Genomic DNA, 63,347 nt, shown 5'->3' with positions numbered 1-63,347 from the left:
TAGGAACGACATTTTATATCGTAACCAGATGTCTACTAAAATTGTGTTTTTATCATAAACCTCTATTAAATGGCTTTGGACCTTTGTTTCCATTAAACCAATAAAAGGGTCTCGGTAGAGACTTTAAATAAAATAAAATAGCATGCTCTGTTAAAGGTTCTATAATCAACGTAACTCATAGTTCCATAAATTAATATTATGTAAATTACATAATAATCTGCAGATTTTTAACTCATGAACACAAAGCGTCTTATAAGTCTTATAAATCTATAGATTTTATATTTCTATTCACCGCGTTACTGGTATGTGCATAGATTATATAGGTACCGAGGTAGCATATTATGATCTTAGAGTTATATGAATAAAACTAACCTAACGCATGTTAGAAACACGATTTAACTGTATAGAGTTGTATATTTGAATACTCATATTGGTTGGTTAAACATTACGTCTGGTGAGTTGTAGGTACCTAACGGGTTTTTAGGGTAGGTACACTGTATTTAAGGATTGGATATAATATTTACTCATATAAAATAATTTATGGAAATACTCATAATTATATTATAATTGGAATTTCGAATTGTTTAATATGCATATTTTAATATTGGTACCTACTCTTAATGTCATTCATAATAAATTAATTTACTTTCAATATTCATTGCATAATTCAAAATTTGATAATTTAAAATAGAAATAAGTTGGACGAAACAAAAAAAACATTTTGTTTTAGAGGCGAAAAGTTTGTTTTCTGCTCACAAAGTTTCTTTGAACTGTTATTTTTACTACCTTTAGGAATCGAAAAAGCGATTGCCTAATTTCAATGACTCAAAACTTTATTACCCCAGACCACAAATTGTGGTAACATGGATAATTCTATACAATAATCAATGAGGAGTAACAAACCCGCTAAGAACGCGTAGTGATTAGTATTTTCCAAAAACTAAGATACATTTACGTCGTGATACATTATACGTGATTGCCATGAAATACAAAATATGTGGTAATGGCCAGACAATATTTTGGATAAAATTAAAACAACTACAAAACTGTAGATTATGAGCGAACATTCAGTGTTATTTTTTAAGACATTTTTCTAATGAAAATAATATCATCTTGTAAACATTTTGTGTTATTTTTAAAATACAAACAAGAAAACAAAATATGAATTAGATATTATGTATAATATTGTTTACACAACGATACCCCGTTATATTTTTAATAACTTTTCAAGTCAATTAATAATTATTTGAAGGCAATTCATTTTTGATTGTATCAAGCAATCGTAATGGCATTTTGGATCCTAAAATTCATAGTAAGTTAATAAGAGCTAGTACTAAAATATGAAATATTATAATAGTGCTATAATACTGCCATATGAGATTAGTCCATAGCAAAATGTTATCAACTCATGGTAATACTAATTGAAAAATAAATTACTAATATATTATATAAGCAATATAATAAAACATCCTTAGAAATATAAACTGACAGACAGTCTCAGATCAAAATCGTTTTTTCGTATTCGAACACGACTTAAACCTATTAATTTTACGGAGGCCAATTAAATTATGAGGTATACTCGGAACTTACTTTACAGCATAGCGACTTCCCGGTATTTTAGGAACGCAATTTCCTCAATTGAATATTATTTCCTGGTATCAAATATGTGAAAATGTATTAATTTCGTTAAGGATCGATACGTAGTGTGTATTATACAAATACACTATCTATGTACAATAAATAATATTATTAAAAAACATTCAACCTGAAATAAAAATAATAATTTACAGTTTTTAAAATGTTCCATTCAATCGATATTGGTAGGCATATTTTAATTAATATATTTAGAATAGGTACATCAGTGCATATTTAGGTAACATTTAATATATAAACTGTGCTCTAGAATGACCACAGTAATAAGTAAAAATAGGCATGTGATAATCGCGAAATAATTTAACAGCGTATCCTTTTTTAAAAATGATATTTTTTTTTCCTCAAGAGATTTAACTTCAGAACTGTGGACTAATATTAAGGACAATAATAATAGTAAAAAAAATAATGATGGGTGGGGACGTATACAATAAATTATAGACAAATAACCCTTATTTTTTCTAGTTCGTCTTTATTTTCGCAGTGCCCAATAATAAAAATAATATTTGAAAAAAAATGACCACAATATTCAAATTTAAATTGTTGTTCTTTTGACTTTGAATGAATTCAATAACGAATACGAAAGTTTAACACACGACGTAATTGAACAGTTCAACAGTTACTACTTATGGATAATACAGGTACAACACTGATCATGGACGACTCAAACCATGGACGAGACTACATTATTAGGTAATGGCTCAACCGCTCGTCTAATTATTACGCGATACCACGGTCCATGACTACCGACCCATAAGTGAAAAATGTACATGAAATTGTGATTTTTTTTGAAGTGTCGTTTACAGTGCACACTTAATTTTCATACAATAACTATTTGATATTATTATTCATTGGCGAGAAGATATTTCCACTTTTCGCTATTATTGTTTACGCCGTTGAAACTTTTTGCCATTTTTATTTTCACGATTTATTTTTTCGAGATTGTAACTGACACCCGAGAGAAGAAACCTCCCAGTTACGGTGCTACCGTTTTGTTTTGTGTTTTCCTATCTTTAATTAGAAAACATACAATATATTTTATTAATTTAGGGGAAAATGTTGTACTCCTCAAATAAAATAACACGCATTTACAAATACACATTAGCAATACACAAGCGGTTTAAAAATAAAACGCATTAAATGTGTAAACATTAGTGTTATTTAATGTACACCGCGGAGTTAAAAGTCATATATAGATAGGTTATGTTTATAAAATATTTAATTTTTCAAAATAAAATTCCCTGCAGTTTTTAATTAAAACAAATGAATATAATACCTATTATGTTTTGTTCCCAATTATTTAAGTTAAGCCTATTTTATGAATCCTTTCAACAGAATGATACACAAAATACCAACAACCCATATACCTACTATTGACACTATATAATTATGAGAAGTACAATGTTATCCTATTTATAATAGGTATACCAATATTACTTTATTTTTATTACGTCTCGTAGTTATTGGATAAAAATAAAGACAAGCTATAATATTGTTATTTATTAAGGGTGTATACCTGTGACGTTTATTGTATCTAAATATTGTTTTTTTTTCTTTTAAACGACAATAATTTTTGGTCTGATCGTATATTTTTAAAGTAAAAAATTAATTTTATGACATTACCTATCATGTGGTCGTTATAAAAAAAAACGTATTACAGCTGTTTATGGCCGTGCTGCAGTAATGATAACGGAGAAAAGGGCAAAACGTTCCTCGCAAGTGCTGTAAGCATTGTAACTTCCACTGCACGGCGAGTCGACCGGCATGATTCTACGTATAGAGGAGCCCGCAAAGTTGTTTCATTGATGGAAAAGAGCAGCTAAGGAGAAAGTCTCCGAATCAAAAATACATCGGGCCACCGCCGTCGGGGGTGTATAAAGTTTCGGAGCTACACCGTAAAACGTTTTGAATAATTTAAGTTTTACGACCGCGGGATTTTGCGCCCATACTTTATAATATACCGCGTCGAATCGTGCGTGAGTGACGACGCGCCATGGGTCGAGGAGAGATCAAGTCGGGCGTCATCCCACGGAGACATTTTTTTTCCTGAAGGCACCTGAAGTAGAGACCCGGGCTTACACTTATCGCATGAAGTAACCGAAGTAAGAAAACACGTTTTGCTCCATTTCGGGGTGTGTGCATTGCGTGGCTGATGACATGCAACTTTTAATAAAAATGTGTGCATGACACTGTCGTTGAACATTTACTAACGCTAGTGTGTGGCATTGATTTGAAAGCTATTATAATACGCCTTGTTTGTATTTTTGTTTTACGATATACTTATCACTATAGGGCCCCAGATCACGTAGGGTGTCATCCAACTGACAATTTTTTTTATGAAGGCATCCAAATAGACCAGGAGCCCGGATTTATACACGTCGTAACAAAGCGATGAAGTAACCGAAGCAAGAAAACGTGTTTAGCTTCTTTCGGAGTGCATTGTGCGGTTGGTTGACTTCTAAAAATGTGCTTAACACTCATTGAACTTTTATTAACTAGTGTATGCCATTGATTTGATTGACATACGTCTTGTTCGTATCTTATCTTCGAAGTATCTGTTACACGAAACGAACTATATTATGTACTTGGTATGCAAGACACCCATAAAATAATGCACTTTGCATTGAAATCCGAACCATACTTATTAAGTCACATCACTATTAGGCTGTTATCGATCGTCTGCTCGCGACGGATGAATTGTAGAACGACGCAGTATACCTGCTGAACAATTACAGTACATACCAGTGTTTGAATTGTGGGGAGGGGGGAGCCCGTCTTGTTTTTAAAAAATATTTATACAGTCCATTTCTAATCACCAATACGCCGTTTAAAATATTGTATTGAGGAACGCGCGATTTTTTTTTTTCAACGCATCCCCTTTCTTATTTTTGCCCAATTTAAGCGTTGCATTGTTCCAAGATCGTACAGTCTTTTATTTGCCGATACGAGCGCGTATACTGCAACCGTTACGAAAACAATAAATTAATTACCTATACACGCGTACATCGGATCGTTCGCCGCTCTATAATAGCGCGGCAACAAATCACAACGACGGCGGTCGCGAATATTATTCGAGAATGTTTTTTTCTGCGAAGAGCGCTCTGGTGGCCAGGCCGAGTTATAGCATAATATATATTTTACTACCCCATCGCGTACGTCCTAACACGCTCACGAAGCCGGACAAGTGTGTATTTACGCGTAAAACGGCTCGCAGTGGCACCGCGTGTCCTAAAGGGTTAAAGTCCACTGCAGCGAACCCGTCCGCGGTATACCAAACAATCGCCGGCGACTATAATCACTACTACAACTGTCGGGTACGTACACGATAAAACTTCGCGTATTATTATTATTATTGATATTTTTATCATTATTATTATTATTATTATTATTATTGTTATTGTTATTGTAATCATCGTCATCATTATTGTTATGACTATCAGGCGGATAGCCTCCTGCAATGTGACGTGATAAAAATCTGTCGGATAGGTTTTTCGAACGACATTAATAACATTATTGTACAGCCGATTAAGAGCGTGATATTCTGCGGCGGCTGTAAACTGCAGTATTGTATGCTGCGTTAGTTTTCGACGAAATCCATCATTCCGATATTATGATAATACGCCACACTCAAACGGATATTGTAGCAGTCGGTGTTCAATGTTTTATTCTGCTGTTCCGCAGTCGTCGTCAATAATAATAATAATAATAATAATAATAATGATATATTATATAATATTAACATATCGATGTGTATTGTTCAGCAGAACGCTGTGGTCGGCCGATCGAGCATTATAATTTAAAATATTATACTATCGCCACCGTATTACAGCGAAACAAGATAATTGCGATCACCGCACCGTAAACCTGTGCGAATCATCCCATATAAACGTCGTCCAATATATTTTATATATATATATATGGTATGTGCTGTATAGTGTAGTTACGTAACATATGTTTACAATAGTAATAACCTTTGTTACAGTCGCGACTCTAGATCGTTAAAAATAATGAAGATACGACATCCGAGCTCTTTAATTTTGGAAGTTTTAATATGCTGGTCGTTAGTTCGAACACTGCAATCGAACAAAATAAAAATAGGTGAGGCATTTTAAAAGCATTTTTTTTTTCGTGTTATTAAAGTTCAATTATCAATATAGTGTATACACTGCAGCTATACAATACTTATATATCATACTTGTACGTTCAATTCATAATTGAAACCATATTTAAATTGAGTAGATGGAACGTTTTATTATAATATTGTTATGATTTTATTACCTCCAGCTATATTATAAGTCCGTTATTATTTCGACATAAGGTACCTACATTTTATTTTATTTTTTTATTATTTCTTCGAGTGTTGAAATAATGCATATTTATATTTTAATTTTATGATAAATCGGAAAACATTTATAGTTTCAATCGAATTCTAAAGAAATTTAAAATTTGATGAAATAAAATAAATTTGTTTCAAAACAAGATTGAATAGATATCAGCTAGAAAACTTTCACCGTAAGTGAGATTCGGCATGATACTACTGAACAAGCTCCAAATATAGGCCATCAGTGTATCAGAAAGCCGTCATTAAATATTATATTATGATCAATACTGTAAAATCTGGCTTTTTAATTGTACATTTTTAGTGTTACAATTTAAAAACGTTTTTATCCTGAACAAACGAAATATATTTTTACTATCAAAACTAAAGCAATATTTCCGATTGGTCCTAGACGGTTTTAACAATCAAACTGGGATTGAAATACATTTTCCAATACTCTTATTTTTATGGCACAAAAAAAAAATAAAAAATATAACACAATAAAACCAACTGTCACGACATTTGAAAGCCCATTTTGGTATAAAATAAAAAAAAACATTTTACTGTTGACTTAGTTTTTAACTTTTACCGTAATAATATGATTATAAATGAAACAAATTAGATCTAATCTGCTGATTTAGCTGTGATATACGTAGGTATCAGTATATCACAAAAAATATTATTGATTCGATATTATTGAGTGTCCCAAGAAGTCAAATGTTAAAATTCAATATGTATGATTAAAATATATATTTTAGTAGGTATTGATTTAAAGTGTTACAAATAAACCAAAAATTAATACAATTTTTATTGATAAAAACGGTTTATATTTTAATGGTCTCACTACTTGTGTTTAATATCACATATTTATATATTATTTCTCTTTTTTATCTCGTATCTACCTACAACAGTTTGAAAAAAATTTTAAAATTTTAAAATGTTTTATGCTGATCATAACTCAAATTACATAATATTGATTAATTTACATTTTAAACACCTACTAAAGTATAACTGGAAAAAAATAATTAAATACCGTAACCACACATTAGCGTAATAATATAATTTTAAAAAAGTTCCTTGCATAAAATATTTTTAACTTCATTCCAGATGTATATAGGTACTTAAAATAAACAAAATTACTTTTTTGGTACATGCACCTAATCAATTTAACGATTTTGAACCATCTTCTTTATATTCCGAAACGCGTAATAGTCGAATCATAAATGCAATTTAATATGATACTCAAACGAACATCAGTTTTCAATGAACATTGTATTTATTATTTTGTAAGGGTTAAACACAATATTTCTGGTTTCAAATGTTCACAAACCAATAGGGTTTAACAACATTTATGATCGTTTACTGACTATATACCACCATATCGGCTGCCTATTCATAAAAAAAGGTTCAGACACCGGTAATGGACATTTCAATTTACAACAGGAACTCGACCAATACCCAGTCAGAGAGTTGGAAAATCGTCCGGAAAATTACGCTCTTAATGCTTCATATCCGATTTCTCATCGCACTACAAAATGGCAAATTCACACCATTTTTCTTTTATTCTATATACAACACTTTAAGTCGGCCCTTAAAGACTCTATATAAAGCTTTATTCAAACTTATAATATAACGTAAGTGTGGTTATGGTTATTATTTTTTTCTTTTCGAACGGTTGAGCGAGTTAAGTGGTCTCAGACTTGTTAGATGCTAAAAAATAATTTTACAAATGATTTTGAATTTTTCCATAAAAAAAATAGATAATAAAAACGAAAAATATATAAATTAACAAATACGGAAATGTGAAAAAATATTATATTTATATTGTGACTTACAAGCATAATATATCACTAGAGAATACATTTATATATTTTACTAAAATAATAACAAACAATCATTTGCACAGCAGCATTGGTTAAAGTTAATTATTTAAACTATGAACTTGCCGCATTTATTTCCATCTCTTTGTGGAGTGAAATATTGAATAATAGTTCTCCTGAATGCCTGTACAAGTTATTATTTTTATTCTAAATAAATATTTTTTTTTAAAATACGATTGGGTGTAACTTGATATTTAAAAAAACATTTTTAATGATTATTTTTCATTTTATAAGTTTTATTTTTTTTTATTAATTAACCCGTGGCAACTTAGGCCATTGGGTGGTAATTAACTGTGGGGGAGGGTACTGTAGGTTTTTCAGTTTTTGTAAACATGTGTGTTTTGGTTTGGCAGAATTTCAAATTGGACACCCGTAGGTTTTTGTCATGCCCAATCGGGGGATGGCGGACTCTCTCTCCAGACAGATATCTGCCCGGAGAGAAGTGCCGCCCGTGAAAGAGATTCGAACCGGCGACGGTGCGTGTCGCAACCAACGCCTTAGTCCACTTGGCCACTCCGTCCCCCTTATAAGTTTTAATTGTATAATATTATGTACCTACCTAATTATCTATGAAAAGAAACAATTCAATAACTATATATTTTGATTTTATATGATATGTTCATACATTTTAATTTTCTTACGCAGTAGGTACAATTATTTATATTAAACAAAGCCATATATAGGTATGGTAATAGGTATATACAATTATTAATATTGTATAGCATTAAATTTCACAACCAATAAATAATATGCGGTTAAAGCATTATCTACAATATTAAACTATGTCGTGTTCTTACTAGGTACCTAGATATCTTACGGCTTATTTTAATATAATTTTATGTTTTATTATAATTTTCTTCTTGATACTAGTAGGTGCATACAACCATTAATTTATATAAACTATTTTAAGGAGCATTGTTTACACACGACCAAATCAATAGCAGCCTCGAAATAGCATTCAAATTTGCAGTCGATCAAATAAACCGTGATGCACATCTCTTACCATACACCCAAGTATCTTATGATATCCAGTACGTACCACATGACGACAGTTTTTACACCATTAAAACGGGTATGGTAACTTATAATATTGAGACAATAATGTTATTATCGCTTACTTATAATAATATCTATTGAATTCATGTAAATATAAATAGCATGTAGCCAACTCGACCTCGGCATTGCGGCTCTGTTCGGCCCGAGTAACAGTTACTTGGCATCTCATCTACAGTCAATGTGTGATACTCTGGATTTACCTCACATAGAAGCTAGACTAGATTTGGAAATGGACCCCAAAAGGTTTTCGATCAATTTGTATCCAAAACAAAGTCTCCTGAACAAAGCTTACAGTGACGTTATATCATTTTTAAACTGGACGAAAATGGCCATTATATATGAACATGATTACGGTAAAATTGTGTTATAATATTTTTAATTATTATTAATCTTAACAATATGCTTTATAATACGTATTATCGGTATGAAATTGAAACCCCGTCACTGAACCCTTTGGAATAAACCCAACAATTACCCATCAATTTGTATACAAAACAGATAGTCTCTTTAACCACGCTTATAGTGACATGATGTAATTTTTAAATTGGACGCAAGCGGCTGTTACATATAATGATCATGATTACGACAAAATTATGTTAGTTATAATATTTTTTATTATTCATCTAGGTCCTGTATAATACGTATTATGATCATTGATGTAAAATTGAAACCATATATAAAATTTGAAACACTCTCCCTGAACCCCTTAGAATAAGCCCAACAATTACGTTGGTTTACTATGTATTTTAAACTTTGAAATGTCTTGTTTTAAACAAGTGTTTTGCACTATAGTAAAGTTTCATCATTAAAATATGTATAACTTACTCTATTTGTAATAGCGAGTTGTTGTTCATTATTAAGTTCTCTATTAGGATAAACTGCCGAATATAACAATTACTATATAGGTACGACTGCCGCCAGATTTTATTTCATATGATACCACTAGAATTAATTATTTATGTATGAGGGTAGTATATTGTATCGATCAGGTAATCAGTATATTATTTTGTAATATCATTGGTGTTTGCCGGTCCGTGTACATTTTATTCTTCTTGTATGTATCGTGATTTTCAATAAATATGGTTTTCAATAATTTAATATTACGATTATTTTTGGTTTTTGTCAACTCCATTTCTTAATTGTTTCCCTTAAGTTAATAATTGTTAATTAATTGAACTACATTAAAACACAAACTCCGTCACCAATTGTTCAATCAATATTAACACTACGCAATCATATTACCACAATATCTAAATTCAAAACTACACGCCCATAACATAGGTAACTCTTAAAAAATTTCATGCACAACGTTTATGTCTATTACTTTGCATATCATAGTCGGTGCAGTCTATCATATTATTAGCAGACATTAATTTATTGGGAGCCTAGGGGGGTTTAGTCCCCCAAAAACTCCTTAAGCTCCAAGTATTTCCTAACTTAACCTTGTAAATATAATAAATTATGCCAATACGTGTTATTTTATATTTGTAACAAGGATGTTTAACCAAATGTATGCCCATGATTATTGTTTATTAGCTAGTACCTAGGCATACATTGCATTTGTATAATACCATTTATACAATCACGCACAATAATTGTATTATAACCTAGCAGCATAATTAAAATATTAATAGTCACTCTAAAATACATGTAGTAAACGACAAAACTCTTCAAACCGATTTTCTCTTTGCTGAACAATTAATTAGAAGGAATGACGTCATATATAGGTACAGAAATAAATGCGCGTCCGTGCGATTGATGTTTGCTATTTCAGATTTATTTAGAATGAAAGATTTCATGAAAACCGTGCCCGACAGAAAAACAGTTGAAGTTTACTTGCGACATGCCACTCCAAAGACATACAGATCAGTACTGAACGAGATCAAAAACATGGAGATTTATAACATGCTGGTCGATACAAAATCGGAGCATGTAGATCATTTTCTTAGAGGCGTAAGTCAAACTATTGCATTCCATTATTTTACATTGTTGATGATTTTTTATTATTGTTTTTTTGTTTACATACGGCGTGTTTTATTCTAATATAGATACTACAACTTCAAATGAATGATTACAAGTTTCATTATCTTTTTACATCATTTGTAAGTACGAGTGATTGAATAATTTGTTTCCATTTAGTTATTAATAATCGGTTTTGATGTACCTATGCGCTGTAATTTTTAATTTTCCATATCATATTATGCGAAAGTTAAAAATCAATATTTTATATATTAATTTTATTTCGAAAAAATTATGATAATAACACGTAAATTCTAAAAATATTTAATTTTAATCGTAAATCATAGTTCATAGTTGTACACAATTGCCACCGCAAACTTATATAATATCAACATTTTACCATTTAACCAATCAAAAAAAAAAAGCGGGTAAGTGGATGTTGCTCTGCTGTACAGTAGGTTACAAGTGGGTCATTGTATAATGGATTGTATTAAACTTGAACTCAATGATATAATATCATTGTATAAGAAAAACGATTCTGAGCGGAGACGGTTTGTCAGTCTGGATATTTTATATTGTTATTATTTATTATAACATGTAAGTTGAATTAATATTATAATATTATTATTTTTTGTTCGTTTCTATAGTGATAAACAAAGCGTTAGAAATTAAAAATCCCATTTTTAGGGGTTATTCGTAATTTTTTGGTGGTTTTTCCCGTAGCATTAAATAAATATTAATAAAATCGAAAAATGACCTCGCTAAACCATCTTGATCCAATTTGCTAAAAGATAAGGTACTATATGTTGAAATCGAAGCCCTCCTTCTGGTAAAAATTTTGTATACGGGATATAAAAATAAATAAATAAACACCATTGTAAAACCACTAGCTTCCTCGCTCCGCTCAAAATCTAAAATTGGGTAAATAAGTACCCAGGTACTATTTGAATGGCTGGTACCTACTTTAGTTTAATATTATTGTCATACTTAGGACATGGAAATGTTCGATCTAGAAGATTTCAAATACAATTTCGTGAACTTAACTACGTTCAGAATGGTGGACATCGAAGATGTCGGTGTTCGAGAAGTACTCAAACACATGGAGCAATATTCCACTGAAAAGAATCAGTCAATCAACAAATTTATGTTGACACAGGTTTGTCGAGATAATTGGAAATTCAATAAATATAATAGTAATATTACAGAACGAAGTTAAAATAGTTACTATGTCAGGTGCGTACTTTAAGATAACAATTTTACTTTATTAGTGCGAACCGGCTCTCATGTATGATTCAGTGCAAGTATTAGCAGTCGGCTTGGGCGCTCTTCAACAAAACCATACACTCGTCAACCCAAACATTTCGTGTAAAGATGAAGTTCCATGGAGTAACGGCTCCAGTTTGAGAAACTTCATTAATTCGGTTAGTAGGAATTTAATCTAAAATATAACACTTTCTCTTTGGAATCGTTAAAAATTGGTACCAGTTCATAAAAACCTCACTCGCCAGTTTTACTAAAGAATTAAATTAATTAACAATTTATAAGAAACTCGCGTGTACACTATTTGATTAATGGGATATTTGATTCAATCTGTATGATTCATCTGTACACATTATAACTACGTTCATCAATTAATTTTCGAGATAAATAAATCATTCATATCAAATGTGAATAATAAAAAGTTAGCTTGCAAAAATACACTGAATTCAATTTCTCTTCCAAAACACGATTAATATATAATATACGTATTATTTATTTATATTATATAATATTTAGGTGGGTACTACAATATACATGATGGAATAAATGTATAACTGTATAATATATGCCTACGTAATTTAACGTATATATATGTCAGTAATAATTTATAAATACACGTTACAAAATTAAAATTTGATAGAAAATTGTATATTTAAAAGTTAAATTAATATTAAGATAACTTTTCTTGTTTAAAGACATTATCCAATACTAAGCAAAATTACAATTCAGTTTGTTTTACATATTATTTGTATTTAATTTATGTTTATCATACTAATAAATGGTTAACAATGTATTGTACAACTGCCTAACCTATAATTGCATTAATATATACTAAAAAATAATATAATAAACCCACATATTAATGGAAATAAAAATACAATTGTATTATTATTATACGTACTAGGATAATTAAAATGTATTATTACAATAATAATATGTATCTTAAACGCATATATAACTTTCCCAAAATATACGTTTCCTCAAAATATTGTGATAATCATTGTGGTTCTGCTTCGTTTTAGACAAAGGTTTCATAGTGTCCACCCATCTACAACACTCATATGTAATGCAAATTACAAAATAATAATTTCATACTAACCTGAAATAACCATATAACTGGTAAAAATGCCAAGGCAGTTATTTATTTATTTGCTTTGCTATTACATTAAATTCTGGATCATTAGAATATCTTGAAGAGGGACCAAGACTTTGAAGTTTTTTGAAAATGTTTTGTGATAAATGGAAGAAACATGCCGAATGTGTTGCGATTGGAAACATCATTTAATGCATTAATTGCATCTTTTTCAAAATCAGTGACGATTTCTAGGTCTGGATTATCATCAATTTTTTTATTATCATTGCGGAATTCAATCAAAACTTTAAACATAAGCGCAACTAGGGGGAGGGGGGCTTGGGTAGGCTTAGCCCACCTAGTTTTTGAACGTAATGTAATTCCCGAATCCGATATATAATTAGTTTTTCTAACAAAATACTCTTCTGTTAAACTATTTTCGTACGAACTATTTTTCTGTTTAAAGTTAAGTCTAAATAAAAGTTTTATCAGAAAATGTATATAAGCTTAAATATTTTTTGGGTATTTTATTTTTTAACAAAAAATATTTAATGTTTTTTTTTTTTTGGCAGTTATATTTTCTAATGAACAATATTTATTCTAAAATTTGTTTCAGTAATTATATTTTCTAATTAATTGTGGTTTATACAAAATACTTTTCCGGTTGTATATTTTGATTTTAATATATTTTCGAATTTAATACTTTTCTGATAATTAACATATTTTCATATTATCTCATTTAAAAATGTTCCATCATAATAATTGTATTAATTTATATTTTAAAAACAAACATTATTCTCTTAAAACATTTTTTTTACAAAATTATTTTCCAAAATTGTATTTTCTATTTATACTTTCTTTACATATATTTTCTACTTTTATATAGCCCCCCGTTTTACATTTGTAAGTTGAAGGCAACACATGTGGGTGTAACGTTCTCTTAACACGTATATGTTCATCCGTTAGTTTTCGTATTTTTGTATTTGATAAGTATATCATTTACAATAAACAATATTATTCATATTTCACCTTAAAAATTGCTGAAAGAAAAACAAACGGTTTGAAGCATATTGTATCGGAATCTGGTGCAGATTTTTTTCAACTGACAACCAAGTGTTGATCTGTAAATATTTTTTACAATATGTATATTTTGAGTGCATTTAAATGCATATTTCTGAATTTTTAGTGGATATTTTAATACATATTACTCCAAAGTTTAGTGCATGAATGCACGCTAATTTATGCATTATAGTACATGAACCTAACCTAACCTTACGAGCCCTGGACCTATGTAGATACATCGTAAAACGATAATTAAGATAAGATTACACTACACCCTAAGCGAAATTTGGGGGGAGCTTGGGGGTCTAAGCCCCTTAGTTTTTAACCATATTTTAGTTTCAAACATTAATTATTAGGGTTTATGCTGCTGATACAATTTTAGACCCCCATGAAAAATGTCTCCAGTTGCGCCTATATGGTAAAACATTTTTACGTAAAGTTCTTCTGTTTTTGAAGTTATCAAAGCGTATACAAGTGGAATAAAAAATGTATTGCGTCGTGTTATTTTCTGGCTAAATTAAACCATGTATAACATATAATTGGTAACAATATTTGAATATAGGTAGGTAGGTACTTCAAAAGTCCCATCTGCTCGACCACGTTCAAGATCCAATTAGTTTACCACTTTTGTTTTTAAATTCTAACAAATAACCTTTCAAACACATGACTTAGGTATCGAATACATGGCTTTTCGAAGACATAATTTTTCAAAGACATGAACTTTTAAACACACATTTTCGTACACATGACCGTTAAACAGGCGACCGGTACCCAATTAACCTTATGGATGTAAGATCTTGATCGATAATGTATGATTGTTTATGAATTCACAACTATTTATTGTTCGGTATAATATCATATTGTGAATATTATTTCTGTAGAAGACAGAAGTAAAGAATTATTATTGTTGTCCCATATTTTGATCTGGTGCTGATTAATTTTTCACTCGTGTAAATACAATTTCCTCCTCGTTATATTTTTTTGTCATTTATAGTCGTGACAGTTTTAAATTCAATGTTGTGTTAATTTTAAGAAATAATGATGTATAATTCATACTGTATGTATTTTTGTTAAAATATTATCTGAAATTATTAAAATATTTTTTTTTGCCTTAATATTCACATACAATATATTATAAAAGACCTCTACCGACGGCCGGTCCGTTAAACTGTTTATAAACTTTTTATAAATTAATACAGTGAAATTTCCATATTACGAAGTTTCTAACAAAAAATATTCGTTAACAGGTTGACCGCCATGAGCCCTTTTTGGGCGTTCTCACTAGTTTACACCCGTACGCCATGGGTTTTTTCATAGGTTTACTTAAAACAGTTTTGACGATTTAAACGAAAATTGATAAAAAAAAAAATAATAATGATATTTGCAAGCTTGTTATACCATCGGAAAGTGGCAACACTGTACATTTTTATTCCATCTAGAAAATACTGATTATTGTGACTCTAAACGAGCTCTCGCTGAAAATCGATTTCAGTAAGACCCCGAATATGGTCTCAATAATTGTCAATCCTAGTAATATTTTTGAGAACCCAAATAGATTCTCAAAATCGATTTTAAGTAACTTGAAAAAAAATCCGTGGTGGTCAACCTGTTAAATAGAATTAAGTAAATTTGGGTGTCAAAAATATTTCGTTAAAAAGAAAATTTTGTAAAATAAAAGTCTGTTTAATATGGGAGTTTCACTGTTTAATATTTTACGTTGAATCTCTAGAACCGTGATGTATTAATTAATTTAAAAAAAAAACCATAGGTGGAGATAAAAGGACTTACCGGTCCGATACAGTTCAAAAATGGCCAAAGAACAGACTTTAAATTAGACTTGATGAAACTCAAACAACATGCGTTGGCTAAAGTCGGTGAGTGGACACCTGGACTTGGTGTAAACATCACAGATATGTCTGCTTTTCATGACACAGCTCCTTACAATATTACACTTGTCGTAGTGACGATTGTGGTAAGTACAAAATGTTTTTTTTTTGTATTTAAATACTATACGATCTGTAATTTTTTTATTTACAATAAGTATAATAGTGATGTTAGCATTTAATGTCTTGAGGGAAGAATTCATCCATTGATGGAACTTCACGAAGGCGGGGAATTATTCCCATCATTCAAGAGGTCTCGACAACAGTTTTGTTTCAGTCGCCTGCTGGGTTCATCTGGAATGTTTCGTGTAGATAGATTGGGATTAGAGGATTACAATGGTTGGATAGATTTGAGTGGAAGCGTTTGTAGAGTTTTGGCTACGTATTGAACTGTTGGAATCAAGAGGTCCTTATGGCCTTATGGAGTGTATTGTTTGAGACATTGAAGGGAGCTTTGGTTATTAGTCGAAGGCATTTATTTTGGAATGTTTGGGTTTCTTAGTTGTAGGCAATATGACCATATTTGTTATAATAGGAGTTTATATAGAAGAATTTTGTTGCTTAGATTGATGTGTTTAGACGTGAGGAGTAGTCGTAGCTGACGAGATTCGTTGTTCAGATCAATTCGCTTGGTATAGATGTGGTGAGTCCGGGTCAGTCGACGGTCCATATGAAGATCTAGGTAGTGAATATTTTGTGTGGCTGGGATGGGTATAGGTTATTGCATAGGCGCAGCTAGCCCTATATTTTTAAGGATACACAAATTATAAAGAATTCCCAGCCCCCAGACCAACATTCAATATACAGGGTATAATTGGAATATCTGACAAAAAAAAATTACTCTTTTTAAACGTATGACAAAAATTGTGAAAAAATATTTTGAACAAAAGTTATTACATTCTAAATTAATTTACTCAAAAAAATATTTATATCTTAAAATATTCTTAAAAATATATTACTTGACTTAGATAAATGTTTTAACCATTAAAATTAATCTTATAATCAGATTTGCGAATTGGCTATTTTGAATTTTTCCAAAAAATATTAATTTTATATATAAAAAAAAATTGTAAATATTGATTTGAACAAAAGTTATATTTAAAGCTGGAAAATCTAGATTGTCAATTTCTTGTATTTTCTTTTTTTAAAAATAATATAGGTTCTATGGGTCTTATTATATTATAAATAATTGAATAAACATTGATATATTTAATTTTCATATAATAACACTATAACAGTTTTTTGAACAACACAATTTACCTGAAATATTGTTGGCTATTTTACGCGCTCCTGCTTGTTTTATAAATTACAACAAATTATAAACAAGTAAACAATATAAACGCGCTCACATTCATGAATCATGGGCATTCTTTTATCTTGCCAAAGATAAAGAGAAATATCGTTATCCTGTTTTCTAATTTATTTTCTTGATTTATAAGAAAATATTATTAGGTATGATCAAATAAGTAATAACGACGTAACCGTAACATGTTCTATACAACATCAAATACCTAAGCTAAAGGTTATTTCATAATATTATGTTATACTGTTATAACTGGGAATGTCGGAACATAATAGTGAAGTATCCACTTATTTTATTCCTCAATATACAGTATGGTACACCATTTTCGTATTTATTGATAATTTTTACTTCAAAATAATCAAAATATAATATAAAATTCTTTTATATTTTGGGGGTGCACATTTTAAACTCGGGGGTGCACAAGTTCCCTGTGCAACCCCCCCTCTAGTTTCGCCAATGGGTTATTGAGGGTTATGGTAGGGCGCAGTTCCTCGGTCTGAATGTGAAAGTGCAATGAGGTACCAAGGTACAACACTCTCTCTACCTAATAGGGTGGGAAGATAGATTTTAGTTTGAAGAGGAGGACTTGATGCCAAACTTTATGTTTTATTTTTAAAATGTAATTGACAATATTATAATTATAATGAATAAAATATTAAACAACTACAAAATTATTTTATATCAAATAATATTATGTTTGTTAAAAGTATTATTCACATAATCGTACTTTATCATGTACGTGTATGCGAATATGAGTATTTAAATAATTTAAAATTATTTTTGTGGTAATAATAGTTCTTAAAAAAAGTAGGTCAGCGCATTTCAGTGGTGGATGTTTGTCTATCGTCCCTTCAGGTCTCGGACAGGATAGTGTAATTTTACTGTATTCGATTTAAATGCAATGATTGCATTCGATAAAAAAACTGATTCTGAGCGGACGAGAGAATCTTTTTTATTTAATTGTATTCGTTTCTATGGTGATGAACAAAGCGTTTTAAGAACAGCTTAAGAACGATTTATATAAATAGGTAATTTATATAATTTTAATTATAATTTATAATTAGGAAATATCATAAAAATGAAAAAAAATATAAAAGAAAAGAAAAATCTCATAAGCCACTCAAATGTTTTGAAAATTTTACCATGTCTAGATATGGATAATATAAGTAAATAACCCAAATTTCAAATTTTTACGAACGTTTTTAACCGAATTACAACAAAAAACTCCCAAAATTAAAATGTCTATAAGTAGCTAAAAAATGGCTAAAATTTTCCGAACTTTAAACCGCAAGTAACAAAATCCAAAATACAACAAAAAATATCTTTTGTCATTTTTCATTTGAAGCAATATTTCTGGTAGAAAACGTCGTCCGTAATTATTTAATATTATAAAATCGTGAAATCGTACGTTTTTCCCCTTTAACCACTTTTATTTCGAGTAGCGTTTCGAAAATCGAAAAATGACCTCTCTAAAGTACCAGCTCAAGAACATTACCTTTCAGAAAAGATGCTATACTTGATACTTTTGAGCAAGTTTAGAGAGAGAAAAAGTGTTTACAGAATAAAAAAGAAATAAATATCATTGTAAAACCATTACATTCCTCGCTCCGCTCAGAATCTAAAAAAAGAAATTTGAACACCTAAAAACATTATTTTAATCTTATCAAAATGCCAAATATTGTTCGTTAGTAAAAAATTATCTAAACTCATAATACCGACTCTATGGAAAATATTTTTTTGAAGGTAGCAGGTGGACCAGAAATATTACCTACCTAATAATAACCAGGCTAGAGTTATATTATGTTCAAACATATAGGTAATATGATACCCTGCTCGTATTGTAATATTCCCAATAATAACACTCATCACGTCATAAAATAAAATAATATAATATAATATCTTTAAATTTTAATTAGCTTATTGTTTTAATTACCTACCTTTTCGCTATTTGAAATGTATTTGAAACAATTTTATCAAACTATAATAATTTGAATTTGAATAAATAACAAATACAAATATTGGTATTTTATTTTTACAAACTGAATTTAAGATTAGGTGACGTAATTTGTGTTTATTACAACTTACCATCATGTCTATGAATAACATACAAATAGTACAAACCTTTTTGTAACCAAAATGGAAAATTGTTAGAGGTTGATAAATGCAATTTGAAAACCATTATACTTACAATATACTTTACTCGTGCATATTGTAAAGGAACACACATTACTATTTACGAGTTTCAATTTAAAGTTGTGTTTATTCTGAACAACGTATTCGATTATTTCCTTTGAAAAAAAAAATGATTACAACTAAAACCAATATTATTTGCTTTGTAAAAAAAAATAAAAATAAAAAAATACTTTACTAAAAGATTAAAATATCCTTACATGAATACAAATTTTTAATGATATCTTTTGTGGAAGTTTAATCAATGTTCATTATTTTCAGTCAGCATTCAACCTTTGGTTGAATGCATTTTTGGTTTCTGATACGTGGGTTTGGCTCTTTTCTGATGATGATAGTTTTTTTTTTCTTATCCAAAATGGTCTAGCGACCTTAACCACCGATGTTCTAGAATATTAAATTAGTATTTATTTATTTATTTATTTAATTCTAGTTACAAGACAAATACAAGCTATAACAAAGACACATATTAACTATAGGCATTACTCTACACTGAGGTAAAACCTCGTGTCGTAGAGTAAGAGTACCTACATTGTTTTTTTTTTTTTTTTAGTAGCCGTGATAATAATGAAAGATAATATAGGTATTGATAATATTCTTTGAATAATTTAAATACAACGTGATATCATACATTTTAATTGAGACTAAAAGTAGTTATAGCTGTTGTTAATTACATATAATGTAATTATTATTCAAATAAAAGTGCACATTACACTAACGTAATAAATAAAAGTAATACAATTTAAAGAAAAAAAAACAGGAGAAGGTGGCATTGGAAATTCCAGATATGTGAAAATGAAATGTTTAAGGGGTCAATTTGGGAGGTCAAAGCTCTATTATACGTAAATAAAGCGACGACGTGGAATTAGTGTTTTTTTTTTTTCCGTTACCGCGGACACCAAGATATTGTGAAGCTGCCATGTGACATGACAATCGTGTTAACCGGTGAAATAGACACCGAATATAATGCGTTAGCTGCAGTTTGGCCCATATTTTTGGGAATTTCCCACAGAATATAACTCATTATTTTGTGTTATATACGACGCCATATGGGTATCACCGTAACTCTGTTTTTGGTAATCACCACAGTTTATGAGGAGATCCAACGAGGTCGCGGACATATCGTATTAGCTGGGTCGAGACCGAAGCTCGATACAACGCAATATTATTAAAATTATATTGGATGAAATCGGCTTGGCATGTAATTTTACACTATCGTAAGAAAGTGAATAATATTATAATATGTAAGTTATTGAGCATGTGTTCTTTGGGCAATATACTTTTAACTGTGGCTGTCACTCAAATACCGCCGTTTACCGACGATTATTATTTCCCAAGCATTATTATTTTAACTCTACGAGTTTTATAGTCAATGTAGGCATATTATTAACCTAAGACCGATATAATGTGGTATGAAGTTCCTTTAATTTATAATAGTGATTCCGTTGCGTCAATGCAGAATAATTCACTCTAGCTAATTCTATTAATATAAATTTAATTACTCGCCGTGTTTAACGCTTAAACTCGTGGATTTAAAAATATACTAAAAGCTATTCGATACTACCACGTGACCTGTAGTTAGATGGACATAATATTTACATTCGAAATCATTTAATTATTAAGAGTGTCATGTTAGTGTATAATATTATGACGCTCGACACTACCGCCTCACTAGTTGAGGTTTGATTGATATTTAGAATTTGTGGCCCGTAGGTATCCTGACATACACAAACGCCAGTAACTTGATTAAATGGAAAGCTCAATACTAGCTGATGTAGTAATTTATTTAAATATTAAGTAATGTAACTTATATTTACTTACTATAACTATACAAACATTTGACTAATGCTATTTAGACTTATATACTAGTACAAACTGAATAATAGTTAATTTCCTGTTATTATCATTGAATCATTCAAATAATATTATTTAATTAAAACAAGCTATAGGTAATTGATCATTATAAGTGAAATGTGATAAATACCTACTATACAAATGAACATGGATTTGTCTTGTTTTTTTCACGGACCCCTTAAATGCTAATGAACGCTAAAATATTAGCTTACAATATTAATATGTAAAATATCTTTGCAGGTAGTGAAATAAAGCATCAAGTATTTTTTTAAATAGGTAGCTTAATAAAAAAAAATAGTTACGTGCTACATGCACATCATACCCAATGTTCGAATGACCTTGTAAATATAAAAGATCAACACGCCAATCGAAGAGTTGCAAATCTGTAAATTGAATTAAGTTTTTATGTGAAGAAATAGTTGTAGTGCGAGTATTAAACAAACCAGTAAAACGAACTCGGCGGTGATATATAAAATAGAAACTGGATATCTCTCCTGAATATTAGTTGCGACGCCGGCTAGCCAGCTTCGAGCTTTACAAGTCGTATTACAAAATTAATTTACTGTATACCTTTGCAGCATTGTGAAACTAAATAAAATCCGTTAAAAGAATAAAAGATGCATATTATTATCCAAATTGTAACGTAACAGGACTAATTGTTGATTAATATCGTGACAGTTACGTAACTTAAGAAATTATTTGAATTGTATATACCTAACATACGAACATTAATTATCAACAATATATGTATTACAATAAATACTTATAATGAATAAAATATTTATTTTATACTTTGACTTTAGGAATTTCCTTATGTCATGATGCATCTTCAAAAAAATTATACGGGGAACGCAAGATTTTATGGCTTTTGTGTTGACTTGTTAGAAATTATTGCTAAACAAGTTGGATTTGATTACATTTTGGATTTAGTACCGGACAATAAGTACGGTGCTCAGGATCCAGTAACATTAGAATGGAATGGTATAGTGGAACAACTCATAAAGCATGTATGTTTTTTATCATATTATTATTTATATCATTATCATTGTGTATAAAATATAAATATAATATATTTTGCACAAAGCTATCATGAGTCTATGTAATTTTAAATTATTTTTAAGTCAGTTTATATTATATTCATGATTAAAATTATATTACATTAATTTATTGAATAAATATATTATATTAAGTACAATATTATTTACATAACAATGATCATTAAATTACTTTCTTTAACTATAGTAATATTATTATTGCATTTAAATAATTATAATATCGTTATTGGTAGAACTATAGAAGACAAAATATATACCTACACAATATTTATTTGCGAAAAATTACCTTACCTCAACCCAGCCGGATAGGCAAGGTTTTGACCTACCTACTGAGTTTTAGTATTTCTAACTTTTATTTTAGCTGCCTGCCGTATGGTTTAATAATTAAATTAAATTATATTTTATATTAATTTATCATTATCATAAACAAAAACAATTACGACCAAACACTTATAACACGCATAAGGTATAACCGGCCTATATTCTGAGCGGCCCACTAAGATTTTCTCGGTAGCTCGCCGGGCTTGCCTCGATCGCATTGTGTAAGTACGTCGGTTTAATCTAATGCTTTAATTTAATTTACTTTATTAAAAATTAGTTTATATTACAAGCTAGATATGAGTACCTAACGTCCTAAATGGATATTTTAACCGATGGTTTATGCAAAAATATATTTTTAATATATCATTGATCAGCTTTAATATCTATATTTTAACTCCCATTGAAAAACTAATAATTTTTGTTTTTCTTAGAAAGCAGACTTAGCTGTTGGATCGATGACTATTAACTACGTCAGAGAAAGTGTTATTGACTTCACTAAGCCGTTTATGAACTTGGGGATCAGTATATTATATAAGGTTGATAAAACAATTACATTCATCACTACTGTTATATACAATTACATAATCCAATATAAAATGATTGCCATTATAGATCTATCGGCAAAATAATATAATAAGTGTAGAAGTGATATTGATTTATAAAATCTATGAATTTCTAACGTAATAATCTGAATTCACTTGATGCACTTGAAAAACCTTGTTTGGTACTTACAAATATTTAAAAAAAATAATAATAAACAAAACTTTGTAAAAAACTTTAATTTGAAATATTTTTATTTAACTCATATTATAATTAATGAATTTCTTAAATAATAAAACATTTAAGTACCTAATTATATTGTTTAAACAATATTGAATTAAGTATTATTTGCTAGAAAGTTTCCAATTGTTTTAACTTCAAATTAATATAATATAGGCTTTGTAAAATTTAAACTATAAATGTAATGTGTTGATTAAAACTATCCCCTAGTTAATTTTAATTGTTAAATCTTTTATGTAGATTGTTAAAGTTTTGTTCTAAAAAATAAACAGCTTCCAACACGTTTGCAACTCTCCCGCAAAAAACTTATTTAATTTATTTTTAAGACCGTTAAACAAATTATGATCTGGTAAAATACAGTACCTACTTGCAATTATTTTTTTTTAAAACAATTATTATTCAACATGTATAGATAAAATATGCAATGAATTGAAATTATGATTGATTTTTACAATTGATATTGTTTTTCTGTTCATAAGTCATTAAGTGTTCGTGTTCAATAGGTCCCCAGCAATCAACCAGCTCAATTTTTTTCATTCATGAACCCTCTGGCACTGGAGGTGTGGATCTACTGGTTAGTTGCATACGTGGTTGTGTCAGTTACACTGTACATAGTCGCTAAGTTTTCACCGTACGAATGGGAGGACCAAACTTCCGGAAAATTGTTCAGCAGTTCCAATCTAGTGACAAATGTGCCACAACTCAACAGGTTCACACTTTCTAACAGTTTTTGGTTCACCATTGGTTCGCTCATGCAGCAAGGTTCAGACATAAGTCCAAAGGTTTGATTTATTTAGTTTAGCGTTTTAAAAAAATATTTCTTTTCCATTTGTTTATGTAGTGTTGTTAGTTTATTATTATTTTCCTTTACAACGTAGTGGTATTCATGTACAACACAGTGGTGTTCTCATGATTTTTTTGATTGAGAGGAATAGAACATTGCGATGTTTGACGCGGGTACATAGACCCCAGCCTCCTCCATAATTATAATAGAATATACGCTAAATCTCATAATATGTATATTATTTTTACTTTGGCTCATAAAATATTAAATGTAATTTGTAAAAATAAGTTCATCAAATTGTCTTGGTTTTAGAGACATGAGTACATGACATGAAATTATTAATAAATAACACCTTTTCTATGAAAAGCCAACAATAATATATAATAATAAAACTATAATACTTTATCAACTATATCATAGTACCTATACCATTTTATTGTAAAAAACATTTGATATAAAACGTTATTAGTTTATGGAACACGAATCGTACTATCATAAAATACAGTTCAAATTAACAAAGGAGTGATTAATTTCCAAATAATTAATATAATTTATCTCAACCCATCTGAATTATAAACATATTCGCCTGACATGAATAGCATTTAAACTATGTTTTTTAAATAATTAATTTTGATAATATTATCAACTACGTTTTTAGGCGATTTCTACGAAAATAATTGGATGTGTTTGGTGGTCCTTCACATTGATTATAGTATCTTCATACACAGCAAATTTGGCTGCTTTTTTGACAGTGGAGAGAATGGTTAGCCCAATTGAAAATGCTGAAGACCTTGCTGCACAAACAAATATTGCATATGGTACACTGGACAGTGGTACTACAATGACATTTTTTAGGGTAATGTTATACCTATTGTTTAATTGACTGGCCTGGCTTAAATGTATTCATAATTTATAATTTTGATTATATTTTTGAAAAACTACGGATTTATTTTCATCATCATTAGGACTCCATGATCGAAACGTACAAGAAAATGTGGGCGTACATGCAGAAGAAGAAACCGTCGGTGTTTGTGACGTCATATGATGACGGTATTGATAGAGTTCTGCAAGGTAATTTTGCATTTCTAATGGAATCCACGATGCTCGATTACGCGGTGCAGAGGAACTGTAATCTGACCCAAATAAACGGACTGCTGGACTCCAAAGGATATGGAATAGCCACGCCTATGGGTTGGTCTCGATCGAATTTACTCGTGGTAGGTAAATAATATTTTAATTCCGACACGTGCGTGAATTTATTCCGTCAGGGTCACCGTGGAAAGACCAGATATCATTGTCGATTCTCGATCTGCAAGAAAAGGGCGAAATACAAATGTTGTACAATAAATGGTGGAAGCCACCCAACGACATGTGCGTACCCGAAGAGTCCGGGGCTGGGGCTAAGACAAACACTCTAGATTTCAAAAATATATGTAAATACCTAGACGATACATTCGTCACCTTTTGGTGACACCATTACCTATATAAACCTATATAATATACGTATGTACACACCACGCGTCTGTTCGTTTGTTTAGGTGGAGTGTTCGCCGTACTTCTAGTGGGACTTATCATATCAATTGTGGTATCGATGTTTGAGTTCTACCACTACAGGAAGAAAATAAAACAAATCGAACAGGTAGCTGATGTTTATTTAGCTTTATTAAAGCTTTTAAAATGTTATATTACACCTACAGTTTAAAAAAATGTGGGCAATTAGGTTTGGCTTTGCTGTACAGTAGGTTACAAGTGGCCAGTGATGAGTCACTGTAATGAATGGTGTTAAATTTGAAGTCAATGATATAATATCATGTACATGTATAAGAAAAACGATTCTGAGCGAATACGGTTAACCTATGATATTACTAAGTATATTTAATAATATAATTATGAATAAAGTAATTTCTATGATATTACTAAGTATATTTAATAATATAATTATGAATAAAGTAATTTATATATTATAACCTATTTACGTGGCACTTTGATTTAAGTTTTCGATCCTTAACTATAAAAGTTGAACATTTTATAAATTTGTAACTACAAAATAATTATTAAATTTTAAATATGATAAATTTTGTCAAAATTCAAACTTTAATGCTTGTTAAAAAAATTGTGCCTACTTATTTTTAATATTTTTCAACTGCTAAATTAAAAATATATCAGGAGCCTCGTATTACATTTTAAAACTATTAGACCTAACAAATATATTTTATTGACATTTATAGAAAAAAAAACTAAAAAATGTGGGTTAGTGGATGTCGCTCTGCTGTACAGAAGGTTACAAGTGGGCCACTGTAATGGATGGTGTTAAATTTGAATTCAATGATATAATATCATTGTATGAGAAAAACGATTCTGAGCGAAAACGGTCGTCAGCCTATGATATTACCAAGTATATTTGATGATATTATTATGAATAAAGTAATTTATATATAACCTATTTACGTGGAGCCTTATTTTAAATTTTCAATCCTTAGCTATAAAAGTTGAACATTTTATACATTTTTAACTACAAAATAATTATTAAATTTTAAATTTAAATGCTTATAAAAAAAATTGTGCCTATGTATTTTTAATATTTTTCAGCAATATATCAGGAACCTTGCAATAAATTTTCATGCTTTTTTACCCAACAAATAACATTTTATTGATGTTTATAGAAAAAAAAACTAAAAAATTTGAAAACTGACAATGTCCTTAAACAGCTCAAAAAGAGTCAAATTATTTTCAAAATGTTATCGTGTATAGAAAATGCTAATATAATCATTCAGTGAAATTTTCAAGTATCTACAGTCATTCGTTTTTTCATTACAATAAAATAAGAAAATTGTTACATGAGAAATCAAGTGAATATCAAATGTTGTAAAAATATAAATTTCAGACGCAAATAAAAATGTAATTTAAGTTTCTTGTAGACATTTTTTTTTGATAAAGGTAGACAAACTTATGAGTAATCTCATATTACATTTTCAAATCTTAGATTTAAAAAGAAAAATTTTTATGAATTCTCAACTCAAAATAATTTGCTAATTTTCGTGATTTTTCCGTATTTTGTCAATTTTTGAACTTTACATGGTTATAAAAAAAAACTGTGACTAAGGATTTTTAATATTTTTCAAACATCATATTGTAACAATATAATAGAAGCTTAAGATATAATAGAATTTCAAGCTTTTTTACCTAAAAAATAAAGTTTTATTGACATTCATAGAAAAAAAACCTAAAAAAGTTGGAAACTGAGTATATCCGTAAACAGCTCAAAACAAGTCAAAATATTTTGAAATTTTTTTTCATGTATAGAAAAGGCTAATATAAACATTCAGTGAAAATTTCATGTATTTACATGATTTTTATCATTTGTTTTAGAGTTACGCCAAAAGCCAAAATCGATTTTGTAAAATATTTGGAATTTTTTACTTTTCACCTCCCAAAAGTACCAACTAGATTCGCTTTCCCATCGAACAAGATACTGAAGAAACATTATTTCGACTACTAATCGTGTACACATACACAAAAATAAAAAAATAAAATAAAAAAACACACATCATTGTAAAAACGTTTCACTCAGAATCTAAAATTAAAAATTGAAAATGTCCGTAAACAGCTCAAAATATTTTCTACATTTTATCAAGTATTTATGAATTGAGAAAATAAATATATGATACAAATTTCAAGTGTCTACGGTTTTTCGGTTTTGAATTACAACAAAATAAGAAAATCGCTACATGAGTGAATATCTTGTAAAATCGATGTCCTTTGAGCGGGGTGGTGTTAGACATGGTGTTATAACCAAGGTAAAAAAAAACGAATGGACTGTGAACCTAAAAATATATATTACTTATAGAGGTTAGTTCTACATAACTATAAAATAAACAAAATTAAAAATGGGTGTACCGTACATTTTATTGTTGACTTTTTTCAATTTTTTGATATATATTCCTCACGTTAAAGTAAACTTTTGAAATAATCAAAACATTTTAAATGTATTTACAAAATACAATTTTCATTTATCAAATAACGTCGCACATAGAGATTTTATGATACTCTTTTATTAACTATTTCTGTTAGGTAAAAATATAAATTACTGCAAATAAAAAAGCTATTTTGTGAAGTATCTGTGGTAATATCAGCTGTGGAATTATACGAAACTGTAGTTTATAATATAATTTTACTAAACACGTGGTACTAGGTATAATCACTGCGCTGTAGTTGTCATGAGTAATTAAATGTTATTTTTCAAGTTTCTCAACAACAGAAACTTTTAAAGATAATAATATGTCAACTTATATTAATTAGTTTATGTTTATAAGTTTTTATAATATAGCATAATATTTGATACGAATGCATAAGTTAAAAACTAAACATTTAAAGTTTTTTTGAATCATTGAATAAATAAGATTACTTAAAAAGTTATTACGTTTTATATAAATGATGATGATTATAATATGAAGTACTAACTTGTATTCAATACGAGTGACTATTAAGATAATGATTATTTAAGTCTATATAAGTTATATTTCTGTTATACAAGTTCCAGGACTCGAAATATTTTCATTTGCTCAATTGAAATTAATTATGTTAGTTATATATAGGAATAACTTCCCATATACTCCTACTCTATAATACCTGTCATTTTTGTAGACATAAATTTAGTTTTTTTTATATTCTGAGCGGAACGATGAATTTATTGATTTTAAAATGATGTGTGTGTGTTTTTTTTTTGTGTGTCTGTGTACACGATAAGTAGTCGAAAAAATGCTTCGATTTTTAACTTCAGTATCTTGTTTTATGGGAAAGTGAATATTTTTGAAGCATTGGATAAGTCAAAATTTAAAATTCCCTATGGTTTTCAAAAGCGACGGAAAAATAACATAAAAATTAAGGAAAAACGGGAATTTTTACGAAAAATTCGTTTTCCACAAAATCGATTTTGTTTCTTGGCGTAACTCTAAAACAAATGAACGTACATGAAATTTTTACTGGTCATTTATATTTGCATATTTTTCTATACATGATAAAATTTTTAAAATATTTTAATTTGTTGTGAACTATTTAGGAACATTTTCTGTTTCCAATTTTATTAGTCTATTTTTCTATGAATATCATTAAAACTTTGTTTGTTGGGTAAAAAAGCTTAAAAATGTAATACAAAGCTACTCCTATATTGTTACACTGAATATTTGAAAAATATTAAAAATCCTTAGTAACAGTTTTTATTTATAACCATTTAAAATTCAAATCTTGACAAAATACGGAAAAATCACGAAAATTAGCAAATTATTTTGAGTTGAGGATTCATAAAATTTTTCTTTTTAAATCTAAGATTTGAAAATTTAATATTAATTGTAATATGTAAATTTCTCATGAGTTTTTCTATCTTTATCAAAAAAAATGTCTACAAGCAAATCAAATTAAATTATTATGAGCATTTGAAATTCATATTTTTACAATATTGGATATTCACTCGATTTCTCATGTAGCGGTTTTGTTATTTTATTGTTAATCAAAAACCAATTACTGTAGATACATGACAATTTTACTGGATGTTTATATTTCCATTTTCTATACACCATACTATTTTGAAAATATTTTGACTTTTTTTGAACTGCTTATGGACATTGTCAGTTTTCAATTTTTTTGTTTTTTTCCTATAAATATCAATTACATTTTATTTGTTGGGTAAAAAGTGTGAAAATTTAATGCAAGGCTCCTGATATATTGTTATAATAGCAGTTGAAAATTCATAGTCACATTTTTTTTTTATAAACATTTAAAGTTCGAATTTTGACAAAATGTATCAAATTTAAAATTTAATAATTATTTTGTAGTTAAAAATGTAGAAAATGTTCAACTTTTATAGCTAAGGTTTGAACATTTAAAACAAGGTTCCACGTAAATAGGTAAATATATAAATTACTTTGTTTACAATAATATCATCAAATATACTTAGTAATATCATAGACTGACCGTTTTCGATCAGAATCGTTTTTCATATAAAATGAATTGAATTCAAATTTAACACCATCCATTACAGTGACCCACTTGTAACCTACTGTACAACAAAGCGACATCCACTTACCCACTTTTTTTTTATTTTTTTTTTTTATTGTACAAAAATTTATATTTAGTATATTATGATTTGTATTTACACGTTATACAATAAGTAAATTTGATGTGGCTTGATTGGCGGGAGGGGGAAGTCACTAAATGGCATCACCCCGTATTTTAGTTAATGAATTTAGTTTTCAGTGGTCATACCATTAAAAAAATTAACAAAATCGCCTTTGAAGCTAATTCATAAATGATTTATGGCATTTAAGGTAGAGTGCGATGAAACATAAACAAGTGAGTGGTTCCTTGTGCGGTAGGCAAGGACATGAGATGAAATTGATGCGTGAGGAGGTCTGCGGGAGCATCATCTGTGCCTCTAAAATGGGTAGAAATAAAAGAAGCACAATGAAACCTCCCCTAACAAACACCTCTAAACAACAGACACTTCCAAATAGTGTAATTTTTTTGGGAACAAAGTACTGACTTTTTATAAACTGAACCCTCCGAATAGCGTTAACCTCCGAATAGCTGACGGAGTATCTGTGACCAAGTGTGTCCGGTATTTAGAGGTTTCTCTGTATTTTCATAAGTACGTTGAAAGGCAGAGATAGGAGTGAATATAGGGTATTTCAAGAGGATTTCATTTAAAATGTATTATATATTTTTCAACGATATTCTAAAGTATAAAGTTATAACAATATTATTTTATTTTGCAATTTTTGCATACCATATTATGAGTATAAACTAAATTTAATTTTCGACGGATTTTATATGGTTAACTATAGTTATAGTGCTCGAGTATTCCAATATATACCAACAATTATGTCATATGCATACTTATTATATCAATATCACTAACACTTAACTGAAAATATAAGTCGTTGCCAATCGACGCACAAAAATTAGTTCCCACTTATTTCACCAAATAACAATACAAATTATGTTTTTCTATCAGATTAACCATATAAATACAAATTATTAAAAACACAATATATTATTATGATTTACGTACCAACGATTCAAAATATCAACAGTATATACATTTTTTTTAAATAATATATTTGTAATTATATTAATTCAATTTGTTTCAATAAGTATAGCTTTGGTATTTAAAATTAAAACTTGTCAACATTCATAGTCCACAAGTATACAATATAAAAAAATATTAATCAATAAAACTATGGATTCTAAAAAAAATATCTAGAACAATAACCAAAAATATTCTATATTTATTTATTTACAAATTTTTAGCACAAAAGCTTAAAATATAACTGTCCATTTCAGTACTTAATATTTTTAATCATATTAGGTACATTAATTATTTAGAAATTGTTCTACCTTAAACAATTATGTTCAAAAACATTGCACAATATATTATCTTCACTTATTATATTACTGAAATATTATACTTTCTAGTTTCTACGTTAGTTTTTCACATATTATATTCACAACAATGAGTTTCTTGGTACATAATGAAATTCACAAAATACACAAAAAAACATTTCTAGAACATTAAAATTAAATACATTAAACATTTTTAATTTTCACAGTTTTGTACATTATGCGAACCTATACTACCTACTGTACTACAATATTGTGATTATTTGAATACAGTTTATGTGTTTTCAACAATCTACGACTAGGAAATAAACGTATATACGCGTTGGTATATAAATACAATAAAACTTACTATTATTATGAAGTAAAAAAAATTATTCTTACTATAAAAAAACCGTTAAATATAATTGAATAAATTTGATTTTAATTTTGTTTGGTTCTCCAAAATAATTCGTTAAATAGAACATGTTGTTAACTGGAAATTCGCTGTATGGTCGTTTCACTGTACATAATATAGATGATAGTCCTATGAACGTCATAAACGAATATTATAAATACGTAGAATACTCGTGAAAAAACACAATTTTACGTTGTTGTTATCATGTGTTGTTAGTGTCTTAACTCGGAATATTATTAAACTTCTTGTAAATTTAATAATAATAATATATATCAGTTTAGTAGTTGTAGTAGATGTACAGCGGTAGTAGTAGTTGTATTCAGGCTCGTCATGATAACGCATCGTTAGGTATGGTACACTGGTAAAAAACAGTTTGAAACGTTTTAAGTATTTGTGGAAATCTCGAAGCATTAACGTGTAGACAGTTTTGCTTTCGTTGCTGGTCCGACGACAGAGACCTATTATAACACTGTACTACGCTGTCCGCGCGCAGTGTAGTTGTAGCCGTAGGTTAGAGCGCACACAAACATCGAGTCATATCAAAAAGTCGAGACGGAGAGCCATTTAAGTATAATGAGATTCTAATGTGCTCTCGTGTTTATCTAAATTATACCGAAAACGACATAATGGCTGCAAAAGGAATACATTATCATATTTAAAATAAACATAATAGATATATATATATATATCCACGTGCACACAATATACACGCATTATATAACACGAGCATCCGACCGACGCGGGTGTAAACGTGTTCGACTTTAAAAGGTAAAATTCATAGAGCAAACAACCGTAATGTTTTATTTGTGAATCACTGGCGCGTGGTTCTCGACAAGGACAGTCGTAGTCGAGAAACATAGTTAGCGGCGGCCGCGGCACACTTGTCGTTCGTCTGAAGCTTACATAATATATTACATTTTATATTTTGCATTGTGACATTGTGTGTAAAATGTAATTCACCCCTAAGCGTTACTCATCCCGTTTTTTTTCATCAGTAGCGCAGACGATTCAAAATCTGATTTTTGGAATTTTTAAATATACTTATAAAGTCCATATTTTTGTTTTCTTGAGATTTATGTACTGGGTAATCGAGTTGTAAACTGTGAAAGTACAAACTTCTATTTTTCGAATTACGATTTTTCCTTTAACCGTATTACATACTGTTTCACGTTCTTATCGCACTACCTTTGTCTTATTATTGTTTGATTATTTCACTTCCAACTCGAAACAGCGAATAGGACCGCAGAGATCCACGTGGAGAGACTTGGTTGACGAATTGTGGTTTGTTTTGAAATGTCAAGGCTCCAGGCAACGAACCGTGTTGACACACAGATGCGAACAGTGCCATCCAAAAGTCAGAGTGAGTTACAATATTATTATAACTGTATAGGTATAATATGGTAATCCGTAAATATGGACAGATTGTTTAGGGCCGGATTTATGGTTGTGAGAACCCAGAGCCCATAAAAGGTAGTAATTAAGTAAATTAAATAATGCGTAAGACAACTATTTTTAATATTTAAATTAAATTAAATTGTTATTATTATTAATATTTAAATTTTCGAAGATATATTTTACTGCTTAACGGTGAACATGCTTATTTCGGAAGGGAGTCCCAAGGGGCTCATAAATTGAATTGTGCAGAGGCCCTACCAACCTCTCCCTAAATCCAGCCCTCGACATATTATGTACACCGTTCGAATAATATACTTTATGTAATATTATGTTATTTAGACAGCAGAACGACGTTCTAGGCGAGATTTTATGGAAGGCAACAGATTATAAAGCATTAAGGCAACGTTAATTAAAGCAGCTATATGCTTTTATTGTAGACGATATTATTGTCACGTAAATATTGTAGTGTTAGCCTAAAAGTTAACATTTCATTTTTTCATTTGTCAATTTTTATTTACTTACGATAAGATTAATTCACATTTAGTACTTATTGACCATTAATAATATTGTTAGTGTACCTAATAAATAATAGGTATATTTATTATTATTGTAGAATTATTTTTTGTGTAAACCTTATCATAAATATAACATTATATCCAATTAAATTATATTAAACGTCTTATAAAAAATTATATTTATTTATTATATTTTAAAATTTTAAGTGAACGTTACATGTACGCTGTAGTAATAAACGATTGAAAACCAACTAAAATAAATTGTTTATTGTCACACCGAATATGAGACTTATCGGAACGTTCCACAAAATATCAATTTACTTTTTTTTAATGTATCATAAAAAACTCTGAATACGGCACTGTACCGATGTACGTATATTTGATAGAGTGTACAACTATTAACTATACATTATATGTCTATGAATATAATGGGTTTTTAAGCAAATTAACACCATATACATTTCATATACCTTGTACAAGATTATTACTTGATTATTATGACCGAGCTCGGTGGGCGTCTCAATATGGTTCGAAACAATATTATTACCCACTACTCGTGAAGAATAGCATCGCTAGAAATAAACATGTGAATAAAAGACTACTCCTGACTGTATAGTATTTTAGCTCTTGTATAATATAGGGGAACTAGACGATTTAATAATTCGTTTTAACTTTTAGTCAAATATAAATTGGTTTTTAATTCGATTTGTTGAATAAAAAGGCTCGTGCGGTGCAGGTGAAGCTCCTCTGATATATAATAACCCGATCCTCCTTCCCCTCCACCCACCGACCGTCACGAAATTTTCCACGAAATGATTAACAATTTGTGTTATGAAATGTTTTTTATTTTTTCGTAAAACCTCTTTGTTATATTTTAATATCCTTACAATACGATTGTGTCAAAGCATGACAAATAATGAACAGCGACAACGTTGATTGCGAGGAAAAAGCCATGGCAGTATAGGTACAATACTATACAATAATATAATGTTGTGACCCGTAGTTAATTTTAATATGTACTCGGTAGTATGATATCGTCTGTCGTGATGGATATTAAACGATCGATTATCTATACAAAATAAACACTGTCCGTCGTTGGTATTTAATAGTACGCGTGACACTTGAGCAACCTCAACTACAGTTCGCAAAAATACATTGTTCAGGTCTGATATTTTCGAAAAAAATTTCATCCCCAAAAACTAATTTTTATATTTTCACTCTTAAAAAAGTGGGTACAATTTTGAGTACAAATTCCCGTTTTTCCTTAATTTTTCTTTTATTTTTCACTGAAAATTACTGGGAAATGTTTACTTTTGACCCCCCCCCCCCCCCAAGTACACAACTAGATTCAGTTTCTTATCAGAAAAGATACTGTTGAAGAAAATCTAAGCGTTTTCACTGTCCTAATAGGTGATGACAGAAACAAAAATAAAAGAAAAGAAAAAGAAAAACACACATCATTGTAAGATCAATACATTCATCGCTCCTCTCAGAATCTAAAATATAACGAATAGGATTTAAAAATAAAAACGTTCTCCCTCGCGCGTATTCTTTGCCAATTGTAGAAGTGAAATCATAAGTCACATGATATTTACTCCGTTTTGCGGCCCGCATAGAAGGATTAAATAAGTCGTGTCCTACAACATCGGTTTATCGTGGATCTTTTGTCGAATAAAACACCACAGTGAGACAAAAATAAAAATATTACATATTTCGTACGCAATAAAATATTCGAACAGAAGAAACAAAAAAAAAATGTAACCTTCCATTATTATTGTATTATATAATAATAATATATTTGTTTGCTTATTTGGCTCAACACATCGAGGACTCGCGTCTCACCCAGTCGCCAGTCCATTGTGTATTCAGTTGAATTGACGAAACGCTTTCCGCCAATATTTTACGTGTGGATGACTGAATTGCACGCGTACATATATATATTATATTTTAGTTTTGTGTACAATAAACTTTATGATTTTCTAAAAGTTCGTTTTTATATTTCACCGAAAACTTGGTAGCCAAACGCGTTTTTGCTAATTCAATTTGGGATTTCAATTTTTACGATTAAATATATAAAACGCTCGCACAACACAAATAAATAATAATAATATATTACGTTCTGATTGTTGATGAAAAAAAAAATAGGTTCAAACGTAACGCGTTACTGTAGTGTTAAGTATGTGTGTGGAGACTGGAGAACTTATATGCATGGGTATACATCATACATAAATACATAATATATGTGCCTAACACGATGACCAATAATACTAAAAAGTAGCAAATGATAAAACTCATTATATAATATTATGTATTTAGACAAATCTATGTCATGATCTACTAGTAGATTAGAAAACTTTCCCACATTATGGATTTCCATCAATACATAAATTCTTCAATTAATATATCAATTAAATCCTCTGTCCTTCATTAAAATTACCATAATTAATAAGTTAACTTAATTTAAAGCAAAACCAATATATATATAATAAAAACAAACAAAATATTATAGAATAGTTAAAATTAAAAAAAAATTCATCCGACATGGTTTTTTTTTTTATAAACTTTATGAATTCAGTATTATTTGATAGAATTATTAACCTACGCATAACTAACTAGAATTCGATAGGTTTTCATTTAATTTTCCGATCTTTACAATATTATGCAATATTCTACAGACTTGAATATTACCATTGATTATTAATATTTATTTAATACTAGCTGACCCTGTGCACTTTGTTGCCCTTCAAAAATGACAACCCTTTAAAAAATTGTGATTGTTCAACTCCTTTTGGGTGTAAGTCACTGCAGTAAGTGTAACTCAGCCATCCTGGTAGGCACTACGTCGGATCACGGACAAAGGTTAGGTTAGGTTAGGTTAATTCGATTTAATACAATGTTGTACCTCAATATACTAATGGCAACCAATAATAAATAAATAATAATATAATATAATATTAATGGCATGAGGCTAAGATTATTGCAATCCTAAAACCTAACAAACCAGGTAATGACCCTAGAAGCTATAGGCCAATTTCACTGCTCTCAGTGGTCTACAAGGCTTTTGAAAGTCTTCTTTTAAGTAGATTTATAGATGAACTAGAAAAGATTTTGCAAAAGGAGCAAGCTGGGTTTGTCAGAGGTAGAAGCTGTAGTAAACAAGTGTTGTCACTAACCCCGCATATAGAGAATGGGTTTCAAAACAAGCTAAAATCATGGGCAGCCTTTCTTGATTTATCATCTGCTTATGATATGGTGTGGAAAAAAAGCCTGCTCCTAAAATTAGCGAGAGTCCTGAAATGTAAAACTACAATTAGATTACTAGAGATGATATTATCAGACGAAAATTTAAAGTGTACTTTAATGGTGAAACGGGCAAAAAAAAAGTAATACAAAATGACTTGCTACACGGCTCAGTTTTACCCCCCTTCTCTTCAACCTGTATACAGCCAGACATTATCAATACCACATCTAGGAAATTTACCTATGCAGATGACGTAGGCTTAATTGCACAAGGGACAACTAAGTCCGAAGTAGAAAGTACTCTTGGCCAAGATATTGCAAAACTTCAAACATATTTCAAAACCTGGCACCTTACCTTAAACACCTGCAAATTGACAGCAATCGCCTTTCACCTTAATAACCGCCAAGCCAGTACTAAACTACAAATTATGGTGAACGGAACTCGCATTTCCAGTGACGATTTTCCTAGATACTTGGGGGTAAAACTAGATAGGACTCTGACTTTCAAACAACACTTAGAAGCTCTTAAAGATAAACTAAAAACGAGGAATAATATAATATCTAAACTGGCAGGAACAAGTTGGGGATGTAAAGCAACCACACTAAGAACCTCAGCTCTGGCTCTAGTCTATAGTGCAGCCGAGTATTGCGCTCCCACATGGTCAAGAACCACGCACTGTAAGAAAATCGACACACAGATGAACCATACAATGAGGATAATTTCAGGCACTGTTAAAAGCACACAAACACAATGGCTACAAGTCTTAGTGCATATTGCACCGCTAAATTTGAGAAGACAAGCAGCAACCTGATCCCTACTGCTTAAGATAAAAGGAAACCCTAACCTACCAGCTCACGCAGATATTTTCAATCACCCAAATAAATGACTGAAATCAAGAAACCCGGTATGGGAATCTCTTAATACTGAATTGGACTTGAAGAATCAATGGTTAGTACAGTGGATGGAAGCTTCAGTAAAAAACTCAGTACTGTTCAAAGATCCCACTAAAAAACTTCCTGGTTCCGAACTCCCACGCTCGATCTGGACAACAACTAATAGAATTAAGACTGAGCAAGGTAGGTGCCGTTACCTGCTCCATAAGTGGGGATGACTGAGTCTCCTTTTTGTGACTGCGGTGAACTTCAAACGGTAAGACATCGACGGTAGAATCGTGCTCTCGGAGGATGCTTGGAATTCACCAAGGAGGTAGTGATGCGACTGAATGGTTAACCAATCTGGATGTCCGTCTATAAACTATCATTTTTAGTTACCAAAAACTTTTCTATATTTACCTAAATTGTTTTTACATGTCTTTTAATTATTTATCTATTTTTTTTTTTTTTTTTGTTATGCCGATGCCATATGTTAATATAATTTAAATAAATACTTATTTCTACCCTGATTCATATCTACACGCCAATAAAACACACACAAAAAAAAAAAAGGCCAGGTTGCAGGTAGCTTGAAACCCACCGGCCACCGTTCCGTATATAGGTATACAATTTACACGTTTATTTTAATTATTAACAATAACTAATTATTTATTAACTTTATCGGACTAAATTTATGCATGACACTTACAAAGAATGTAGCTTTCTATTGGTGAAAGATTTTTTGAAATCGATCCAGTAGTTGTTGAGTTTATTCGTTGCAAACAGACAAATCTTTCCTCTTTATAATATTAAGTGTAGATTTAAAATAATATTACATTTTATATGATATGTTGACATATCATTTTATTTATATCGAAGTAAGTAACCTATATACAAATATCGTTAACTATTTAACATAGACTTAAGTTGATATTAATTTTGTGTATACAATACTAACAAATTCTATAGCAAAAAGGTCAGTTCATAGAGTTTGTTCCTGCATGTAGTATTTTTAACATTTCATGTGTATGTAGATACCACAGATAATTTGAAAATATATATTTATGTATGAAGTAGATGATTATGTTGGATAATAATACAACTGTTTTATAAATATTTAGAATTTATTTTTATTTGTATGAAATATTATTCATATTATAAAAGATACTAGCGACCCATCACAGCTTCGCCCATGATTGGTTGTTTATTTTTCCTTCGGACGACGATATCAGATATGTATAATTTTTTATTTAAATTTTATCGTTTAATGTGATGGGCAAATAAATATAAAAAACGGTTAATGAAAACGTATTGAAATGTTTCTAGTGGTATTAATGATAACTATATTTTTATAGCCGAACCCGTGCACTTTGTTGTCCGTAAAAATCGCAACTCTTAAAAAAATTATGATTGTTCAACTCCTTTTGGGTGTAACTATTGCTGCAGTAAGTGCAACTCAGTCACCCTGGTAGGCAATTCGTTTACGTTGGATCGTGGACAAAGGGAAACTCTTTCACCTTGGTAGGCAATGTTCAATAATTCGATTTGATGCAAGCTTGTACCTGATCTGCTCGAAAAACCAATAGCAACCGATAATAAATAAAAATAAAACTTCCAATGTGAACCCCAATTTCCAAGTTTGGGCACTTCTTTAACATGCGTCGGATTGTAAGCAACGTAGACAACAATCGAGGCGAGAGAGCGAAATCTTGACTCACAAATAGACCACACAACGCTACTACATACTGACGATTACAACAGCGGATCTACGACACGAACGGCGTTTACGGTCTACGTCAACAGGTTTATACCACGTGGCTGAGTACATTATTACATTTTTATTACATTATTACATTGTTATTGCATTAATACATTATTATGTTATTACATTATTAAATTATTACCACAGAATATAATTATACAATATGACATTATTTCGGTGCAAAAGCAAAGTTAGAAGGTTAACACAGCTCTAAGCATACGACCGTGAAACGGCAAAAAAAAGGTGGCAAAGAGCCGACGGTGGTAAGACGTATAATGCATGAAATACACTAACATGGTACAAACGACAATGGAGGACACGATAAACGGTTTCAGAATCCTGGCCGGACACAATAGTACCTGCAGCGAACATGGGAGTGAGATAACGGTGGGAAGTGAGGGGACGTTTAAAAGCCTTTTAAACTCTATAATATACATTACTGGTCTATCATGTCAATAGAACCACAACAACAAAACAACCGCTTGACGAATTTCTTCGCCCGGCGCCAAAACGAACGACGTGGACGTCTGTGTTTAACCACGGTTACAGGCCCTCCAACCGTGTTCTGCGTCGTATTCGAAACCTGCAACTCTGGAGCATTGCCAGCTAAATTTAGACGTACGGGGATATTCGGCATATATACACACAGCCTGCCCTCTAGCGAACTCTTGGAATCATGATTTTCCGACGATTCCGGTCTCCGTATATCGCTGGTGACCTGCAGAAACTTTAGATTTGGCGTTGATCGCCACCCAATCTCTGCAGGTGTCTCGCCAGCTAAATTTGGATGCATTGGGATATTTGGTGTAGATACACACAGCCTGCCGTCCAGCAAACTCTTGGAATCACGATAATCCGACGATTCCAGTCTCCGTGAATCGTTGATGACCTGCAGAAACTTTAGATTTGGCGTTGATCGCCACACAATCTCTTTCGCTTTGGCTGAGGAATTTGTACCCATCACGGCCATGTTAAGCATAGATACATAATATCTTTTATGCACCCGTAAACTTTTCAAATCACAGCTTTCAGCCAAAGGTTTCGGTATATTTCTTCGTAGATCGTCGAAAACCAGTTGCATCATTTCACTTTTGGACGGGATGTTGATATCGGACATATTCAGCTGATAATATAGGCAGAATAATTAATAGATTATACGGAAATATGTTTTAACTTGTTGACCATAGAAATGAAAAATTATTCGTAATGAACGCAAGAAATTAATATTGACAAGTATTTACTATGACGTGACACAGATACCTACGAATTGTAAGTTTTCAAACATTGCAAAGATGGCAACGAGATTTTTGTTTTTTATGTAAATCTGAAAGTATCTATATTTTTAACATACTATTATATGGGTGCGATAATTAATTATTAACATTTTGTTTTTTAGTTATACTGATCAAGAATACAAAACTAGAATTTTTTTTATTGTTTAAATAAAATCTATGATTTGTAAATTTGGGAAATAATACTAGATACGTATGATCAAAGAAAATTAGAATATAAAAATCTAAATATTTTGCTGTTAAAGGGTTATGCGGAGTTGCAGCGCACAGTGTGATATTTTCATAAAAACCCGACCAAAATATTATAATATAAAGATTAACCAAAATTTGAATTTTTCTTTTTTCTCCGTGAAATATAATCGATAAAATAAAACCACACACACATCGGCTACGCATATTATGTATGAATAAACTTTACAATATTTGTAATGAAGCTTATTTAAACAAATCCTTTAATAATATGATATACGGCGGATGATGTAACAACTGATGCGCAATATTAGTCATAATTCATATTCCTTTTCTGAAAATGTCCAGAATTTAGAAGCGGAGTTTGAATCTTGGTTCTAGACTTTTCTTACAGTTCTACTGGATCTAACAGTAGGTAAGTCTTCAAAAAGATTGACAACCTATTTAATAGAAGTTTATGATTATATTATTATCAAAATTAAAATTAAATATAATTTAAGTGTATATTCTACGCTGAAAATAGTAGTTAATACTAAATACTAAAAAAAAATAAGGTGTAGGTATAAAATATATAATAATATAATATATATTGAATATAATAATAATATTATGTACCTACATGCATTTTGTGTAAGCATTAAGTATTGACCGGCGTATTATATAGGCAAAATAGGTACATTACTGCAGTGTTCAATATTAACCATAATCATTACATTTTAGCTTATCGCAACTTCGTTCGCCGATAGAGTGTGGTTGCTCACAAACCAAACCCGTCTTACTCCACCAAAAATACCCAAATACTAAACTTAACAAAAGTAATGATATTTAAAAATAAACTACATTACTTAAATAAATGTTTTTAGGCAGACAACTCGTCATTATCAAATAATATTAAATATTAACATTTAACCAGAGTCTATACATGTTTTTGTACCATGTCTGATGTTGAAATGTGTTTTAGAAAAAAATTGGAACAAATTCGATAAAGGCATGATTTTCATGAATATAAGCAACGATTTAAAAATACATAATATAATAGTCTCGATTATAAAATGCTTAAAAGTTATAATAGGTATTTACATCTGGATTTTAAATTTTCTGAATAATACCGAATTTTTAGTTTGAATTTCTTTCTACCGTATGTCCGTATTAAAGTTCATATATTTGATGATTATTCAATATTTTTTTTCAATAGATACAATTATAAAAAGAAACATCAAAAGAATTTATTTTTTAGAGTACGAAACGACGAAACGAGAATTTATGGTGTTTCCGCCAGGCAGACAAATCGTCAAAAAATTGCCATAAACTTTCGTTGTTGGCTTGACGTTAAATCATACTGACATGTTATTGTTGTTCGGATACGTTCGTTGAATTTGTTACTACCTATGTATACAAATTATATTATATAATAAATTATTAATAATATAATAGATTATATTCTATAAATTGTTAGGACACCAAACATTATTAAGACAAAAAATCCGTTATTTTATCAACATTATAACATAAGTTTTGAACCATTGTCATAATTAATTTTTAAAAACTATACAAAAAGGTTCTGCATTGTGCACAAACTACACAACACATTTAGCGTACAAAAGAAATAGTATCCTTCCTACCTAAATATTTGAAACACTAAGAAAGGAAAATCTTTAATGATATATTTAACCCTCATAAATTCAATCACAAATCGTAATGTTATTTACTCACTATCCAGTAGATACTAGAGTCTACAAAACACTATGTCTAAACAAGTTAAAAACAAATAAAATAGATTTTAATCTTATTTATTTATATACAGATGTACAGAAAGCTACTCCGTTACTCTAATTCACAAAAATAATGTTAAAACTTGCAATTTTTTTTATCAAGCACAACCAATTACAATTTATTTTATTACAAAAAATATTATATTATAATAATTTAGGGCTTATAATGTATAATTGGGCATTATCCAGTAAATAATATAGATGTAGCTTATAGATAGAAAAAACGAATTATAATGAAATTTATATAATGTAAATACTTGGAATTGATTAAACTCTATTACTACTGTATAGTATAATAGTATTACGTTATATATTATGTCTATATTTTGTATGACTTAATGAAAATGTATTTTCGGTATACTGGATTAAAATATGTATCGTTTAAAAGCTATTTACGCTAAATTTAAGTCAAACAATTGTGATTAATGATAGTCATTTGTAGTAATGTGTCATTGTAAATTATAAATATTACCTATACATTGATGAATTTTTGAGTGATTTAATGAGAAATATTTTACATTTAGTATGTAGAATAAACACTATTGTGCTATACCATATAGAAACTGCAAATTACTTTTTCTGATGATTTCGTTGAAATTAACACGTACCAGCCTAATAAGTTTAAGTATATACAACTTGAAAAACTTTTCTTTTACAAATTGTCTTCGTTAATAATCTAAAAGAATTAATTAAATAATTACTAGAATAAAAAAATCATGTTGTTCTGGTGATTAATTAGAATTATTAATGTTATTAATAATTAAAACTGGTTACAAAACATTTTTCAGATCAAAAAAAGTGCTTATAAATTATTCTAGTCTCGAGATAGACTTTTATCAAGTGTTTAAATATTCAATTACTTTTTTCCGTATAGTTATTAGTTCTTATAAGAAAATAGGAGAAAGTACCGGTAACCACTATACTATACAGTAGGTGTGTAGTGTACCTACCTTATCATATTAGATATTTTTTAAAATTTCTAGTTCCAACATTTGTTAGTCATAAATCATGATTTATGAGAAATCTTGTATTCAATTTTCATGATTTTTTACCGAGTTAAAAATAAAACAAAAAAAATCAAATTTAAATTTTTTTAAAAGAGTCAAATATTTTTAAAATTATATTCATGTATACAAAATGCTAATATAGGCATTTGTTCAACATTTCAAGTACCTGGCAATCTCATTTTCTGAATTTTACATTTTTTTCCCCAAACATTAAGAAAAGTACTGGGTTTTTTTAATTTTTACCTTCTAAAAGTATCAATTAGATTCACTTTCTTACCAGAAAACATATTTAAGTTGAACATTTTGAAATTTGCCATTTTTTCTACTATAAATTATGTATAAATCCACAAAAATAAAACTCGCGTACATCATCGCTCAACTCAGAATCTAGAAGTAATAAGAATTACTTTATTTATATTTATATTAAAATACTTTTTTGTACAAGTACTCAACTATGTTTTTTTGTGAAATTAAATAAATGGTAAAAGTATTTTATCAAAAGTGCACGCATTAAATGTGTGAATATGATTGATGAGACAATGTGATTAAATGAATAAAAATGAACAACCGACAACGTAATTTTAACATACCTCAATATGGTTATGTATGGGAATAAAAACATTTAAAAATAAAGAAAAACCCATCTTATCAAACATGGGTCAGTTAATTGTATTTAATAACTAGCTAATCCCACTTCGTAAAAAATGACAACTCTTAAAAAATTGTGATTGTTCAACTCCTTTTGGGTGTAACTCGCTGCAATAAATGCAACTCAACCACCCTGGTAGGCAATGGGCGAAAATTCGATTTGATGCATGCTTGTACCTCATCTGCCCGATCAACCATTGGCAACCAATAATAAATAAATACAATTTCCACTAATTATTTCTCCTATAAATTATAATTTATAACCAATAGCAACCATTTATAGACAAACATTTCCATCGTAAATTTCAAAATACCTGTTTCAGCACCTTCCTTGGCTCCTATTGGTCGTAGCGTCATGTTATATAGCCTATAGCCTTCCTCAATAGATAATGGACTATTAAACACAAAAATAATTTCAATTCAAACCAGTAGTTCTTGAGATTAGCGCGTTCAAACAAACAAACTGCTTAGCTTTATATTATATATTATATATATGTATAACAACTTACATATATAACTTATCTATATTATTATATAAAGAGGAGTTGTTAGTTACCGCTGTTGAGGGTAATCTCTGGAACTACTGAACCGATTTCGAAAATTCTTTCACCAATAGAAAGCCACATCATTTGTGAGTGTCATAGGCTAATTTAAAAAGGGAATTGATCACCCACGGTAGGTGCTCAAACAGGAATTTTGATATAGACATTTTTGTTTACTAATGGTTGCTATGTGTTATAGGAGTTGAGAATAATATTCATTTATTATTATTTTTTTTTTAGTTTGAATATTAATGGAGCGTCTCAATCAGTCTATATTACGATCAGACGTGTACATCCACTTGCGTGACGCCATCGCTACACGGCCAACATTGGTCGTTTGAACATTCTCTCAGCTACTCATGTTGTAAGCCCACGCATGATACATTCAATCGCGAATTGCAACGGGAGCAAGACTATGATCGAGATGAGCTGGCTGAAAGAGTTGAACAAATGTGCAGAAAAAAAGAGCCAAAACCATCTTCCTCTTTTGTTTAACATAATCACAAATCAGTGGAAAACTATACCAATACCACTAAATAGTCATAGTGAAACTTATTTACTCGATAATGGTCGCATATTTGATCTTGATGGTATTAAGAGTAATTCTCAATATTTCATTAAATCCGGTCATATTTTCGACTCAAACCATCACCGAGTAAATAAAGTTTCACCATAACTATTTAGCGGTATAATTATTGATACACTTTTCCACTGATTTGTGATTATGTTAAACAAAAGCGGATGATGGGGTTTGGCTCTTTCGCTCATAATTAAAACATACTGCAACAAGTAAAATTTGGTGCTTCTAACTCAGTACCAAGTACTGTATGAACATCATAAGCTTCATATAAATATTTTCTACCTACCAACATAATATATTTTGAAAAAATAAGAAAATCAAATATGAAAATATTATATAGACATATACATATAGTTACAGTTGTTATTTAACTTCAAAAGTGGTTCTTTATCAACAGTACACAAAATTGATGGGAAACAATTGGTAACCGAAAGTATTCCATTAAGTCTGGTAAATGTTTATTCCGATTTTCTCTATTATACTTGATCCATTTCATTAGAGATTTATACACCTATTAATAATTAGAATATTATTTAGTTTCGGTCAAGATGTTTCGGAGGAGTTCAATAACAAACACTGTGGCACGATATTTTTATATATTAGATATACATATCTACTTGATATGCTGTCGCACAATGTCCGCAAGGTGGCTAAATTGCACTTACTGCTGCGAGTTACATCCAAAAGGATTTGAACAATCACAATTTTTTAAAGGGTTGTCATTTTTTAAGGGCAACAAAGTGCACAGGGCCAGCTAGTAGCTATATATATTATAGATTCATAACTACAAATTTTAATTTGCCTTTTATAGTTTCGTTGGTCTTTTGTTAAGTTTATTATTGTCAACAGTTGTCTAAACGTACCAATTAGAATATTCCAAAATAAAAGCTCCAAATTTATCAGACAGCTATCATCATCACACAAAAATATCTTTAAATTAATAAGGCATAGAAACGAATGTATATCTAAATATAAATAAATATTTATAAAAGCAACTGATTTATTAATAATGATGACCATATCAAATCGTCAACGAATTAATAGGGCAGATAGACATAATAGATTGACCTATATAAGGATGCTAAACACAAACTTCCTGCAAATCTTTGTAAGTCGATATAACTTGATATGGTTTGAAATCAATCACGCAATAATTATTATATTTTTCTATTATTAACTATTTTATTTTAGATGGTAATTATAAATTCACTTGACTAAAATTAAAATTTATCAATGCTGATTTCAGTACTTTTTGAACCAATGTGTTTCATACGCGTAACCTAACAATATTACAGCATGCACAGTTTATAATGCATAGAAATCACTATAGAAACAATATGATTTCTACATAGTACATTAAACAATTTGTTTTTACTGCTAACAATAAAATTAGCAAGTCGTGAATTTAATCTTAAGACATTTAAAGTTAGTGAGAAATCAACCTCAGAATATATCACCTGTCACTTGTGGACACCATGCAATTACAATATTGTATCTTTATTTCATATCACCGCCATCATGAATAACTAAATAACTATACTACCAAGTCGTACTATTTGCGATTAATCTTGTTTCTTTGTAAACATATTTCATATTTGTCAAAATAACAATAATTGCAAAGATAACATAATTTATTTTAGCTCATAACACATGAGTATAGCGTAATACACTAGTACTTACTACACTTACTAATCATATTACCATTAAAAAAATTCTTAACTCTTGTCCTATAAAACAAAATGTTTTCAGATAAATTAATACCTGCCTATATAATTTATGTAGTTAAATTTATAATAAGCTAATAGGCTGGGGTTTCTGATAGTTTCGTTACCAACGACTCACAGGCTCACAGCATCAACGGTAAACATAATATGTTACCATGGTAACGACTAAATCAACATCTGAAAACGTACTTCAAGATAATGACTTATTTTTATTAATACTTCAGTAGGTACTACACTATTACATATAGAATAGCTGATAATAAAAACCATTGTTGATTTAATAAAACATATTATTTAACATTAATCTTCAAAACACTCCGTTATTGCTTATTAAGATATATATCGTTGAATGTAATATTGATGGTTAAACACTAACCTAACCTATGTACTCGCAGATAAAACTCAAAAACAATTTTAATACAAATCAATTACCATACTACAATTTATTGTTCGTAGTAATAGTGTTTTGTTGACCCGAGCATTTTAACATGGGACATATAATAATATTTTATAAATTTATATCAATAATGATAATGCGTAAATTATTGTCGTTTAAATTCATGTTCTACGAAGATAGATTCACACAGCATTACAATATAATAAAATAATTTATCACAATGTTTAGAATTAAATCGTAATTCCTCAATATTTTTATGTTATATTCGTGATTCGAATTCAATGACAATATTAAAAAGTTGAATACCTTATCGACATAATATCGTTCTGATTTTGTATGATCGCATTAAATCTAAATGCAAAATGATTGCCTGGATACGTAACTGTGCTCAGAAAAACTTGTATAGTATACGCGACGAAAAAAATATTATGTTTGATAAATACATTACAGTTTATTTGGCTTCATTGTCATACTTGAGAGTTAGATACATGTATTAATTCTTCATTATGTGATAGATTTTGTTCCCGTGAAAATCATGTTATGCGCTATTTAGAGGAGCTAGGAATTAGGGAGACCCCCCCCCACCCAATAAGATATTTATAATAATTAAATTATTATATTATTATCTAATAATTATTTTTAAAATATAATGTCTTACAATACATTTTTAAATTAATATGAACTTTTTTGTCACCTTCACTAAAACATATCTAACTTCAACCACGACTTCTGTTAACTAAATATACCACTGTGGTTATCTATTGGTAGCGGACGGGTCAAAGAGGTTAGACAGAGAAAACAAAATAAGGTGCGCTAAAAGTTAATATAACATCGTAGAGTATAATCATCCATTAGTGGTTAATTATTATTGATTTTACCTAGCACTGTTTTCTTATCGTTTCTTATTAATTTGGTATTGTAATTTATTTTTTTGTACCAGATGGGTATACGCGGTGATAACCTTATACCCCCCCCCCTGTGTGGTCCAAATTAACATTTTCGGAATTTTTCTTCTGCAGACATTTAGCACGTAATTCGCGGGAATCGCACGCCTAGTTTGAAAATTCGCACGACCTTCCTTCCCCTCCAAAAACAAAAAATTCATTTTTATTCAATATAGAATTTTTATAAAGGTTTTTTGTCAAGATTTTGAAATGAATAAAAAAATTAAATTAATTTAGTTTAATTTAAATAAGATTAAAAAATCCTAGTTGAATAAAAAAATGTTAATTAAATAATAAAAAAAAAGCCTAGTTGAATAAAAAATCTATATTTAATAGCTGAGAATAAAGTCAAAATATTTGGAAAGTTGAATGATCTTGAGGAAATTCCCATTAACACAATAAGCGAATAAATTATGCTAAGTACGGTTATTATATTTTTTCTATTTTACTTCGATTATTTTTTTATTGAACAGTTTTTACTAAGGTTTTTTTATTTATTATAGATTGTTTATTAAAAATTGATTTTTTTTTTATTTACTATACAGGGTGATTTATTAAGCGTAAAACACTCATTATCTCAAAAAGTATTAATGTTTTTGAAAATATTTTTTTACATAGTTTTAAGTTGTTAAAAAAACAACGTTTTTATTAAATTATTATATTTTTAAATATTTTTTATCATTATAATTTTTTAAGTTTTTACTTTTTTGAACGACAAAACGTCCCGCGGCGAGGTTCGCCTTTTGATTTTAAAATAATATGCATATATATATAATAAAGCTACTGCGATATAAATTAATAAGATAATCTACTCGAGAAATCGTTTTTAGAAGCCAAAATATAGGTTTATAATTTGACTAACTGTCATATATAGGTACCAGAGGCTAACCAGAGGTACTTATATACTATACCCGCGGCGTTTTCCGGGCGATAAATGAAATCGAGACGGGAAATCCACCTGCGGCGAATAGTAATAATGAGTAGTTCCCTTTTTTCGACGGAAAGTGCATTTTTTTTTTGGGTGCTCCCGGACATCAGACGTTCCAAGTACATAATACGTTTCACTTTTTCTGATACTTCAAATATGAACCTTTTTTTTTTGCAATTTTCCCCATTCCAGGTAATTTTATTAATTTTTAGTACCTATACTTACGAGCTTTTAGTGTAAAATAAGAAATTAAAAATATTATACCAAGCTAAATATTGTTTTCATAATATATCTTCCTATAGTTTGAAGGATTTTTCATCCGTACCTTATAATGTCCAATCGTGTTCTATACTATAATATTAAAGCGATAACGTCTTTATCCACCGTCGGCAATTATAGAATGTGGTGTCATTACTCAACAAAATTAACAACTTACTAATATTGGTCTGCTATTGGAGGAGATAAATCGCGACCGCATTCATTTCCAGTATACTGTTTATTTATTGTGCGTGCTTGCTAAGTTAGGTATTTAGTTTTTGTATTATTATTAGTTTATAGTCAAGATAAAGATGTTAAAAATGTCAAAAGTTGAACCATTGTTCCATATCGGTTGCGTAGTTGAATCCCTATAAAAAAAATGTTAAAGCAATTACTTTAATTTTGAAAACGGTACCGAATAACACTACATCATAACTACATTTTGGCGCTATAGCTGATTTTGGTGCTGATGTTGAACCCGTCACGTGAAGTTCGCGGAGAAAGGTAAACCACTTTGTAACTTTTTACTGGGTATAGCACTCATTTCCAAAACGCTACGGTTGAATAGCACTAATTGAGCACTAAATAATGGTATTATAGCGGAAATCAGTGCTCGAATTTTTCCGCTAACTTCACGCACCTGTGATTATCTCGTTTAAAAGGCATTTTTTGATAGTTTTTAGTGCATTTAAATTCGGACCTTATCCTCACCTATGATAGGGCTCGTAATATTTAATAAATAAATAATATCGTTTTTTTGAATTATTTTAAGAAATCGTATTTCCAAGCGTTCGCAGCGATTCGGATGTCTCAATAATAAATTAATCCTTCTACTCATATCGTACACGATACAATGTGATATTATTATTTTATTACATTTATAATATAGTGAACAGTTTTTACCAGTTGACGATAATTTATGAATCAAGAGGATGCTGCATCGCGCGGTCGTCGAGTGATCTCGAATATCATATACCAGCACCGGTCATAATACGTTCAGTCGAGAGGTCGGCTGGGAACTGTTTCGACGTGTCGGATCATAACCGTATGATATATAGGTTAGGTTAGGTTATCTATATATATACCTCAATAACCTAAATACAGGCAATATATGTATAAAATATATAATATACAGTGAAACTTCCATATAACGAACTTCCATTTAACGAAATTTTCTGTTTAACGAAATATTTTTAAGAACTATGACCTTCATTGTTAATTACACGTAAATTTATCTCCAAATAACGAATCTGATGTTTCTATATAACGAAATAATTATTCGATAAAAACCAGTTTTTGTAAATGTATTATACATGTCATAACGTATAATATTGTGTCGTTATTATGCTCGCTCGTACGACGTTTTTAGGCCGGTTACGATTATTATATTATTAATATTGTTTTCTTACAGTTTTTTTTTCACCGTCAATCGTTTGTAACGTCTTTTAAGTATATTACTCTAATATAATACATACTAGCTGAATTACCCGGCGTTTCCCGGAAAAACTCCTATGAGGTGTAAAACACTCTGGAAGCGTTGAAAAAAAAGCAAAAACAATTGACTAAGCATAACAAATATATAGCACTCAACAATATTACCCATATAATTACACATGTGGCTACAAATTTAAATATTATATAATTTACATTTAAAAATACATTCTTCTTTTCGATTGTTTACGCATTTTTTATAGTACCTCCTTGTATACAATATTTTTGGTTCTTCCTTCGGGAAGCAGTATTACCAGACTATCAGGAGAGCTTACACGTGAACAGGCTACGTATAATTGGCCATGGGAGAAACAGTCATTCCTTAAATCCACTCCGGCCACTTTAAAAGACTGTCCTTGAGCTTTATTAATTGTCATGGCAAAACATACCTTTATGGGAAACTGTAGCCGTTTGAATTGAAAGTGGTAGTCATATGGAATTAAAGGTATTCTTGGTAGAAAAACTGTTTCTCCCCTACCGCAGCCTGTAAAGATAGTTGCTTCAATTACATGTTTATGTAAGGTCTTTACCCGAAGTCGTGTGCCATTACAAAGTTTTGGAGGTATAAGGTTACGCAATAGCATTATTGGAGCTCCAATTTTTAAACATAGATTGTGAGGTGGAATTCCTGGTGGATTTAAAGTGTGAAGGAACTCTACAGGGTAATTAACTACATCATCTAACTCCACAACAGAGTCCACAGATGAATATTTCGCCATTTCAGTAGGAAGCTGGTCCAATAAGGAGTCGTTGATGCTTGCTGCAGTGTCATTTTTTGGTGTAAGAATGGCTCTTTCGTTCAGCCAAGTCAGGTTTTCTGAATGTAAAATATTTAAATTCGGATATATTTGCTCACTCAAACTTTTTAGATCTTTGACGACTGAACACAAATTGTTTGGAATGTTCACTTTCCTATCATCATCTTCTTGTAAATCTCCATTTCCTATTTGAAGGAGTAAGTTGGAAAAATCCTCTGCCTCAGGATCGCCTCTAAGGTACACTCTCATGTTGACTCGTAAGGATTTAACTTGGATCTTAGGCCATAGGTAGGATGATTTAAGGCAGGCCCTTACCTCATCAGCACGAGTTCCTCGAGGAACAACAGGTAGTGTTTGCCTGAAGTCCCCAGCCACTAAGACGGTCATCCCACCCATTAGGCGATTACTACTCCTGATGTCCTGGAGAGTTCTATCCAATGCTTCTACTCCTCCCTTGTGAGCCATTGTAGCTTCATCCCAAACAATTATTAACTTGCATTCCTTAAGTACATGTGCTGCATCACTTTGTTTTGAAATGTTGCATAAAGGAGTTTCAGAAAAATTTAAGTTGATAGGAAGTTTAAAAGCAGAGTGAGCGGTCTTTCCACCATCCAACAAAGTAGCTGCTATTCCAGAGGAAGCGACAGAAATCGCTATTTTTTTGTGCATTTTTACGCTAGCTAGCAACAGATTCATTAAAAACGTTTTTCCTGTTCCACCAGGAGCATCCAAGAAAAAACACGTCCAGAATCTGAATCAACACTTCTTATAACTTCGTAATAAACTTGACTTTGTTCAGGATTAAGCTTTGTTATGTTGTGATAAACTAATTTAGAAAGCTGTTCTACGTCATAAGACAGTTCTCTCAGATAATCACGATTAACAATTAATTCACTCGCATCGTGAGATGGTGAAGGAAGTCCAAACTGATGAAGTGAATGGTTACCCATCGAAAAGACGACCTGTTCTAGCAGCACTAAGCATTTGTTATGAACAACGTCCACAATGGTTTCAATATCAATATCTGGGTAATCATTTACCAATTGTCTTTTCACATCTTCCGACATACTGTCCTTATGTTTTTCCCAAAGTTTTAACGGGTCAACTAACTGACAAAACACTAATAAAACAGCAAATAGTTGACGGATTTTTTGTGGAGAATCAATAATAGTGGCTTCTTCTAGAGTTCGGTCCCAATGAGTGTCAATGATGAACTACTCCAGACACTGTTTTGAGATCATTAAAGCAAGTCGGTCCACGTACTTCATGAAGTAATAGTCGCAAGTAATAGCATTCGGCATTGTTAGGGTGTACAGTATAGACTCTACCAATCACATGATCTTGTTTAACTCCTGGATGACCTGAGACACCATTTCCTTGCTTTCTTCGGCTAAACTTGTTATTTTTCCAAATAAAATAAGCTGGAACTTCACTATACAAAAGCGTTCTTGCAAAAGAATCATTTTTACATAGCTCAAAGAATCCTAAAAGTGTAGTACTATTAGGGTTCTGAACTTTTTCTGAGGCATTATCAGTTGTGAAGTAAATTCTTTGACCATTCTCGAGATGAACAGAAAGATGCATAACAGGAGGGAATCTCTCGTGGATGGGGATACGTAAGATTCTCCAAGCAGCTTCAGAACTGCTAATATAGCGCCCTGCTTCATACTTGGATATTTCATCCTGCTCGTTTTCTAAACAAAACGCTGCTTGGTCACTTCCTTTATTTACGTACTTGCATATGTACTTTATGGACTTCACAGAGTTGCACAGTTCAACGTTAATATGAGCCATAAATGTACGGGACAAAACAGGATTATAAGGCACCACCCATTGGTTATCAATTTTTACTCCATTAATTTCAAGCGAAAATCCGCCATTAGATGGAGCCCGCCTTCGATACTGGGGATATCCGTCATCTGCAGTGTGCGTATCCTTGGAAAATGGACGTGGATATCTCTTGCTACATGAACCATTGAGCATGCATGGTGATTTTCTATTCAAATGTCCATATGGCCCGTGAATCATAGTAGATTTTACGATGTCATAAAGGAGAGGGTCAAGTTCGGGATCAGGAATTTCTGCACTTATAACACTGTCAATGTCAGAAGGCATAATTCATGTAGCCATAGAAGTATATGCACATGTGGCAGACCCCGTTTCTGCCATTCTACTGTGAACATGTAACACCTACAGGAACCGAAAATAGAACCTTTAGTTAGAAGATGAATGATTTTTTTAACTTTCAAGTGAAAAACCCTAGCTATTATGTCATGCCTATCTTGAGGCTTTTGTCCATCGTGTAAGGAAGATTCAATTTCAATCCACTTAGTATTACATGTGAACGTAATGAACAAATCAGGACGGCCATAGTGGCGAACGTATGTCATGGCGTCCTGAGTCCTCTCGTGCATATAACGGGGTCCTCCTGTGAAACTGGAAAGTAACACAACTATTTTGCCAATCTCTGAAACTTGTCCATCTCCTTTACACATTGCGTCTTTGAGATGCACATAATTTTCAGCTCTCAGTTTACTTTGGTTGTGTCTAATGAAATTAAGCCTTTCTGTTTCTATCTTAGCGTACATATCATCCAAAAACTGATTGAGAAGACTACGGTATAGTAACATGTAGTTATTTTGCCCTTGTCTTTCCATAATTCGATAAGAGTAAAATTCGGAAGCAGAAACTGTTTTTTTAAGAGATATCTTAGAACTTGGGTCACGCTGAGGTATTTTGATGGAATACCCATCTTCACCACGACAGAACATAAGAGGGTACTGAAAAGCGTCGTAAGCACGATGGGTTTCATTTATTCTCACTAACTTGGTGTCTCTACTTTGAAGAATTATATCTCTTTTTTCAAAATCCTGTCCCACAATAACTAAAGCAACCTCTAACCTAACCTTAGTGACAATAGGTTGCAGGTAGCTGGAAACCCGCGGGCCGCCGTGCCGCACAATACGTATTGGCGGTGAATAATTATAATTGTTAATTACTCCACTAAAACGCAACATTTTTGAAAATCCTTTCTTATTGCCCGGTGAAAATATGAGAAGAACCCCTATTCCAAATTTCAAGTCTGTACGTTGAGTAGTTTTTGAGATACAGTGATCAGTGAGTGAGTGGTATTTGGATTTTATAAGTATAGATAACTGATTTATTTTGACGGGCGGGGTCTTTGATCTCATATAATGTATACATATAGCATGTACGATAATAATAAAACGTATATTTTGTATTGTTTTTATAATATTACAATATATAAATCTCGCGGCCGCCGACACTCTGACGCCAGCGCCGGGCGGACGTCATATACACTGTCTTATGCTATAAGATATTTAATATATTTTGTAATATTATAAAAAACAATAACGACATTATCGATACAGTGTATAACAATATAATGATGATGATTAACGATAGATAGATAATATGATATTATTACACTATTATTATTTTTTTTTTTTATTTTAAAAAAAATATACAATCTGGTACCCTGGGGACACAATAACAATATGGGCTAAAATATTACATTAACATGAATGGGATTGATGAAAGAAGCTACCCAGTAGTGACACTTCCTAAATATTATTATTATGATTTTTTTTTTCGTCTAGTTTGTTCCGGTAAACCGCGGCGTAAATCGCAGAGCGGCACAAGTGCGGCGTCGGTATTTTTTCATACTTTATACAGATCAAAAATGCCAATTTGTAAATCGGGTTTTAATAAAAAAAATCGGTTGTTGGTCCTTAGTAAAATAGACAGGCCAAAAATCATATGATCATACTGGCCGATTAGTAAGTACTCGCTGCTACGCACGGTATAACCGTCGTCTGCGAGATAATTGATTTTCTCGACAACGGCGTAAAACGAAATCTCAATATTCGTTCATTTGCAATATTTATCATTCGACGTCACTCGCACACACATCACAATCATGTCAAACGAAAACGAAAACATCGACAATGTGATCGAAGAGGTGATGGAAGACGTCATCGCGGCAGTGGTGTCTGATTCCGGTGAAAACCAAATCGAGGCGACCGTCCAGTCGGTGGTCCAGGACATCGTAGCCATGGGATTTGGCTACGAAGAACATCTACACCTGGACACCGACGCCGATAATGTGGACAGAGATAAACGGGTGGTCGCCATCGTCGATCAGTTGGTGGACGCTATGGTTTTCTTGGTGTCCGAAACGCTGTCCTCCGTGCCGCACGTACAGCCCGACGACCCCCCTCCGTAAACGGAAAGGTTGTGTTGCGGTGCGGAGATAAAGAGGACACGGTGAACGGCGGTGACATCGAGGTCGTTCAAGACGACCTTCCGACCGAGGGCTCATTTGAGGCGAGGACTATGTTAGAGGTTCTGGACGGCAGGCTTGATCCGGGAGTTGAACAGGCAACCCACGCAGTAACTCCACGCGGGCGGATAAGGCGATTCGCGGCCGCCGCGTGGAGGGGAGTAAAACGGGCCGGGCGTGTGGTCATATGCCTAGGTTGCAACTAACGATGGGAAAGCGTCCGCAGAACCCGGCACCTCCGTTCCTCGGTCGAGGGCAGCAGTCAAGGCGAAGCGATGTGGGGTCGAGGTAAGGTACGTGAAAGTCCACTTTTGGGGTGATCGGCGGTAAGTCACCAACACTCGTTCTCCGGCCACCGGCGGTAGGGTTACGGGATCGCGGACGTCGCAAACTCGAGGTCGCCGACACACGAATATTTTTAAAAACAGTAATACTTTTTGAAATAATGAGTGTTTTACTCTTAATGAATCACCCTGTAGGTGTTTTACTCAGGCTTTTTTTTTATAGATTTGACAATAAATTAAGCTTTTTTGTTCAATAACATTTTTTTCTATTATACTTAGATTATTTTTATTGAATACAGGTTTTTTGTTTAATATAGATTTTTATTTTATATAGATTGTTTATTAAAAATTGATTATTTTTTTAATAACTACAGGCATTCTACTAAGGCTTTTTTTATAGATTTTTTATACATTCAAATTTTTTTTAAAACAATTTTTTCTATTCTACTTACATTATTTTTTTATTGAATACAATTTCTACTAATGTTTTTTATTTATTATAGATTGTTTATTAAAAATTGATTATTTTTTACTAACTATATGTTTTACCTAGACTTTTTTTATAGATTTTTTATTCAATCAACATTATAATGGTAAGTTTAGAAAAATATTTAATTACAATATAGTATGTATAACCTAAAAAAAGCATAGTTGATTAAAAAATCTATAAAAACACTTGAAAAACTGTAATTAATAAAAAATAATCTAATTTATAAAAAAATTTTGATTGAATAAAAATGCCTAGTGGAATAAAAAATCTATAAAAAAAATAAGTAAAACACCTGTAATTAATAATAAATAATCTATTTTTAATAAACAATCTATATTAAATAAAAATAATCTAAGTACCATGGACAAAATCATGATTGAATAAAAAATCTATCTTGACAAAAGACCTTTATAAAAATTCCATATTGAATAAAAATGAATTTTTTGTTTTTGGAGAGGAAGGAAGGTCTTGCGAATTTTCAAACAAGGCGTGCGAATTACGCGCTAAATGTCTGCAAAAGAAAAATTCAGAAAACGTTAATTTGGAACACCGGAGGGGGGGCTGGTGAGACGTGTTGCTGGCCCCCCTCCTCGTGAATTTTTTGTTTTTCGAGGGGAAAGAAGGTTGTGAGAATTTTCAAATTAGGCGTGTGAATTCGTGCGAATTACGTGCTAAATATCTTTATAGTTTGTTTATAGATTTTCCTTTAGAGGGGGGGGGGATCTGGCCAAACGTACGTGTAATAATGTCAATTATCAATAAAATGTGGCATAAAAAGCGTGTAAGGTGTAATCGATATTTATTAAGGTCGTTAAAAAAAGGTACCTAAGCTAAGCTAAAGGGGTATATGGAAGGCTTTGCGTGAAATATTTTCCATCTATAATAGTACATTGACAAATTATGATAAGTTGATGAAACCAGATATAATCGTATTACTTGTGTAATATCAACAACAAGTACCTAACCCAATTATTGTTTTGTTTTTGTTAATGTTTCAGCACTTATAACTTACAATTTACAGTTGTAACTTGTAAGTCTCCTTAGTTTGATTGTATTTCAATATTAATACGGATAAAATTAATAGAAAAAAAGCTCTTCAAGTTGTTGTATAACACTACTATAATAATAATTGCAAGATGGCTGGTATAATAACTAGCTGTTATTGTGGTAGTTCCTAATAAACAATTCTCGTCAGAAGAAACCATTGCGAATTTCACGTCTGTTAAGTTTGATTTATTTTCATCAGTTTTTATTAAATACTTTACACATCTACAAGATTACAAGTTACAACATTTATAAGGAATAAACTATACACAACGATATAGTGACTATATCGTCGATATACTATATTATAGTCGATAATAAATAATAATATTTAGATTTTAGAATATAAGAATCATAATCAACAGGTTGGTGAACTGTATAGTTATATAAATACGGTATATACCTACCTACTTACTGCAGTATACTCGGTTAATTCTTATAACACATTAATACATTAATATATTAACATATAAGGTAATTTTTTAAGTATGGTCACTCTATTTGTATGCTAAAATTATGCATATATTCAATTTCTGAGTTTTTTGAATTTCTAAATACACTTGGAAGACCGTATTTTCGAATACTTTTAATAATTTTATTAATAACAATTGTTTGTGCCACTGAACGATAATCATGTGACAATGCTAACTTCTTTCACGGAGAAAAACATTAGAAGAGTTTCCCGGAAAATTGGTAGGTAAATATTGAAAAACCTGAAACGCCCTTTTCAATTGGATTTTTCTTTCTATAAATTATTTTTTTGTTTATGAATTGTTATATATTAGTATAATATAATAATTGTAGAGTTTCTAATATTTTTTCTATATAAATGGTTATTTTTCTCACTTATATTATGTTATAGATGCGAAAGTCACTATTGACTAACATGAAATATCGAAAACTACTTGACCTACGAAACTGAAATTCAGCAGGTAAGTACGTAAGAGACGTAATTTAAGAACAGTTTTTTGAAATTCAACCACTAAATGTGTAAAATAGGGGTTTGTTTGTAAGGTGATTTCTTTGGACAGCTATATCTGAAGTTCTATCGAATCAAATAGTATGATTTTATTTTAAACGCAAGTGTTCTGTGTGTAGATTAGACATTTAATGAGAAAGGATTAAATAATTGATTAATTAAATAAAAACTACGAAAATTATAGTACAACTGTGGCGCCCATCAGTCCAACAAAATAAAATAAAAAATACACCAGTCACGCCATTTTTCTAGCAAAATAACTCAGTCTTAACGCATTCGCTTCACTATCGCAAAATAACAAAACATATGAACTTGAAATTTAGAATTTTGGTTCCTCTAGTGCTCTGTAAGAATATGGCATATATATTTTTTTAAGAAATACCTATGTTTATAAAAAAAAACAATTCTTGGTATGGAAGACGCCGGGTGGGACAGCTATAAAAGTGATATTGATATTTTATTTTTTTTCATAGGCATTTTATAAAATAAATAAATATACATTTTAATGTAAGTTAAACGTAATAAGCGTGATAAAATATGCAACATTTTATTATTGTGTTGAAAATCAAATAAAAATCAAAGTTTAACTTAAATCTTTTCTTTTTTTTAAGTTTTAAACATCCTTACAACGAGTATTAAATACCGAATTCAACAACATTTGAATCATATAAGAGGTGGTATTTTATTTTTCGGGCAACGAAGTGGACGTAGACAGATTATTATCCTTAGTATAAACATAATATTAATAACTCAGAAACTATTCATTAGAATTTTGATTTTGATACATCAATATTTCAAAGAAAATCGTCCACTAAATAATTTGCAAAGAAAAGGGGGGGGGGGGTCTCATTTGAAAAGCAGAAGTTTGAATCATCACACGACTACACGAGACTTCTGAAGTAAAATAAACAAATTCAAGAATTTGAAAAAATGGTCTGAGTATATTTAAAAATTCCAAAAATCAGGTTATTAATGGAAAAAATTGTTCGTGCTTGGTTGAATCAGTCTGTATGTATGCAGATATTAAGGTCCGAAACGATAGGGTTATTAAGTTAAGAAATGTTAGACAATTATTTTCGTTGAATCTAAGTATGTACGGGATAGTCGAAAGGAAAGTTATTAAATGTTAAATAATAGAATTTCGATACTTAAACAATTTAAAATACGAAATATACAGAGTCAAATATTAACGACAGCGACGGTGTTTTATTTGGGTGTTCTATAAAATATAATATTATGTATGATATTTGTGTGGAGAACGCCCTTTTAGATTCTGAGCGGAGCGATGAGGAATGTAATGGTTTTACAATGATGTTTATTTCTTTTTCTTTTTTATTCTGTAAACACTTTTTCTCCCTCTAAACTTGCTCAAAAGTATCAAGTATACCATCTTTTCTGAAAGGTAATGTTCTTGAGCTGGTACTTTAGAGAGGTCATTTTTCGATTTTCGAAACGCTACTCGAAATAAAAGTGGTTAAAGGGGAAAAACGTACGATTTCACGATTTTATATTAAATAATTACGGACGACGTTTTATACCAGAAATATTGCTTCAAATGAAAAATGACAAAAGATATTTTTTGTTGTATTTTGGATTTTGTTACTTGCGGTTTAAAGTTCGGAAAATTTTAGCCATTTTTTAGCTATTTATAGACATTTTAATTTTGGGAGTTTTTTGTTGTAATTAGGTTAAAAACGTTCGTAAAAACTTGAAATTTGAGTTTTTTACTTATATTAGCCTTACTTAGACACGGTAAAATTTTCAAAACATATGAGCGACTTATGAGCTTTTTCTTGTATTTTATATTTTTTTTAATTTTTATGATATTTCCCAATAATAAATTATAATTATAATTATATAAATTACCTATTTATATAAATCCTTAAGCTGTTCTTAAAACACTTTGTTTATCACCATAGAAACGAATAAAATTAAATGAAAAAGATTCCCTCGTCCGCTCAGAATCGTTTTTTATCGAATGCAATCATTGCATTCAAATCGAATACAGTAAAATTACACTATCCTGACCGAGGCCCGAAGGGACGATGGACAAACATCCACCACCGAAATGCGCTGACCTACTTTTTACACTCATGTTTAATTTAATTTTATTAAAACAGTGCCTCCGTTCAGTATAATTGTTATCAGTTAGACATATTTCTTATCTAATATAAGATTTTTACAGATTATATGCCTAATTTTGAATGTTGATACTAAAAAATCTGTTTTCGATTTTTCTAGGGTTACGCTCTTTCAACAAAACACCATCGAAATAAAATATAACGATGGAAAATACTTTATACAAATGTAATCGTTTTTCCGTGTTCGCACTACCTTTAAGCACCGAATTTGATTGATAAGACGTGATTATTGAAAGAAAACAAAACAAGTGGGCTCATTATGATCAAAATATGTAGACTTAATCTATTTTATTCGATAAATCACTGCGAATATGTCCTATAATAATTAAGTCTGCGCATAACTTCTACTATACTTCAAATTATGATCAACAAAATAACAAAGGCGGAAAAAGGGGACGATACACATTTTCGGTTTGGCACCTTTTTTACGTGCTAATCCGACATGTTTATTGGACCATACATAACAATAACACCGTTCGGTGACTTTTATCGTAAATTAAATTCGTAAACTTGAATTATTGTTTGTCGTTAAAATGTTGTTTTGTTTATTACGTTGATGCGATTTATTATCACAGAGTTACTGTAAGCATTAACCTTCATTGTGATTTTATTTTATTTCCCAAGTCACTAATCTGACTAATAGTCAGTGTTTTGCTAGACTTTTGGTATACCTACCTAGATGCACGGGTAACGGGTTCGTTACGCGTATAAACGGACATTTTTAGCAACGATAAAGAATAAAAATGTATCTACTGAACGCTACCGAAGAAAGCAGACTAACTGTCTGTCTCTCTACTGTGTATAAGTAAAAAAATCGAAATTCAGATTTTTTAATATAACAATACTTCTATAATTTATAATTTTCAAAATTATGATTTTCTTATAGATATCGTACTAAAATTAAAATGTTTCTACTTTGCATAGAAATTAAATTTTCAAACTTCCCCAAAAATCTTTTTTCAACCTTGTTTACAACCAACAAAATAGAACAACATTTCTATCGACAAAATAATAAAAAAAATATATAGAAATTAATTTAGTAGTAAAACTAATATAAATAACGATATTATTTTATGAGCCAGCTTATATTTTTATCAATATATTACCTACTATATACAGAGTGTAAAAGGAAGACCTGAAAAAAAATTATGTTACTTAAAGGTTTTCACAACAAAAATTGTGAAAATTATATGATTACCTACTAAATAATTTAAGAAATATACTCATGTCTGGAAATTCCCAAAAATAATATTTTGAAAAAAGTTATTACGTTTTAAATGAATTTACTTAAAAAAATATTTATATTTTAAAAATGTTAAAAATAAACTACTTGATTTAAATAAATGTTTTTACCTTCAAAATTCTACTTATAATCAGATTTACAAATTTGCTATTTTGAATTTTTCCAAAAATTCAATTTTCAGTATTTTCTGTATAATATTTTTTTTTTAATATACATTATATAGTTATAACTAAGATAGGTAATATAATAAATATTATTAACTAAAAATTAAAATTGGTTTTTTTTTTAATGTTCTATCTATTAAAGGTATCGGGCAGTGGGACAAGTAGGTATTA

The 63,347-nt window shown here is 30.3% G+C and overlaps 3 protein-coding genes across 4 annotated transcripts; 1 reads left to right on the top strand and 2 right to left on the bottom strand.

The window, feature by feature from the left end:
- The first annotated feature begins 4,584 nt into the window (after window positions 1–4,584).
- LOC132949334 (glutamate receptor ionotropic, kainate 2-like) lies at window positions 4,585–34,374 on the top strand. 2 transcript variants are annotated; one of them, XM_061020180.1, is made up of 19 exons: window positions 4,585–4,964; window positions 5,415–5,570; window positions 5,633–5,748; window positions 8,759–8,920; window positions 9,006–9,257; window positions 10,679–10,857; window positions 10,953–11,006; window positions 11,855–12,019; window positions 12,132–12,284; window positions 16,026–16,229; window positions 22,288–22,491; window positions 23,292–23,396; window positions 24,144–24,422; window positions 25,083–25,280; window positions 25,390–25,615; window positions 25,693–25,857; window positions 25,963–26,063; window positions 33,445–33,573; window positions 33,948–34,374. In XM_061020180.1, exons 3-19 carry the CDS (start codon window positions 5,658–5,660, stop codon window positions 33,996–33,998), a joined length of 2,718 nt encoding a protein of 905 aa, XP_060876163.1. In that variant the 5' UTR covers window positions 4,585–4,964; window positions 5,415–5,570; window positions 5,633–5,657; the 3' UTR covers window positions 33,999–34,374. The 2 variants fall into 2 exon arrangements, with proteins under 2 accessions (XP_060876163.1, XP_060876164.1); XM_061020181.1 differs by having other exon boundaries at window positions 5,412–5,570.
- A 17,593-nt stretch (window positions 34,375–51,967) lies between these two features.
- On the bottom strand, window positions 51,968–53,197 carry LOC132948310 (ATP-dependent DNA helicase pif1-like). The gene has a single exon (XM_061018729.1). It carries the CDS (start codon window positions 53,195–53,197, stop codon window positions 51,968–51,970), a length of 1,230 nt encoding a protein of 409 aa, XP_060874712.1.
- A 534-nt stretch (window positions 53,198–53,731) lies between these two features.
- Window positions 53,732–54,643, bottom strand: LOC132948309 (uncharacterized). The gene has a single exon (XM_061018728.1). The coding sequence runs from the start codon at window positions 54,641–54,643 to the stop codon at window positions 53,732–53,734; it is 912 nt and encodes a 303-aa protein (XP_060874711.1).
- Between the last annotated feature and the right edge of the window lie 8,704 nt (window positions 54,644–63,347).

The sequence above is a fragment of the Metopolophium dirhodum genome, chromosome 7 (assembly GCF_019925205.1).
Source record: "Metopolophium dirhodum isolate CAU chromosome 7, ASM1992520v1, whole genome shotgun sequence".
Lineage (NCBI taxonomy): Eukaryota > Metazoa > Arthropoda > Insecta > Hemiptera > Aphididae > Metopolophium > Metopolophium dirhodum.
This window is presented reverse-complemented; position numbering and strand designations above follow the sequence as displayed.

Bases quoted from the DNA above. Each gene is read 5' to 3' on its own strand.
- LOC132949334 (XM_061020180.1), top strand. From the start codon at position 5,658: ATGAAGATACGACATCCGAGCTCTTTAATTTTGGAAGTTTTAATATGC. The intron at 11,007-11,854 runs GTAAGTACGAGT...TGTCATACTTAG, and splicing joins ATTATCTTTTTACATCATTT to GACATGGAAATGTTCGATCT. The intron at 25,281-25,389 runs GTAATGTTATAC...CATCATCATTAG, and splicing joins CTACAATGACATTTTTTAGG to GACTCCATGATCGAAACGTA.
- LOC132948310 (XM_061018729.1), bottom strand. From the start codon at position 53,197: ATGCACAAAAAAATAGCGATTTCTGTCGCTTCCTCTGGAATAGCAGCT.
- LOC132948309 (XM_061018728.1), bottom strand. From the start codon at position 54,643: ATGCCTTCTGACATTGACAGTGTTATAAGTGCAGAAATTCCTGATCCC.